The 67,587-nt window shown below is 62.3% G+C and overlaps 3 protein-coding genes across 3 annotated transcripts; 2 read left to right on the plus strand and 1 right to left on the minus strand.

Moving 5' to 3' along the window:
- Nucleotides 1-7,546: 7,546 nt before the first annotated feature.
- HES5 (hes family bHLH transcription factor 5) lies at nt 7,547-8,357 on the plus strand. Its single transcript, XM_055583623.1, has 3 exons — nt 7,547-7,600; nt 7,692-7,857; nt 8,080-8,357. Exons 1-3 carry the CDS (start codon nt 7,547-7,549, stop codon nt 8,355-8,357), a joined length of 498 nt encoding a protein of 165 aa, XP_055439598.1.
- Nucleotides 8,358-10,949: 2,592 nt separating this feature from the next.
- Nucleotides 10,950-26,313, plus strand: PANK4 (pantothenate kinase 4 (inactive)). The gene is made up of 19 exons (XM_055582481.1): nt 10,950-11,107; nt 15,019-15,101; nt 15,309-15,523; nt 15,932-16,115; nt 16,470-16,562; nt 16,903-17,056; nt 17,142-17,323; nt 17,846-17,927; nt 18,582-18,682; nt 20,758-20,913; nt 21,624-21,736; nt 21,972-22,059; nt 22,870-23,021; nt 24,027-24,082; nt 24,209-24,258; nt 24,667-24,771; nt 25,106-25,206; nt 25,317-25,385; nt 25,997-26,313. Exons 1-19 carry the CDS (start codon nt 10,984-10,986, stop codon nt 26,211-26,213), a joined length of 2,325 nt encoding a protein of 774 aa, XP_055438456.1. The 5' UTR covers nt 10,950-10,983; the 3' UTR covers nt 26,214-26,313.
- A 2,918-nt stretch (nt 26,314-29,231) lies between these two features.
- PLCH2 (phospholipase C eta 2) lies at nt 29,232-55,077 on the minus strand. Its single transcript, XM_055583791.1, has 22 exons — nt 54,954-55,077; nt 53,320-53,466; nt 50,714-50,967; nt 50,389-50,517; nt 46,915-47,085; nt 44,905-44,998; nt 44,540-44,743; nt 44,234-44,354; nt 42,404-42,575; nt 41,890-41,997; nt 40,714-40,872; nt 37,986-38,063; nt 37,557-37,639; nt 37,097-37,194; nt 36,565-36,747; nt 36,074-36,181; nt 35,461-35,585; nt 35,298-35,382; nt 34,796-34,942; nt 34,364-34,443; nt 31,999-32,296; nt 29,232-30,517 (listed from the first exon to the last, which is right to left on the minus strand). The coding sequence occupies exons 1-22, from the start codon at nt 55,075-55,077 to the stop codon at nt 29,232-29,234; spliced, it is 4,254 nt and encodes a 1,417-aa protein (XP_055439766.1).
- Nucleotides 55,078-67,587: the final 12,510 nt, after the last annotated feature.

The following is a 67,587-nucleotide window of genomic DNA, read 5'->3' on the forward strand; positions in this document are numbered from 1 at the left end:
GGGGCTCTGCAGCCTTAGGGCACAGGAACAAAACTAGCGGGAGCGAAGGTTGGGTAGAGAGGAGTGCAGAAGACAAAGCCGCCAGCCCCTGCTTCAGCCCCTGGAGCTGCCACCTCCTCTGACCTGCGGGCAGGAGGAGCTGCAGGGCCCCGGCTGTCTGGCTCGATCTGCGGCTTTCGGCCAGGCCCCTCCTCTTTCGAAGCCTCAGTTTCCTCATCTGTGCAATGGACATGATAATAATCATCCTTGGATCCCAGAGTCAGATACCAAGCCTCTCCTCTGGCTCGGCGTGCGGTGGGCGCTCAGGAAATGCCGGCTTTACTTTAGTGCCCTGTGAGCTGGAGTGGCCCAGCCTCCAGGTTGACTGGAGGAGGAGCTGTGGAGAGAGTATGGCAGACCACCCCGCTTCCCGAATCACCCCCTACAGCCTGCTTTCTGTCCTGGAGCAGAAGAGGGTAACCCCTGGAATCCCCACCCAGCAGTACCCAGAATTGGCCAAGAAGCTGTCTGTGGAACCCCAACTGCCCTGGGGAGAGGGCTGGGGACCCCCTTTCTGCAACCTGGCCTCTATTATGGGGGCTGCAGGCTGAGGGACAGGAGGAGGCATCTGTGCGCCCCCTCCACCCCAGGCCTCGGGTTTCCTGCTGTTTGAAAGCATCCCCTCACCCACCATCCCCGGACTTCCGGTCCACCTCCCGGGTCCAACATAACTCAGGAGCGCTGATCCTGAGCTCTGAGTGTCGTGCTTGGGGAGAGGCCCCTCCCCAGACACCCTGAACCCTCAGCCCCTTCTGGGCTCGGGGGGCTGACTGACCCGCCATGTGGCCCGGCACCACGGCCCAGCCCCAGGTAGGGTGGTGGTGGACCATGGCACTCTCAACTCCTCAGTTTCCCCTGTGAGATGGGGATAATCTTTCCTGCCTCTAAATGTTGCCGGGGGCCTGGCTGAGCTGTGGTGCCGCCCTGGGGAGGGCACTGACCCCCAGACAGTGAGGATGGGGGCTGCTAAGAGACAGGGTCTTCCCACACCCACCCAGGGCCCCGAGTTCACCTGCTTCCGGAGGGGGCGCCCAGAGTAGTATCCAGCCCAACTCGGGTCCTCCTCCAGTTGGGGCCCCTAATGCCAGGCCGCAAGAGGGAGGAGAGGACGCCTGAGGTGTGTACACACGCTGACCTACCAAGGGAAGCGAGCCGAGCTGAGGGGCTGGGGGCAGTGCCAGGCCCTTTACCTCCAGAGCCCAGGCATGGGTGCAATCCATGGTGTACATGCCAGGGCACACATGCATGGCACACACATGGGAAAGCCTCCTCCAGCCGGACCTGGAGACTTCCCATCCCTGCCTTGCTCACCCCCAAGTCCGTATCCCCCCAATCTCTTTACCTAGATAGAGCTCAGAATTCCTTACCAGGCACACAGCTAGTCTCCCTTCAAGGACCTCCTTGGGCACCACCTCCTCCAGAAAGCCCTCCCTTGGTATCCCCACCTTTCTCTTCAGCCCTCTAAATCCAGGGCTCTTCTGAAAAATGTCAGTGTCTCAAGCTTTCCCCAAGACTCCCCATGCTCCCTGGGGCCATGAGTGAGCCTGCTGCTGCTGCTGCTAAGTCGCTTCAGTCGTGTCCGACTCTGTGCGACCCCAGAGACGACAGCCCACCAGGCTCCGCCATACCTGGGATTCTCCAGGCAAGAACACTGGAGTGGGTTGCCATTTCCTTCTCCAAAGCATGAAAGTGAAAAGTGAAAGTGAAGTCGCTCAGTCGTGTCCGACTCTGTGCGACCCCATGGACTGCAGCCTACCAGGCTCCTCCGTCCATGGGATTTTCCAGGCAAGAGTACTGGAGTGGAGTGGGGTGCCATTGCCTTCTCCGTGAGTGAGCCTAAATGTGCCCATTTAGAAATTATACAAGCAGCTGATGCTCCTTCCAGAAAATCTGAAAAAAGCAGACAGAAGAAAAACTAAGTTTCTGGCCCCAAACTGTCAGCATTTGAGAAGCTTCCCCCCACCTCTCTGCTAATGTCAGGTAGACATTCTTTCTTCCCTGTAACTCCATGGTAGGCTAACTACTCCCTCAAAGTGACCTCCTACGTGTAAGGTCTCCCAGCCCCAATTTTAGCCCCGCTCCAGCCCCAGGACAGGGGCCAGGCCTCAGTCCCCTCTCAGGCCAGGTGCATCATCCAGGTGTCTCCTCCCAGGGAAGGAGAGGAAAGCATCCACAGTGAGCAGAGGGGAGAAGAGCCCCCTCTTACATCCAGTTCTCTGGTCTGGTTCTGGGGGTGCGGGGAGCTAGAGTGGAGGACAGCAGACAGTGGAGGGCCGAGTGCTCCCGCGCCCCAGAGCACTCCTCCCCCAGAGCGCCTCCACTGCCGTGCGGCCACGCAGCCAGAGGTTCCCACACTCCCGACCCTCCGCCTTCAAGCCACAAAGGCAGCCCGCGTGCCTCACAGCCTGCCTGGGAGCTGCGGCCGCCCTTTGTCCAGAGTCCTGGCCACCCGCCATCTGGAGCGTGGCTCCAGCCAGGGGATCCAGGGAGCGATCAATGTGCCCCTTCGCACACACCCGGGGGTAAGGGAGGGGGAAGTATGTTGCCTCTCCTCAGTCCCATCTCCACAGCAGGCTCCACTCACGTCTGCGCCCCAGGCCCCCAGCCCTGACTCTGCACTCCTTCCCCTCCCCAACCCCATCTCCGCAGGTCCAAGTCCCAGCTCCCACCCTCACCCTCCGTGTGGCCTCAGCAGCCTCTCGATGTGCCTATGGGCTCTCCCCGCCTCGTACCTAGTAATAAATGCTCAAAAACGTGGACTCACCACCGTCACCATCATGTCAGCTGTATCTGAGTTCATGGGACCATGGGCAAGATTTAACCTCTATGACCCCCTGGTTGCTACCTGTCAAACAGGGAAGGGACAGTCCCCTCCCTGGGCAGTCCTAAGAAGCCCTGGGAAGTCCTTGTGTGGTGCTTAGTAGATGCTGAAAAACTGAAATTGTTATCCCCATCAAGCACTGCTTGGATCCCCACAGAGAGACCCCAATGCCCTCCCCAACCCTAGACAGACTCAGCAGCCTGTAGACCCTGGCCATCCAGGGCCCCCAGGGGCCTGCCTGGCTGGGGGTGACTCTGAGTGGCAGCCTTGTCCCTTCACACCTGGGGAGATGAGCCGGGTGCCTCCCTGCTCTCCTGGGTGCTCTCTCAGGGGTCACAGCAGGTGGTCCAGGTGGTGATGGAGGGCTGGCCGGGCACTCGCTGGAAGCCACTAGGCAGTAGGAGGGGGCACAGCACTTGCTGCGTTTGGATGAGCCCAGGGCGAGGGCCATGGCACAGAACAACCCCGGGGGCACCCATCTCTGCCCTGTGCACAGCCTGGGGTCCTTGTGGTGGCCCTGGATGTGGGGGCACCATTATGGATGGTGGAACCCCTGCTTTCCCAGAAGGCCAGCCTTGCCCCTTACCTGCCCCAGCCTGCCCACGCCCCACATGCCAAGGAGGAAACCCTCCTGTACCTGAGACACTGGGGCTTCATACAGCCCTGTGGACGGCACAACCTGTTAGGGAATCTGGCCCCAGGCAGGGTGGAAGGGCAGTCTGGAGCTGGGCAGAGGCCAGTGGGTATGGCAGTGTCCCCTCCAGACCAGTCCTGCCTGCAGGGCACTGGGAGGTCCGGGGCAGAGTCGCCTGGGGCCAAATACAAGGCTGGGCGGGAGTGAATGTGTGGCTCTTCTTCAAGCAGTCCTCCTTGTTTATATATGTTTTTAAACTGTGGTGAAACACACGTAACACTAGAGTACCATCTCAACGATTTTCAAGTGCACAGCTCAGTGGCGTTGAGCACATTCACGTTGTTTATGTCTCCAGAATGGTCTCACCTTCCCAGATCAAAGCTCCATCCTCATCACTCACTCACTCCCCACACCTTCCCCCTCCCCCGACCCCCACGCTCCTGCTTTGGGCCTCTGTGTCTTTGACTCCTCCAGAGACCTCAGAGACGTGGAACAGGTCCTCCTGTGTCTGGTTTATTTCACTCAGCTTCATGTCCTAAGGTCCATCCACGTTGGAACAAGTGTCAGGACCTCCTCCCTGTTTCAGGCTGGACCATATTCTGTCATATAGATGAACCACATTTTGCTTATCCGTTCATCCACTGATGGACACAGGTTGTTTCTGCCTCTTGGCAACTGTGAACATGCTGCTGTGAACACGTTTCAAAGGGCTTCCTTGAGACCCTGCTTTCTATTATTTTGGGTACAGAGCACGAGTGGAATTGCGGGGTCACGTGATGATTCTGTTAAACTTTGGAGGAACAGCCACACTGTTTTCCACACCGCTTGCACGATTTGCCCTCCCAACAAGAAGACCTCCCTGGACACGGGGAGCAGATGCCCCTGGAGCACACACCCCCCCTACCATGGTGCTCTTGGCTTTGCAGTCAGCCTGGGAGGGGTGGACTTGGGGTGTGGGTTACTTAGAAATGGGTTGTGGTCCTAGATTACCAAATTCTAACATAATCACACCCAGCTAGTGTGTTTGGCCTGAGCCCCCATATCCACAGCAAGGTGCCTCAGTGGTTGTTCCCAGACACCCCACCCCAGACTTAGTGAGCTCTCCAGGATGGCGGCAAGACAAGCTCCCCTCTCTTCTCCCCAGCTGCTGGGGGCTGCCGAGGCGAAGGATCTGACCCCCCTCCACACCCTGGGCTGCCTCTGCGCTAAGTCTGCCAGCCAGGAGCAGCCCTGGGTTCTCCCCCTGCCCCCAAACCCTCCCTCCTCAGCAGCCCCCCCAGGCTGCTGGGCCACTCACCTCGGACGTGTGAGCCGGGAGCCCAGCGACTTTCCCACACTTTGGCCCCATTCACAGTGTTAAGCGGTCCACAAAGGCCAGGCGTGTGCCTCGGAGGCTGCGCTGCCATCTGGCCCACACGCGGGGAGGGAGCCAGCGAGCCTTTCATCCGGCCGGGCTGAGATTTAACACCATTCATTTCATATTTCCCACAACTCAAAATTGGATCAAAGCTGCTCCTGTCAGGGGGAGGGGGTGGAGGGAGGGAGGAGGCATCTCCCTCACAGACCACCCGCCACCCTCACCTCCACCCCGGCCCACTGCAGGTGGGCATACAGTTGGGGTGGTGGGGGCCGGACCACTTCTGCTGGCACGTGTCTCCTCTGGGCCAAAAGCTGGCTCAGGGGAGGCAGCCAGGGCAGGGCACACGCCCCCAGACAACTGCCCCTCCGAAGCCAGGGGGCAGGGGACGGGTCCCAGCTTGGGTGCTGCTCTCAGTTCTGGGCAGGACTCTGGGGCGCCACTGCCAGCAGCCGGACAGTCAGGCATATGTGGGCTCAGGTGGGGGCTGCAGCCACGGCCCACCCCTTACTCCTGCGTTCCCTTTTCCTGGCCAAGCTCCTCTTTGGCACCGGGTGCTGGGCTGGCAGGGTGTGGGAATGGGGACACAGGAGACTCAGCCACTCTGCCCTCCACCCACAGCCTGGCCCCCAGGGAGTCCATAAGCAGGCCAGCCACCCAGCACAAGCTCTACTTTGGCTGAGCGTCACCAGGTCCCCCTTGTAGCCTGTGGGAGCTACCAGATGGACTGTGGAGCAAAGTACAGAGCCCGTGTCCTCTGCACACCCACCCTCATTTTGCCCAGGTACTCTCTGCCCTTTGGCATCAACCAGATATGGCCAGATATCTGTGGCAGGGGTTCCCCTGCTCAAAGAGGAGCCCAGGCCCAAGGCAGGAACCTCAGGGTCACCTGCGTCCCACAGCCAACCTGGGCCTGTGTCCCCTTCAGGAGAGGTGCTTCAGGGGAGAAGCAAGTGCCAAAGGGTGAAGGTGGGCTGCCTTCTATCTCGATCTAAAGTCATCTGACATTTCCACCCCCAGAGCCCCTCACCTAATCCATCCCAGGGGTGACCAGGGGCTCTCAGGGCTGTCTTGGGCTTACAAGACAAGGCTGACCATCTTCCTGCTTCCTGGACAGGCCCCTCTCTGGGTCACCAAAGGCTTCCTGTGCTATGGACTTCTTGAGCAGGTCCACCAAGCAGGCCACTCAAAGCTGCGAGTCCCTGCCAAGACCTTTGTTAGGGCCCTGCGATTCCCAGCCGCACTCAGAGGTGGCTGCTGTCCAGGGAACTGTGCTCCTGGATTTGAACTCCAGCTAATGCGCCCTGATGCCAACTGCTGGCTCCCAGGACTGAAGCCCTGCTCCCCCTCAGACCTTCTTGGATCCTGCCCTGCCCCTAGAAGGCAGGCCCAGCCCCACCCCCTCGCTCAGTCCCTACAGAACGGGATTCCTGGCTGCAGAGAATCAGAGGACAGTGACTATTCTGGGTGGAGGGGTGCTCCAAGCAGCCACTCCCCTAGGGACCCAGGGTGGGGCTGGCCCCCAAGTTGTCACTGGCCCTCAGCTGGGCTGACCAGGGACCAGGATCAGCGGTTCCACTAGTGGGTCTGAGCTGGTACAGCATTCGTGTGCGCTCCAGGCAGGGCCCTCATGTCTGCCTCCTGGCACCCCTTCCCCACCACTGGCAAAAAGTGCTTAAGGACAGCAGAACTTATAGGTGCCCCCAGGGCTGAAATAGGACAGCATGTGGCTGAGGCTTTCCCCCCTGTCCCACGGGAGCAGTGACCACACACCTGTAAGGAGCATGCCTGGAGCCACTGTGACGGCCAGCCAGATGGGGGTGGGGTGGGGCCATGCTGGCCACCTGTTGGTTCAGAGCACCCCAGATGCTACAGCCTGATAAGCCTTAGCTCCCCAGAGGAGGGGGCGCAGAAGCTCCTGGAAGGCATCTCAGGGACTCTGGCTCCCTGAAGCTACCCAAAGCCCAGCCTAGGAGGCGCAGCAGCCCATTTTCCAGCTCTTAAGTCACATGTCCCAGGTGACAGCCTGGGGACTTGCCACATCCGCCAGTAGGTCTGATGCTGAGAGCCCCTCTTCCACTTGAGCAGAGGGAGGTGGCTGTATCTGCTTCCTCCGTTCCCCCTCCCCTGAGGGCAGCAGGTCCCTGCTTGTGTGTCCAGCCCTCTGGAAGCTGCCGCACTTGTACATTCTAGAGCTCTCTCCGTATCTGCGCTCCTGTCCTCTGCAAGCCAGCAGCGCGGAGTCGCTGGGGAGGGGGCTGTAGGGAGAGACGGGGGCTGGGGAGGCGAGGGGCGGGGAGGGCGCCGCTCCTTCCTGCCCCCCGCCCTCGTCCCTGCGGCCTGGGAAAAGGCAGCATATTGAGGCGCGGGGCTCCCAGCATCAGGCCCCGGGATGCTAATGAGGGCGAGCGCGTTCCCACAGCCCGGACATTGTGCCGCGCGGCCCACCTGCTCCTCGGGGAGCGCCCATTGTGCCCGCGCCAATTCACAGGCAATTTAGCGTGCGCTAATGGGCCGGCGCCTTTGTGCGGCCCGCGCCGTCATTGGCCGCGGAGTGTGGGAACGGCCGCGGCACCCGGGCCCCAGGCGCCAGCCCGCCGCCCGCGCCTATATAGGGGCCGGGATCCGCGCCAGCCCGGGACGCGCCAGCTCCGCTCCCTGCCGCCTTGCCACCTCGCCTCTCCCCGCGCCAGGCATGGCTCCCAGCACCGTGGCCGTGGAGCTGCTCAGCCCCAAAGAGAAAAACCGAGTAAGTGCGCGGCCGGTCTGGCGCGCGGTCCCCGCGGCCCCTGCGCTGGCGTGGCCCGAGCCCGGCTGACGCCCCCTCCTCCCGCCTGCAGCTGCGGAAACCGGTGGTGGAGAAGATGCGCCGCGACCGCATCAACAGCAGCATCGAGCAGTTGAAGCTGCTGCTGGAGCAGGAGTTCGCGCGCCACCAGCCCAACTCCAAGCTGGAGAAGGCCGACATCCTGGAGATGGCCGTCAGTTACCTGAAACACAGCAAAGGTGAGCCGCCCTGCGTCCAGGAGTCGGGCCGCGCGAACGGCTCACCGCCGCCCCGCGCTCCCTGACCCTGTTCACCGGCGCCCCGCTCACCGCTGCCCGCCTCCCTGCGCCCCGGGCCCCGTTGCCCGCTCCCCGCTCCCCGCGCCCAGGCTCACCGCGGTCCCTGCTCACCGCTGTCCCCGGGCCCCGGCCCCCACTCACCGCGGTCCCCGCTCCCCGCAGCCTTCGCCGCCGCCGCCGCCGGCCCCAAGAGCTTGCACCAGGACTACAGCGAAGGCTACTCGTGGTGCCTGCAGGAGGCCGTGCAGTTCCTGACGCTGCACGCGGCCAGCGACACGCAGATGAAGCTGCTGTACCATTTCCAGCGACCCCCGGCCGCAACCGCTGCGCCCTCCAAGGAGCCCAAGGCGCCCAGCCCGGCGCCTGCGCCTGCCCCGGCCAAGGCCGCCACTGCCGCCGCTGCGCGGCAACCCGCCTGTGGCCTCTGGCGGCCTTGGTGACCAGCGAGACCCGCAGGCGGCCGCCCAGCCCCGAGGACAAGAGGGCCGGGGTGTTCCTCTGGCAGGGGAAGAGCCTTCCCATCGGCTGTACAGCCTCAGGCTTGGATGCACCCCTTCTCCGGAAGGCTCTCTCTCTCCAGGCTGGCCGGCCAGCAGGATAGTCATTCTCAGAGAATGCGTGCAGAGTCCTTGTCATTTAGGACAATCGGGCCCGTCTTCTGCCAAATGTCTGACCCTATGGGGTTGCTCTATGTTTGCATTTCAGCAAGTGACTTCTGGGAAGTCCCCACTGCAGGGGTTCTATGATATTTGTAGATGGCGGGGCTCGGCCAGCAGGTGCCCCGAGCTGTGCGTAGAGGGCTTTCTCAGATCCGGTGCTGCCGGCCGCATTTGCCTTTTGTGAAGGCGGAACTCAAGGTGTATCCTCATAGGAAGGAGAGCGTCAGCCAGGATGGGCGTGGGGCTAGGCAGAGCCAGGCCAAAAGGCCCTACATCTGCTTGGTTGTCTGGTCGGGGCTCACAGTGGGCTGCGTGGGGCGGGTGGGGGTCTCCGCCATGATCCTTAAAGGATTTCTGTGTGGGTGGGTGCACGTGGGCACAACTTTGTACTCAGAATTTGAACTCTTGGTCATGTGGGAACCACAGGACTGTTCTGGAGACTGATAATAAAATCTGACTGTTCAGCCCTCTCGCGATCTGTCTCTGTGCCTCACACATGTCCTTGGCGGCCACCAGGCAGGCGGGTTGGCAGGGATGAAGAGGAGTAGGCACTATTGTGATATATGCAGCCACAGGTGGGCGCTGTCCTTGCTAATGACCCCCTGGACACCCAAAGAAGGGCTGGGCTCCGGCTGAGGAAGGAGGGAGGAGGGGAAGCAGAGGAGAAGCAGGGGTGCTAGGAAGCAGGGTTGACCTGCGGGGAGGGAAGAGAAGCTGGGAATGAGGAGTGAGGGGACAAGGAGGTGGGGCCGGAAGTGACTGAGAGGCAGGGAAGCAAGGGAGAGGCAGGCTGGAGGGAAGAAGGTCTCTGAACACCTTGGGTCCCCTTGTGCGGTAAGGGGGCGTGGGGGGGCGCCTGGGTTCCTGCCTTAGACCTCTCACTAGCTCCCTGCAGGTGGGGGTGCGAGTGGAGGCTAAGAGGGACCCCATAGCCTGAAGCACTCTCGCTGCAGTCAAAGGGGTTTAGTTGTGCCAAACATGAAAGACATTCCCCTCCACGGTCCTCCCCGCACATCTGGAGCCCCTGTGTCCCTGGACCAGCCCCTGGGGCACCTTCCTGGCCAGCCCAGAGGTGGCTGGCCTGCCTCCCTGCAGGTTGACCACTCAACAGGGCTGAGACAGGCAGTGCTGGCAACAGGAGGGCCAGCCCTCGCCTCAGAAAGGGCAGCTGTCTATTTTTAGGCAGGCACAGGGTGTTGGTTGAGTCTGCAGAGACCCAGAAGCACCCAGGCCGGCCGGTCCTCCTTCCTCCTCAGCACCTCTCTTGGCCCGGCCTTCCAACCCTTTCTGTCCACTCTGGAGGGGAGGTCCACAGCACCCCTTCCAGAGGAGCACAGTGCTGCTCTGCCCTCGGGTCCCTGCTGAGCCCTGGGAGCAGCCCCTCCCACACCCACAAGTTTATTCTTTGTGTGCCAGACACGTGGTTGAACCATCCCTGTGGGTGTGCTTCCAGGCCAGCCTGGTGGCCAGGCCAGCCTGCCAGGCTGCCTCCCTCTCCTGAAGCCCTGCCTGAATCACCCTGGAGCTCTGAGCCTGTGCTGCTCACAGGTCTGTGTTCCAATGGGCCTTGCCAGGCAGCCTGTGGTATGCTCAGACAGAGGCTGAGGTCAAAACCCAAAGTAACTGGCCCAGGAGTTTGGCACCTAGGAGGCAGGTGCCAAAGGTACCTGGCACACTGTCTGCTTCCAACACTGGGCTCTTTCACAAAGCTCCCACTGCCTTTACGGGGTACACGTCCCTTAAGAGTCTCCAAGCCTTCCAGGGTTTCCAGAGATGGGCCCTGAAGTCTGTCCCCAACACCATCTGGGAGCTTTCTCAGCTTGTTCCCTGCAAACTCCCACAGACTCCATCATTTCACGAGGAAGATGCTTTCCCCTGCACTCTGAGGATCTCGCCATCAAAACACACTTGCCCAGCTGCAAGAGTATCTCCCACCCCGGTGGGGTGGGGGAGGGGCTCCTAGAGAGCAAGGTACCCAACTCTCCCCGTTTGCATGGGATTTTTGGCAGCGACGGGCCTGTGCTCCTAGGGAACCAGTCTGGTGGGGTCACAAGCGCCTTTGCGTGCAGGAGTTGGTCTCTCTGGTGGTCTGCACGTTCCAGGTGCCCTCTTTGCACTAGCTCATATCACACGAGGTCAGCAGCCGGCTAGCTCAGTGAAAGAACAGAGACGACGACAGCCCAGAGGTTTTGCGTTCAGTTGCCTCGCTGTCTTCGCTCTTAAGACCCGCGCCCGCCGGCCTGCGTCCTCCCTCCAGTCTTCACCGCGGCGGCGGCGGCGGCGGCGGCGGGAGGGGCGGGGCCGGCGCGGACGCTCATTAGCATAATCTATGCGCGGGAGGCGTTTGGCAGTCAAATATATGCGCATATATCTCCATGGCTGATGAGGCTGGCCGGGCACTTTCAAAATGGCGGAGTGTGGAGCGAGCGGCAGCGGGAGCAGCGGGGACAGCCTGGACAAGAGCATCACGCTGCCCCCCGACGAGATCTTCCGCAACCTAGAGAACGCCAAGCGCTTCGCCATAGACATAGGTCGCCGCGGGCTGGCACAGGGAGCAGGGCGGCGTGGGCAGGCGTGGGCGCGGGCGGCAGGGCCGGAGGGCCGGGGTGGCGGCAAGGACGAAGGGCGGGGCGCGGGCCGCTGGTGCCGCACGGCCTGTAGGGCCTTGTGGTCTGCGACGGCCGGCGCGTACAGCCTGTCGGTCCTTGTAGTCTGTGGGCTGCCGGCGCGCTCGCCCTTGCCGCGGCGACCGGACTGCAGCTCCCAGCAGGCGCCGCGTGGCCGGAGCAGGGCATGCCGGGGCTCGCAGTCCTGAGGGAGAAGCAGCTGGATGGCCGCCCTGGCACTCCGCCTCGGAGCGGGGGTGAGGTGGGGTTCGGCCGCCGCGCGGGGCGTCTCCCCGCTGGCGGGAGATCGGGGACCCAGTATCTGGGGCCAGGGTTTTGAGGACCCGCCCCCCACGGGGCCCTCTTCTCTCCCCGACGCGCTGACGCCTGCCGGCGACCGATTTCTCAGATGTGGTCTTTGAGGTGCGGAGACCCGGCTGGTCAGTGGCCAGTCCGGGCTTCAGCCTGAGCGCCCGGGACCCCCACGCGCCTGGCCAGGCATGGCCGCTCAGTAAACGCTGGGACTGACCGATTCTCCCCGGAGGGGTTGGGCCGCCCCGCCCCCCGTCTTTGGGAGTCCCTGGAATAAGGGGCTTGGGTCGGGGGCATCCAGGGAAGTGGGGAGCGCCTTGAGTCCCAACCTTCAAAGCGCGAAGCCTGGCGGAGCCTGGCAGAGGGCGGGCATGGGCAGCTCTGTGAGCGGGAGCTCGTCCTCCTTGGGGGAGACTTGCCAGAACGGTGCCCTGCTGGACGTTGGGCTGGAAGACGGTGAGCGGAGGCCCAGCTTGGGGGCTCGATTGAGCCCTACCGCTGTCCTCTGAGCCCTGCTCACTCCGGAGGTGATCCCAATCCACTGGCCCTGTGCTCTGAGCTTCTAAACTTGGTGCTGCTGCCCTAGCTCTGGGAGTTCTGCTCCAGCCAGTCCGCACCTAACTGGTCTCTGAAGTGCTCCCAAAAAGTTCCTGGCCACAAGTCTTACCTCGATTGTTTGGTGTGGCCCCAGCTTGTCTCTGCAAAGAGAGGAGTGCCTGCCTGTCCTCCCTAATCAAGGTTCCTTGGCAGACCCAAAGAGATGTTTCCAGTGTTTGTATTTATTTCCTCTCTGAAATCCGCCATTCCCACCGCCCTCCACCTCCGGTCTGGGTCCTCTGTCTCTGGTAAGGACATGTTCATTGCTAGTAAGGACTGACTTTTGCTAGTGCAGCTAGCTGGTGAAGGACCATGTGGGGCAGTGGTCCTCAGCCAGGAATCTGCAAAGCCAGAGTGCTTGTCAGTGTTTGGTTTACAAGCAGGCTCCCCCTTTTGTCTCCCCTCCCCAAGCCTCTCCGTCCAGGAGGGCTCAGCTGCAGGGTCCTCAGAGAGCCCCTTCCTCTCTGTGGTGGGGCACCCCTGTCTGCTGGTGGAGTCCCTGCTTCAGAAGCCTCAGGGAGGCTTTGTATCAACACATACTTGAAGCTGATTTGACACCAGGTTTTTGTTTTGTTTTAGTTTTGGCTGCACTCAGTCTGTGTTGCTGCACGGACTTTGTCTAGTTGCAGGCTTCTCACTGTGGTGACTTTCCTTGTTGCAGAGCATGGGCTCTGGGGTGCTCAGGCTTCAGGAGTTAGTTGCAGCTCACTGCAGAGGGCGGGCTCAGTCATGGTGGCTCACGGGCTGAGTTGCTCTTTGGCACATGGGGTCTTCCCAGACCAGGGACCGAAACTGTGTCTCCTAGACATGGATTCTTATCCACTGTGCCACCAGGGAAGCTCTGACTCCAGGTTTCTCCTGGGCCGGGGGAGGGTTCCTTGGGTGAAGCAAAAGGGGCCGCAGGCGGGAATGTGCGCAGCAATGCCCTGCACCTCTGGGTGCCTAGAGAGGAGGGACTGCCGCATGCCAGGCCCCCAGGGATCAGGTTCCTCCCATCAGTCAGAGATGCTTTGGCCCCAAGGTGGGGAGGGTGGGGTGGGCAGGAGGCCTGGAGAGCCCATGGTGTCCACCAGAGAGCACAGTGCTGTGTGGGTGTACCTGGTCACTGCCCTTGCCTGGTGTGGCATGTAGAGCCGGGGGGAGGACAGGTTGACGTGCACTCTAATCCCAGGGGACCTGAGAGCAGCCGGGATCTCCTGGTCCCCGCAGGCTCCTGCATGCTGCCCTGTGAGCACATCTGGGCTCAGACAGAGCAAAGGCTGCGCCCGCACCACTGACCCCTTCAGCTGCTCTCAGCGGGGCTGGGTGACAAATCTGGGCAGGGCCAGGCTTCTCCCACTTGGTGCACATGATGTGCAGTGCACAGAACCCAGCTAACCACACCCCCCAGGGTCCCCCACAAACCATCACAGTCATGGCTGTGATATGTAGCTGACCTGGAGAACACACCATCTGCAGTTGGATTTCTGTGACCAGAGTCTGTTGATAGTAACTTCTGATGAGCTTGTCAGATAGGTCTTCATCCCTTTGTATTTACTGGTGTGTGCATGGTTTTTTTTTGGCCACGCCATGTGGCATGTAGTATCTTAGTTCCCCAATCAGGGATTGACTGTACCAGGAGGGGAGTAGTCTTACCCACTGGACCTCCAGGGAGGTCCTGTATTGCCTCTTTTTAGGAAAGGATTTGTTCATAGAGGTGAATCCGGCAACAGGCATTTCAGTGAAAGGTGCTGCGGGCCAAGCTGGGATTGGGGGCAGGGAGGAGGGATAAGGAGGCTTAAAGCCAAGTTCTGTGTCTTAAGCTCATGGACTCGGGATGGGAGCAAGCCCAGGACAGTGGATTCAGTAACTGGACGTGGGCCCCTCTGTGCCTGATGAGGCTGGCTCACAGGATGTCTCTGGAGGCCCTGTCCGCGCTGCCACGCGGGCGGCTCCAACCAGGACAGCGTGCTTGGTCTCAGAAATGGGGCTTTGATTTTTGTTACCTGGAAGAGTCGTGGCCCTCGGGTACAGGGGTGTTTCCAGATGCGTGTTGTGACTTGAGCGTTTCCTGTATGCTCCCTTGGTGTTGTGTCACAAAACAATGGTTGTTGATTTTAACCTTCCTCTCACGATGAGGGCTTCCTCCTTGTTTTTGTCAGGCCTTCTGAGAAGCACAGTTTGTTCTGAAGTCGCTTTGCAGAGCTGAGCCTTTGACTCTATCTACTCTGTGTGTGGTTGGCTGCTTTCACAGCCCTGCATCACCTGGAGCCTCCCTGATGCCTCCTCTCTGACTCCAGAAAGGACCACTCTGGGCATCTTTTTAACTTGCCCAAAGGCCTCATCTGCTTCTTGATGTTCCATTCTTGGTCACATGCCAGGGGCGTTAACGAGTCCTGCTGCCGATCTCCCTGGCGAGTCCAGGCCTCAGGTGGCTGCTCCTGGGGCCCTTCCTTCCATGTTCCTGGTGAAAACAGTCCCTCCCCCACCTGTCCACTCTGAGAAATGCTCCTTTTAGCGCCTCCTCCACCGCTTCTCCATGGACTGTCAAGGGTGTGCTTTTCAGTGAAAACAGTAGATTCATCAGCTTTTTCCTTTGGTTCATCCTCATGATCAAAGCTTGAAACCGAATTTTCCTAAACCACCAGCAGTCACTGAGGTCACCCAGAAGCAGCCCTGTCTCTTTGCTCTTCTAGGAGAGACAGACAGTTATCACTTCACCTGGGCTCTGAGGAAGAACAGAGCTTTCTTTTCAAGGAAGGCAAAGGGTTGGGGTCTCACAGTTCACTCCCTTCCTCTGTTTGGTGCCCTGCAGGCTTTTCAAGTTCAAGTAGCACCAAACACCTCGTGGGCAGGACCCAGGTCTGGCAGAGGAGGGCCTGTGGAGGGGCAGCCTCAGGTCCCTTCCAGCCGCTCCTGAATCTGCCGCGTCCGTGTCTCCCCCGCAGGCGGGTCACTGACCAAGCTGGCCTACTACTCCACCGTGCAGCACAAAGTCGCCAAGGTGCGGTCCTTCGACTACTCTGGCAAGGTGAGCTTCTGGGAGGGGCCTGGGCAGGCCCTGGCACTGTTGAATGCTCACACCCCTCTGTGCCTCCTAGCTCAGCTCCCCTTCTGCCCCCGCTCATGCCCCTGGCTCCCACATGCGTCAGCACTGCTGTGGGTGCTTGGGGCTGTGTCTCAGCGTTGCCCCTTCCCCAAGGCAGTGCACACACGCCGTCCCCCAACTTCTCCCCAGGACACAGAGCAGGACCACGAGCCACCCTATGAGATCTCTGTCCAAGAGGAGGTAACCGCCAGGCTGCACTTTGTAAAGTTCGAAAACACCTACATAGAAGCCTGCCTGGACTTCATTAAAGACCACCTCGTCAACACCGAGACCAAGGTCATCCAGGCAACTGGGGGTGGGGCATACAAGTTCAAAGACCTCATCGAAGAAAAGCTGCAGTTGAAGTGAGTATGGACCTTGGGATGGGGTGCGGTGAGAGCTCGGAGGCTGGTTGGCCTCGGCTTATGGGTCGGGCTCTGAAGTAATGACCACAGTGGCCCAGCTGCTATTCACCCCCTCCTCCTTGCTCTGGGGATTCCTGAGACCCCACGACCACAGTGAGACTTTGGGGAGCTGCCAGGGGCCGTGGGCCTGAGGTCAGGCTCTGGGCCAGCTGCAGTGGGATTTGGGTGGCCAAACCTCAGGAAGGGAACTGTGCAGGGGAAGGGGGGGGCACGAGGGCTGAAAGAGAGGGGAACCCCGAGACTGAGTCTGCGGGCTCCCGTGGTGACATGAGGCTCCCTGGCCCACTGGATGGAGGCTCTGGGGTCCATGGGCACACCAGCTCCAGTGAGCGGGCCCTTCTCTCTCAGGGTTGACAAGGAGGATGTGATGACCTGCCTGATCAAGGGCTGCAACTTTGTGCTGAAGAACATCCCACACGAAGCCTTCGTGTACCAGAAAGACTCCGACCCTGAGTTCCGGTTTCAGACGAACCACCCCAACATCTTCCCATATCTCCTGGTCAACATCGGCTCAGGGGTCTCTATCGTGAAGGTGTGACCTGGCTTGTGGAAGCGGGCGGGGCTTCCACAGTGGCGCGTCGAGCCCTGGCTATGTGTCAGAGCTCTGCTAGGCATAGGGACACGGGCACACTTGGGCCTGGCTCCGGTGTTCATGGGCCACAGGCAGAGTGCTGGACACCGGCTGGCTGTGGGGAGGTGGCATCTCTACTCCCACCATGAGCACCTGCCAAGCATCCCCAGACTTGGCCTCCAAGAGGGCTGTAACATGGGTAGGGGATACCCTGAGTCTCCACATCTGCTGGCCGCAGGACCTGCTGGCCGCAGGACCTGCTGGCTGGTGGCTGGGGGCCTGCTTGCTGATGCATCTGCCCTTGTTCTGCTCCAGGTGGAGACGGAGGACAGGTTCGAGTGGATTGGCGGCAGCTCCATCGGGGGTGGCACCTTCTGGGGGCTTGGGGCTCTGCTCACCAAGACAAAGGTATTTCGGCTACTGGGGTTGGATGCTTCTGGCTCCAGTTCCCTCCAGAAAGGCAAGGCTGTGGGGTTGGGGCTTGTGCTTGGCGGGGGTTGTGTGCAAGTGGCTCTCCCCTTGGCCTCTTCCTGTTACTTAGTCTCAGGAGGATGGGCATCTGAGTGGCCAGAGCATCACCCGGCTGGGTGCTCCAAAGAGGATGCCCACCTCCCCCTGCCCCGCGCCCCCAGGGCCATGTCTTGCGATGACCCTGGTTGGCAGCTGGCATCCTTCACATGCTGTGGGGCTGGCGGGGGAGCTCCGCCAGCTCGCGGTCCCTGACAGCCCCATCTGCTCTGTCCCCCAGAAGTTTGATGAGCTGCTGCAGCTGGCCTCCAGAGGCCAGCACACGAATGTGGACATGCTGGTTCAGGACATCTATGGAGGGGCCCACGAGACCCTGGGGCTAAGCGGCAACCTCATCGCCAGCAGCTTCGGGAAGTCTGCCACCGCGGACCAAGGTACTGGCCCCGCGCCTGCTCTCGCTCACCGCGGTGCACAGCGCCCGCCCGGCTGCCTGCCCAGCGCACTGCTTCCGTCCCCCAGAGTTCTCCAAGGAGGACATGGCCAAGAGCCTGCTGCACATGATCAGCAATGACATCGGGCAGCTCGCCTGCCTCTACGCCAGGCTCCACTGCCTGGACCGCGTGTACTTCGGCGGCTTTTTCATCCGCGGCCATCCGGTCACCATGCGCACCATCACCTACAGCATCAACTTCTTCTCCAAGGTAACAAGCTCCACTGCCTTCCTGGCCCTGCCCGCCCTCAGCCCAGCCTCCCCTCTACCGTGTCTCTAAAACTAGCAGGCCTGAGGGGAGGGGGCAGCGAGGCAGGACCAGAAACTGAGTGCCCCAAACCCCAGCCCCCAGCCCCTTCCCACCCTCTAGCTTTGGGCGTCCTGTGTTTGGGGCGCCGTGGCCGCCCCTGAGTTTGGCGTGTTGCTAAGGGTGAGGTCCAGGGACTGCCTCTCACTGAGAGCTCTGAGTGAGCTTTGAGGCTGGGGCGCTGCAGGGGCGTGTCGTACCTGGTGGGCACAGGAAACTGGCTGGCTATCTGTTTTTGTGGAAGACGCTCCACACACTCTAGGTGGTAAGCTTTTAAATTCCATGTGTGCGTACAGTCCCGGGGGCCAGTGCACTGTGGGCAGGCTTCACCGTGTTGGGAGGGAGGCCTCCTGCCTCAGGTGGATGTGTGTTCTTGGGCCAAGCGCTGTGTGTGCGAGGCTGGCTTCAGGGCTGTTTCTGTGGCAGGGGGAGGTCCAGGCGCTGTTCCTGAGGCATGAAGGCTACCTGGGCGCCATCGGAGCCTTTCTCAAAGGAGCCGAGCAAGACAGTGAGTGCAGCCCGGCTATGGGTCCTGGCCCGTGTCCAGCAATGCCAGAAGGGGAGGTTTCAGGGAGGCTGTGAGTGGGATGTGGGGGCTTCATGAGCCCCTCCCAGCAGTGGCAGGAACTTTTCCTGTGATCGCTGAGAAGCCAGTGGAAACCAACTCACATGGATGCCATGTAATCAGCCCACAGGGTCCTCGTGCATGGCGGGCTTCATGCAGAGGCTCCACACACGTGACGTTGGCCCTCCTGCACTCTTTGGCCCCTTGCCACCATCTCTCCAGCTGTTGAGATGTGCTTCCGGCCTGTCCTCTTTGAAGGACACGTGAAGGAGTCGCAGGTGTGATTCTGTCCCCAGAAGCGCAAGGCAGGCTTCTTTGGGATCAGCGCCAATCAGAGTGGCATGGGCTGACCCTCACTGTGTCCTTGAGTTCAGTTTCTTACATGAGATGAGATAAACCAGGGAGACCTTTCAGAAGCTTGGAAAGGTCTCAGTGATTATCTTGCCAGGTCTCTGAGCCCATGAGAAATAGCTCAGCAGAACAGCCTGGCACCAGGGAGACCTTCAGTGGCTGGTCCTCCTAGATGTGGCCCAGCCATCCCTGGCTTGTAGCTTGCTGAGCTGCTCGCCCCTTGACGTTGGGTCTCTTGTCCTGCAGACCCAAACCAGTACAGCTGGGGAGAAAACTATGCCGGCAGCTCCGGGCTCATGAGCTCATCGCCCGAGCTCTGCCCCACCCAGCGGGCAAGGAGCGGCACTGTGAGTACGGAGTCAGGGGCCTTGGGTCCCACGTGCGCCACCTCTGTGGACTCTCTGTGGTCCCCCAAGAGAGGCCCTGTGTTGCTGCAGCCAGGCTCAATCCTGCCCCTTCCTGGTGCAGGCCGGTCTCAAACCACATACTCTGGGGGTTGATGTTTGTACCTGCAGCTGACTTTCCTCCTTCCTTCTATAACATCTCAGCTTTTTCAGACATTTAGCTGGAGCCCCAGAGCCATGCAGTCCTTCCCGTGTTTGCAGAGCAAAGATAAAGTTTAGGGAGGCTGGGGATCTCTCTCCAGAACTCTGGCCCGTTTACAGCACAATCACATGAAAACCCAGTGGGACCCCTTCTCTTAGGTCATGTTCTCTGCACGACAGCTCCCCGGCAGTCCCGGGCATGCAGAACTTGCTGTCCTTGGGAAATACTGCCTGTTGCTCAGTCTCCCCTTGGGCTGAGGAGGCCTGTGGAGCTGATGTGGAGTGGGGCTTCGAGGTGGGACTGGGTGGTCCCACATGGCCCACCCTGGCCCAGGGCACTGTTTGAACGCTGTTGCTGGCTTGTTGACAGCACATCCCAGATAGCCCAGGAGCGGTTGTGAGAACCACGTGGGGCAGGAGGACAGGCCAAGCCTGCAGGAGCCGGGTCTGGGCCTGCGGGTTGGGGCGCCTCCTTCAGGACAAGCCTGTGGGCTGTTTGGAGGAAAGACTGCTTTTCAGTTGTGGATGCAGTTTCTAAAAAGTTGGCATAAACATGGTGAGAATGTGCCTCATCCACGTCTGTCTCCTGGGGGAGCCCCCCACATGTGGCAGCCCCGGTTCCCAGGCGAGGCCCATACTCCACGTTGTGTCCTTTATACCCAGCCCAGCCATGCAGGGTAGCTGGGTCCTTTCTGAGTGCAGGTGCCTAGGGCAGGGGTGGTGAGGCCCAGGCCTGGTCAGAGCTGTGACTGATTTTCAGAGGAAGGCCCAACGTCCTCCAGGCCCCATTTCTGATTCTCGGAGGGCGGGCAATGCAGATCCCTGCTCTACAGGTTGCAAAACTAAATGGGCAGGTGGGAAGGCTAGAAACCTTCAGCCAGCCCTGACGTGCGCACAGTCACCCTCCAGGACCTGCGCCCATCTGGTGTGCTGGGCTCCCTGCAGCCTTGTGGGTGGGTGTGGGGATCCCCACTGTGTCCTAGAGCTGCTTCTCTGAGTATCCGTGGCCTAGATGAGGTCCAGCTCAGATCTGAGCTCCCACGCATCAGGGAGGTGGGGGAGCCCTTGCAGGCCGGCCCAGCTGGAGACCGCCACCTTTGACCCCCTTGGGAACACGGCAGCTTTCACTCAGCTGAACACACGTTCAGGGGCATCCTCGAAACCAGTCCTTCCCTCATGGGGTGGATCTTCTCATCCCAACCGTCCTTGGCTCCAAGCACGCCTGCTGCCCCAACCCACTAGTGGGCCCATCAGAAGCACTCCTAGGGGGGCAGCTCCCTGGAGGGTTGCGGGGGCGCCTGGCGGGCGAGCCCGAGCTCGCTCTTGTGGCCTCGGAGTGGCTGCCCGCCCCAGTTCTCATCTGAGGTCAGGGCCGAGTACATGGAACCCTTTATTCCCATGACACTGGCATCAGCCTCGAGTGTCCAGGCCCTCTCAGCATGGTGGAAGCAGTGGCTTGGCACTGGGGCCTCAGGAGGGGCAGTGTGTCCTTGCTGGAGAACTGGCTCTGGGCAGGAGCTGCAGGACAGGCCCCCTGGGCAGGGAGTGAGGATGGTGGCAGTGGCACCCCCAGTAGGAGAGGTGAGGACCAGGCAGGTGGCTGTGTGCACAGGGTCCTGAGCTTAGTGCACAGCACACAGGGTGCAGTAGGAAGACGGAGGGCGTCCAGGAGGTCAGGGCGTCAGGCTCAGGCCCGACAAGTGGAGGGGATGTGAGAGAGGACGTGAGGGGCCCAGAGATGGGGGGAACGGGGCTGTCCACTTACACGGGACAGCTTCCCTTTGTGTAGAGAAGCCGGTTCTTGAACTTGCAGGAGCGGGTTTTGATTTTTCTGAAAAGACATGGCTGACGGACCTACCTGCTTCTCATCCTTCCAGTTCGACTTGCTGGAAATGGACCGGTTGGAGAGGCCACTGGTCAACCTGCCTCTCCTTCTGGACCCATCCTCCTATGTGCCCGACACAGTTGACCTCACGGACGATGCCCTGGCCCGCAAGTACTGGCTCACCTGCTTCGAGGAGGCCCTGGACGGGGTGAGGACCAGAGCCGGTGGGGTGGGGGTGGGGTGAGGGATGGGGACGGAGCTGGACATCCCCCCAGGAGTAAGACACCCAACCGTCAGGAAAGGTGACTGTGGGCCTTTGAACACGGCCATCTCTGAATGCCTCAGGTTCCCAAGGGGTCACGAGAGGCATGGTGAAGGACAGGGACTTTTCCAGGAGCTGTTTATTTGCAGCATTGTTTATAGTTCAGAAATGTGGCTCTGCGTCGTATCTGGTTGAGACACGGTGTCAGCGAAGCTCATCCTCACGGGCTCGCCTGGCAACCCATGTTTCCTGAGAAGGCAGGCGGGTTGCGGAGGCACAGCAGCAGGGGCTGGCCCCGGGACTCAGGCTAGTCACGTCTCAAGGCCACAGAGCCCCCCTAGGAGCACCTCTTTCTCCATGGAGCCCCTGAGAGAGGCCCATGGGATCTGTCCTCAGAGTGAGGGTCCCACCCTGCCTACACGGACTCTGAGGATGGTCTAGAATTGCCTGTCCCCTTGGCCAGATGGGAGCTGGTGGCCGGTGGGCCCCGGGGATCATATCGGAGGACATGAACATGAGCTTTGGGTCAGGGCAGTGGCAACCCCGTTTCCAAATGGCAGGGGAAGCCCCCAGTGGCTGCCATGGCAGGCGGGTGAGCCTGCCATCCATGGGCTTGGGGCTGCCCTAAGCACCGCTGGCCACCCTGTCCTTGATAGGTCGTAAAACGTGCTGTGGCAAGCCAACCGGGCTCTGTGGACGCAGCCGAGAGGGCCGAGAAGTTCCGGCAGAAGTACTGGAACAAGCTGCAGACACTGCGGCACCAGCCCTTGTGAGTGGCCCCTGCACCCACCCAGGCCAGGTTCCGGAAGCTGGGTGCCCTTCCCCCACGCTTGGGGGCCCTAAGCACAGCCCGGTGCCTACTCAGCCTCACCACCCACTGGCTTCCTGGGCTTCTCCTATTGGCATCTGACACCTTGAGGACGTCTCTGGAGGTGGAGGGCGCAATGGGCAGGTACTTGGCTGTCCAGCCCACTCAGCCACTTTCCACCTGGCTCTGTCCCCAGCGCTTATGGGACCCTGACTGTGCGCAGCCTCCTGGACACGAGAGAGCACTGTCTGAACGAGTTTAACTTCCCAGACCCCTATTCCAAGGTAAGCACTGCCTTCTCGTGGGTGAGCGGGTGCATGCTTATGGGGAGGTGCAGGGTTCTGGCAACAGGCTGCACCCTAGAGTCGCCCTGGTAAGGCCTCATCCCCTAGAAGCCCTGGGCGGCCTCTCAGCAGCATCAGCTGTGGATCGATCGCAGGCAGCATGGTGACTACCTCAGCAAAGCAGAGTCGTGGGTCTGACAAGCAGCTGGTATGGCTGTGGGTGATGGCGCCTCCTGAGGTCGGCCCGGACGCTCAGAATTGGTGCCTGAGGATGTCTGTCCTGCTGACAGGCCTTCCAGGGCCTGGCGGGCGGCCTGGAGGCACCTCCTTGGGCTCTTTGACCAGGAGGCCACATGCCCAGGAGCAGTGGGCGGCCCCAGAGCAGTGGGAGGGGTCAAGGGCCAGCATGACACACTGGCTTCTGCCCACCACCCCTCCCCAGCACACAGGGGTCTGGGTGCTGAGGGTTTCATGGTCAGATCAGCAGTGCCCATGAGGATCTGGGCCCCCGCCCTGGCTCTTCTCTGCTCTGCCCTGCCCTTGGCCATGGCACAGTCACCCCTGGGCCCCAGCCCTCAGGGTGCAGTTGAAACCTGCACCGACACCAGCGCCCCTGGCTCTCTCACCCCAGTGCTGTGCGTCAGTGCCATTTTTAAACTGACATGGCCTGGGTTTGTTTGGTCTCCTGTGATGACGGCACTTGGGGTCTCCTGTCCCTAGGGAGCAGGCCCACGGTTGGTGGTATTCCTGCAGGTCCCAGCTGGGGGCTGGGGGAGGCTGGCCCATGTCTTCACACGTGTCTCCCTGCAGGTGAAGCAGAAGGACAATGGTGTGGCGCTGAAGTGTTTCCAGAGGGTGGTCAGTGCCCTGGACGCACTGGACTGGGAGGAGAGGCAGCTGGCCTTGGTGAAGGGGCTGCTGGCTGGCAACGTCTTTGACTGGGGTGCAAAAGCCGTCTCTGAGTAGGTACCTCCCCGCCCCTAGCCTGTCCCGCCCCTCTTTCCAGCTCAGGCTCAGAGCCGCAGCCCCTCGGCCACATGTGGCTCTGGGCGGCCCCAACCCCTGCCTCAGCTTGGCCCACCAGCAGTGGGTCTCAGCAGATGGGGTACAGCTCAGGCCCTGCTGGACACCTGTGGCCTCGGGAGTGGACGGGACAGGCACGGGGGTCAGCCTTCCCATCCATAGGAGAGCAGGCATGTGGGTTTTTTCAGTGGGAAACTCCACGTTTACCGTGGCCATGTAGAGTAGGTGGAGGTGGTACAGGGTGTGTGGAGGAAGCACGTCCCTCACCAAGTTCAGCAGCCCTGGGTCACAGGGTGCACCTCCCAGGACCCCCATTCCCCGTTCAGTGCCTTCCCTGGGCTCACCTCCGTCTCCACAGAAGCAGCACTGCCATGCAGGGGCCTCACCCAGTCCAACCCTGGGTGCCGCTGGACCCGGGCTCCTCGGAGAGCCGCCACCTCCCTTCCTGCCCTCATACCTGCCACCCCTTGGGCAAGGCTGGTGGCCGGTACTGCCCAGGGCCTGGCCTGCGGCCGCAGCATGGAAGCTCCTGTACCCCCTCCCCCTCCCCGGTGGACGCGGCAGCAGTGATGGTGACCGTGCGCTCGTCCCGCTCGGGGCCTCAGGCGGCCAGGGCTGAGGCCAGGGCTCAGGGCTGAGGCCAGGGCTGGGGCCAGGGCTGAGGCCAGGGCTCAGGGCTGAGGCCAGGGCTGGGGCCAGGGCTGAGGCCAGGGAAGCTGAGGCCAGGGCTGAGGCCAGGGAAGCTGAGGCCAGGGCTGAGGCCAGGGTCTAAGATCAGGAAGCTGAGGTCTGTGGCCTAAGGTCAGGGAGCTGAGGTCGGGGCTAAGATCAGGGAGTGGAGCTGAGGTCAGAGGCTACGGTCAGGGAGCTGAGATTGGGGGCTGAGGTCAGGGCTAAGTTAAGGTCTGGACTTTGGGTGACTGTGTGTCTTCCTCCCCGTGCAGTGTCCTTGAGTCTGACCCGCAGTTTGGGTTCGAGGAGGCAAAAAAGAAGCTGCAAGGTAGGGGCACCCAGGGCTTGCCTCTGGTCTGGAGACTCGGGGGAGAGTAGCGGGGGCCACACATCCCAACCAAGCCGGGGGCAGGTGAGAAACGGGCAGTGGGTGACCTCGTCCCTGTTCCCACAGAGCGGCCCTGGCTCGTGGACTCCTACAGCAAATGGCTGCAGAGACTGAAGGTACACGGAGCCGCCACACCTCTGTCCTGTGCCCTCGGGGCCTGGGGGCAGGGGGCTGAGCAGGGTTCACAGGACGGGAGGCAGTGCAGGGGATGGACATACAGCTGCCCAGGGTGGGGACCTGGGGTAAGCCAAGGGCTCACTAGAGTCTCCCCCCCACCCCCAAGCTGGGAGTACAAGGTGACTTCCCTGCTCCGAGCCTGACTCCCACAGGACAGACATCAGGCCGCTGGCCTCAGCTCAGAGGTCCTTCAGGCCAGCTGTTCTGGAAGAGGCCGGGGCTGCCCCATGCCCCCGGCACTGGCAAACCTGGCAGCCCTTGCCCGACCGTGGGGAGTGGACTGTGGAGGTGTCTGGAACGCTTGGACGCGCCTGTTCCCAACTGAACGTCCTGGTTTTGTCTTACAGGGGCCCCCTCACAAATGTGCCTTAATTTTCGCAGATAACAGTGGAGTAGACGTCATTTTGGGAGTCTTCCCCTTTGTCAGGGAGCTTCTCTCTAGAGGGACGGAGGTGAGTGTAGGGGCCACACGGCAGGACCCTTGCCCCGCGCGCCTGCGCCCGGTGGGGTTGGCGTTGCCCTGGGCTCCTCCGTGCGCAGGTAGGTGCCAGGGAGGCCGCGGCAGGGCGGGAGGAGAGGAAGAGACCCCACATGTCGGGTTCCAGGGCTTATGTCAGCCTGACCTTGGTCAGCCTGACCTGAGAGCTGTCCAGGCTGTGAGAGGTCGCCAGAAGCCATGCTCTTGGCCAGCAGCGCCCCCGGGGTGGAAGGGTGTGGGGCGGGCAGGTAAGCCCAGGCTGGCCCGGCACCATCATGGTTGCTAAAGAGCTGGGCGTCCTGCCACAGGTCATCCTGGCGTGCAACTCAGGACCCGCCTTGAACGACGTGACCTACAGTGAGTCCCTCATTGTGGCCGAGCGCATTGCAGCCATGGACCCCGTCATCCAGTAAGCTGTGTGAGAGGCTAGGCCCGGCACCCTGACGGGGCAGGGGCAGGGACGTGGTGGGGCAGCTTCCTGGGGTGTCACCTCACAGTGCCGACCCCTATGCTCGGCAGCTCGGCGCTCAGAGAAGAGAGGCTCCTGCTGGTGCAGACAGGCTCCAGCTCCCCATGCCTGGACCTCAGGTAGGTAGCCCTCCACTCCCAGGCCTCCTGGGCCCCCTGGGCGCGGCAGAAGTCAGCAGGGCCGGCCGCAGCCCTGTGGCAGGGCACCTGCGAGGGTGGGTGGAGGGAGCAGGGGCCCTTTGTCCCCCTGTAAGTGGCAGGGCCATCTCCCCACTGGGGGTAGTTGCTCTCAGATAATCAGTTCATAGCTATAGAGCTCTCCCTCCAGGGCTCCTAGAAGGTGGCGCCACCCATGTAAAGGCAACATGTCTGGACTCTGGGTGTCAGCCTCTCCGTCTCTTCTTGTGACACCTTTCTGGTGTCGACTTCATCCCTCCCTGGGTGGGGGGGACAGTAAAACCCTATGCAAATAGAAAAGCATCAGGAAGGCCCAGTTTTCAGGACAAGCCGCCTTGTAGAAATGAGCGCAGCTGCCGCGGGTCCCCGAGGCCTTGATCCCCAGGTCTCAGGAGGGCAGCTGCCTGGCTGGTTGTCTGGGGAGCAGGCTGGACTCAGGCCCACAAAGTTGGTGGGCTCAGGGTCACGGCCTTTGCCAGGAGGCGGGGTGTGACTCAGTGCAGGACTTGAGGCCCCTGCCTGCACCTCCCTCACTGCTTCCTTCCTCCCCAAAGCCGCCTGGACAAGGGGCTGGCCGTGCTGGTGCGGGAGCGTGGTGCCGACCTGGTGGTCATCGAGGGCATGGGCCGTGCCGTCCACACCAACTACCATGCGGCGCTGTGCTGCGAGAGCCTCAAGCTGGCTGTCATCAAGAACTCCTGGCTGGCTGAGCGGCTGGGCGGCCAGCTCTTCAGTGTCATCTTTAAGTATGAGGTCCCAGCCTCTGAGTGAGGCACGGCCCCCGGACTGCTCTGCTGGTCACGCGTCAGGAATGTATTTCGACTGCAACAGGGAACCGTGTTCAAATCAAAATATTTATATTGTGCTTCAGTGACTCGGAGCCGGGTGCGCCGGGGTGGGCCCAGTGCTCATGGCCTTGGGCTCAGTGTTCCTTTAATGCTGCCGTGTTCGTGGTGGGAGACACAACTTTTGTCCCATGAGACATTCGTATTGGAATCTATTTAACTGTGAAATAATCTTTTATATATATATACATATATATATATAAATATATATACATATCCGCCTCTGACAGGATGCCGAGGTCGGAGCGCAGCAAATAGAGTTTCCAGAGTGAGAATGGAGCGCCTCTGCCTTTGCTGTTTCCTGTGACGGGGGCCCGTCTACCCTCCTGGGAAGCCCGGCAGTGGGGTCTCTCCCTAGGTGGCCTCCAGAGTGTCTAGAGAAGACCTCCCCCCACGCCTGCCCTCCATGGCCCCAGGGACAGACTGGGCTCTGAGCAGCTCTCCTGACTCAAGAGCCTGTTGAGAGGACGCCCTGGCTTCGAGGACCCTCGAGGGCCCTTGGGCTTAGTGATGGGTCCGTTCTCCTGCTCAGACCTCTGACCACGTGGGCATCCAGGCTCAGAGCCCTGCCCGGCTCTGGAGGTTACTCCTCTCCCTCCGGACCCGTCCCTCAGGCTGCACTGGACATGAGCTACAGATGTTGGGTCACTGCAGAAGTGGATGTGCAGGAGCTGTGAGGCTGCCTGCGTGTGCCAGGGTCTCGGGAGTAAGGAGTTACGTGAGGCCCTGCCACCACGGCTCCAGCCTCAGAACAGCCCTCTGCACTGGGAAGGACCAACGACCCAGCACCCGGGGCTGCTGGAGAACCCAGCAACATGAGGACAGGCCGGCTGAGGAAGGCCAGCGAGGCTGTCCCTGCAGGGACCAGGGCCCGATCCTCTTTCCCCAAGACCCCCTCACACCTGTGCTGCTGGGCCTGGGGATCCGGAGCCCTGTACCCCATTCCAGGAGCCTCAGCTCGGTGGTCTGGGACCTACACCGAACCCCAAGGTGTACGACTTGTCTTGCACCTCAGCAGCCACCCCGGGTGACCTGAGTACTGGCCCTGCTCCTTGGTGGATCTCAGAGCTCTTACTGGGCCAGCAGAGAAGGGCCAGCTTTCCTGTGAGTGGCCGCCAGGGGGAGCAGAGGGCCCAGCCAGGCCTGCTCACTGTGTGGTCCCTGACTGAGAGGCCCTTTCCTCCAGGGCTCCCCTACCTCCACCAACACTGCCCCCAACCCCTGGCATGGCTCAGCTTCTTGTGGCTACCTTTGTGAGGTCTGCCCAGGCCGCCCCTTGTCTTCCCCTTCTCCCTGGTGGGAAGGCAGCACTGTCCTGGCTGGTCTGGGGCTCCCTGTGCAGAGGGTGCCCGGCCCAGACACCCAGCAGGGTTCCAGGGGTCTGATCAGAGCCCTACTTGCCCTGGGTCATGACCCTCACAGGTCTTCCCACCTGTCCAGCTGGGCCCCTGAGCATCACTGGACAGGCCGGGGCAGCCTGAGGGGCTGCACAGTGAGAGGGCTTCAGGGCTCTGAGCACCTGCCCCGCCCATTGCTCCTCTTGCCACCTCCATTCCCTTTCTCAGCTGGAGCAGAAGGGCCTTGGGCCTCCAGGAGCCGAGGGCAGCCTCTGAAAGTTAACTGGCCACAGAGGCAGCACCCACCTGGGGCTGAACAAGCCTTGTAGATCGCCCAGGCTGTGTCCTTCATGTCCACACCCCCACTGTTCCAGAGACCCTGAGAGCCCAGATGCCCTGCCTCCCGAGGCTGGGCTCCAGCTCCACAGGCTGAGCCTCTCTGACTGACCAGAGGATGGAGGCAGCCCTGCCAGTTCCCGGGGGCCTGGGGGGAGGAAAGTGGAGCCAGTACAGCTGCCCACCCCCAGGCCTTTGCTGAATGTGGGCAAGTGACCAGCACAGGTCCCTGGGGCCTACAAGGGACATGGCAAGAGAATGCCCACCTCAGGTCATCCACACCCACCAGCCTCCAGCCTTTCAGACACTGTTCCTGGCACTCATGGCCTCCAGGGCCTCAGCGCAGATCACAGAGCTGGTCCTGGTGTGGGCCCGTGGCCTCCCCAAGCTGAGCCTGGGCAGGGAGTACCCCAGGAGCACTGTCCCTTGCAGAGGGGCTTGGAGTGGCCCCTGACACCTCAGCTGGCTCCTGTGCCAGCCAGATTCTCAGCAGGAAGAGTGAACAGATCTCCTTAGGACCCCGCCAGCTCCCCAGCTTCTCCAGGGATGGGTAGTCCTGAAAGTGTGTGCACAGAACTTCTCTGGGGGCCTCAGTCTGGGGTCCCAGGCAGGGCCAACGTCCGCCCCCGACAAGACAAGCAGGGCTTGGTGGGGTGGGCAGGCTACAGGATAGTTGAGGTTGTGGCCCTGGCCCCAGGCAAAGTCCAGCCAAACCATCCATGGACAGAGGTAAGGGAGCAGGAACACTGTGTACGTGGCCAGAGAGGGAGTGAGCCAGGAGCCCACGTGGGCAAGCACGGATGTGTTTATTGGAGTTGTGTTCAGGAGTTTACAAGCGTATACAACGTCCCGTACAGAGCAGGGTTTGTGCAGAGCCAGCCAGCAGTCCATGGGGATGGCCATGCTCTGGTCACCCTGGGCGCCTGACAAGCACACCAGGCCTGGCACAGCAGGACCGGGCAGATGCGCGCCCGCACACGCCACATGGCTGAGACTGGGAACAGTGGGAAGGGACACGGCACCATTTTCATATTGTAGAAGCTTTTGTCTCTAAAAAATTTAAATATCCCTCAATGTGTACGTAAATCTTAAAAGGTCATGGAAGCTTTACCCGATCCTGGGACAGGGGTCGCTTCCTCCCCGGGAGGAGGGGCGGGGGCTAAAGGGTACAGCCACACCAGGGACAGGCAGGCAGCCTCCCATCCTGAGCAAACACTGGCCTGCCAAGGCCCGGACTGCAGTGAGGGCGGGGCGGTGGGCACCCAGGCTGGTCAGAATCGAAGCAGAAGGCCGGTGGCGGCAGCACCTAAGGGCTGGTGGGTGGTGCCCTTGGAGGGGGCCAGCACATCCCCACAACCCTCTTGGCCCACGGAGCAGGCACCCTCAGGGGTGCCCCGCTCCTCCTCCGGGGGTCCCCGTGGACCCCTCAGCCGCTGCTGCCGCTCCTGAGCCTGGCGGGCCCGGCTGGCGATGGCACGCACACGGCTCTGGCTGCGGGAGGAGGAGCGCCGCAGGAAGCCCGGGGCACCCGCCACCCCCTCCCCGGCGGGGCCCAGGCTGGTAGGCGAAGTGATGTCCCCAGCCTGCTGGAACCCCGTGAGCCAGCGCAACTGCTCTGTCAGGGCATCTGGCCGCACCCTCCGCCCAGCCGGCCTCTCTCCGGCCAGGCCCAGGCCACGGCCCAGGCTTTCCACGCGGGGAGCAAAGTCGTCCGCAGTCAGGTCCCCGAGGCTCTTAGACTTGGCAGCCACAGTGCAGTCCGGGAGGCCTGCCAGGGGGAGGCGGCGCCAGGGTGGCCCCGGGGCCAGGGGCAGGGGCTGCAGCCTGTCCGGCCCCACAGGCAGCTGGCCAGCAGCCCGCAGGTTGGGGTTGGATTTGCTCTTGGTCACTGCGGGTGGATCCAGGCGGGCGACTGGGGCCGAGCAGGGCCGCAGGGGCAGACGTCCTGCCAGGGTCCCTGGGAGGCTGTCGCAGCCTAGGCCCAGGCCCAGGCCCGGCAGGGCAAGCTCGATGACCGTGTCACTGGACGACAGGCTGGAGGACGAGGACACGCTGCCGCGGTGGCTGCCTGGCTCCAGCCGCTGCCATAGCCGGTCCCCGCCAGTGGCGTCCAACGACACGGTGGGGCAGGGCCCAGCCAGGGGCCACCGTCCACCCAGAGACTCCGAGGGCACCTGCCCCTCGCTCTTGGCCCTTCTGGGCACGTGGCCCAGAGCCCGGGGGTGGCCCTTGCCTTCTATATGGCCGCTGGGGGCCCCCTTGCAGGCCCCAGCAGGGCCCCCAGTGCTGCATTCCCACTGCCTGCTTCCCAGGGCTGGCTCAGCGCTCGCTTGGCTCCCTGTCCGGAGCTGGAGGGGCCTGGGAGCTTCCAGAGCCGCCCTTGAGGGGCTCGCCGAGTGGGTGCTGAGCCCTGTAAAGCACTGGGGCCCTCCAGGGGCATGGCTGGGGGGGGTTGCCCCTGGCAGTAGGGGGCCGGGACTCAGGGCTGGCTCCTCGGCAATGGTTTCCAGGCTGCACAGCGAGGAGACCGACCTCTGCATGGAGAAGGGGCGGGGCTCTGTGGAGGAGAGGGAGAGGCCTGTGTCAGGGGTGGCCCGGGGCTTCATGCCCACAGGATGCCCGCACTCAGGCCCCTCCATGTGCATACAGCTGCCCCCACACCCCACTCCCTCCAGCCCACCCTCTGGTTCTACTGCTGCTGGGGAAGGAACTGGCTTCTATGCCCACAGGCAGGGGGCCTCCCAAGGCTAGGGCAGGGCACACGGGGGCCGGGCCCCGTTACCTGGCACTCGGCTGCTCTCAGTTCCTAACTAGGGAGGCAGCGTGGGGACAGAAAGGAGAACAGGGCGGTCAGCAGGTGTGGGGCTGGCCATGGACACAGGAGGGGAGGCTGGGCACGTGCAAGAGGGAGGCTCAGCTTCAAGCACACCCTCCCCAGGTTGGGTCCGCTCCCTGTGACCAGGGTCCACTCCCTGTGAGCAGGGGCCACAAACAGGTCTGTCATGACCACCCCTGAGGGCAGAGGCAAGGGGAGGGTCCAAAGCAGAGCTGCTCACACGTGTGTCCCTGTCCCTGGGACTGAGGGTCACCTGCAATCTGCTCCCCTCATACTTTGCAAGCTGAAGCCCTGGTGTCAAGGCTCTGAGCCCCTTCCAGGAGCCCAGGCCAGTCTTCCCAGAGGACTGCAGTGCAGGCCAGGGCTGGGGAGAGGCGGGAGGAAGGCCTGGAAACTGCCCCCAGGTCCTGGCAGTCAGGCCAAGGAGGGAGGCTGGCCCTGGCACTGGAGCTAGTCTCCAGAGGCCACTCTTGGGTCTTGACAAGCAGGGCACAGCTCAGACGCCCCAGTCCCCACCCTGGGGTCCCTTCCCAGCCTCAGAGGTGTCAGGCCCACGGGGCACGTCGTGGGCACACAGGGAGCTGGGGGCAGCGGGACCTGCAGGACCAGCTGATGGAGCACAGAGAGCACACGAAGGCCACAGTTCTGGACACGAAAGCGCAGCGGGACGCCGGCCAGGCCATGCGGGATGGGGCGGGACCAGCACGGGGACACTGCCGAGGAGCGTCTGGTCTTACCGGTGGAGAACACGGGGGATTTACTTCTAATCTCCTCCAGCTTTTGAATGAACAGGGCGTTCATCTCCCTCTGCAGGGCCCCTGCCTGCCTGTGGGTACCCTCGGGCCAGCGGGTGGCCCCCTCGGGGCTGCCCGGGCTGCTGGAGTCCGAGGACACGGAGCCGCTGCCGCCCGGCCCGGGATGCCGGGCCCTGGAGCCCTTGGGGGCCCCTCTGCTTCTCCCAGGGGCAGCGTGGGGGGCCCCCAACGAGTCCTCCCAGGCACAGGGCTGCTGGCTGATGGCCGAGTGCTCACCCTCAGGCCCCGGGCTGGGCAGCCGCCCCCTGTGCAGGCCCTCAGCATCCTCGCCGGCACAGGAGCCCACCACACACTTCATGCAGGTGGCAGCCATCCCAGCAGGCCCGGGGCCCACAGGCGCCCGCGGGGGCTGCTCCTGCTCTGGACTCCTCTCCACTGGCGCCTTACCTCGGGGGCTGCGGCTGCCTGGCTCCTCCCGGGTTGGGGCCTCCGGGGTGGGGCCAGGGCTGGAGGGTGCTGCATCGCCAGCCTCCCCCTCGGAGCCCGTGTCCTGCAGGCCCAGGACCAGCTCTGGGAAGGCCTTGCGGCCTGGCTTCTGACTCTTGGTCGGGGCGCTGGCCGTGCGCCGCAGGAGCCGCTGGCTAACGGAGGGCCGGGGCAGGGGCCGCCCAGCAGCATGACTGTCCAGGGAGCCGGGTTTTGGGCCTCGGAGGAACAGGCCTTTTAGGCCCAGAGCCTGCTTGACCTGCAAGAGAAGGAGACACATAGGGGACAGCCGGACACCGGGGGCTGGAGACCGCCCAGCCCCATCCAGCTGAGCTCCACAGGGTGCAGCCCAAGGGACCAGCTCGTTTTGGGGCACCACTTGGGGCAGAGCCTAAGGAGGAGGGTCTCCAGGGCGTCTCTACCAGGGTCAGCGGCAGCTGCATCTGCGGCCTCAACCCAGCCTGCATCGGGTGGAGTGAGTGGGCGCTGGCGGAGGGGCTGCAGGTCTCAGGGCAAGTGTCCCAGGAAGGGCTGGAGGGTCTCCTAAGCAGAGACCTGGGCTCCAGCCCTGTGCCCACTGCACACTCCACCCCTCCAGCCCTTGGCCCCCAGCTCTGAGGGCAGGCTGGCACAGGGCTGCTGCAGAGAACGCAGCGGGGTGAGAACCCAATGGAGCAGCCCCGGTCCCGTTCACCCACCCCAGGCACTGTGGCCGAGGCAGCAAGCACAGCCAGGTGCAGCCCCGTGCTCTCGCCCAGGCCCCTGCCCGGCCCACTGCCTGGAGGTGCTGTCTCTTCCAGGAGGCCTTTCCGGGATCCTGCCAGGCCATGCTTCCAGCCTTGCCCTGCTCTCTGGTCATGGGGCCTCAGAAGCAGGGCCCACGCTCGCTTGGTGCCCCCTGAACCAATGCTGGCCCAGGGCCTTCCCGGGCAGCTGGGCCCAGGAAGTCCCTGCAAGGCCTCTCCCCGTAGCCTCCCTACCCGGGGAGGGCAGCCAGGGTCCCCAGGACCAGCTGGCAAGTGTCTCAGTCAACACCAGACAGGCCTACTGGGTCCTCGCATGCAGAGACCCTGCAAACAGTCACGGTGCCCATGACACGGGGCCTTCAGGGTGGAGGTGTTAGTGGCCAGCACTTGAATCAGCTGCCTGATTCAAGATCCCAAATCCAGAGCAATTTGGTCAGAGTCAGCGAGAAAGTCATTTAGAGGAAGGTCCAGAATTCAAGCTCAGAGCTCCTGGTCCCTGGGGCCTCTCCCTTCCTCCCCGCCCCCAGCACGGGGCATCGAGGCACAGAGAGATTAGAGGGGCACGCAGGCATTCGGGGGGCGGTGCACACAGAAGGAGGGGGAGGGAAGAGCACAGGCGCCAGGAGGGCCGGCAGCTAGAGGACCTAGGGAGGGGCAGGAAGAGACGGGCCGGACCCCGGGGCAGACACAAGGGAGGCCTGGCTGAAGTCCTGGACCTGCCTCGTAAATGCTGCTCTGTGCCTGAGGATGGCCCAGGGGACCCGGAACCACATCCCGACCCACATCACATGAGCTGACAGTCTGCAAAATGCTACCAGGAATCACAGATGCTAATGGGGTGGCCTGAGCATGCAGGTGGGGGCGGGCAGGCCACGCCGCCCCCACGCTGGGGTACCTTCGAGCTCCTAACAGAGCTGTGCTTCTAAAAGTAGACTTTGGACACACAGAAGCCCACTGCAAGACCAAAGAGACAGAGTGAGGCCGTGAGACACCGACAGCAGGCGTGCAGCGAGGAGACGGAGACACAGGACAGACAGGGTGACCACGGACGCACGATGGAGCTGGGAGGCCAGTGGGGGCCCCCGCCGGCAGCACCCGGGGCCAAGGAGCGAGGCAGGAGAGAGACGGTTAGTGCCGGGAGATGCGCGGACCCCCGTGTGTGCCTGACAGACCACCTCCTACAGCCCCGCTGGGCCCCGGACACAGAACCGGGGACCCCTGGGCTCTGCACACTGGGGAAGTGGGAGCAGACCCTCTCCTGGGGTAAATGTGCTGGGGTGAGAGGGAGACGGGGGCAAAGCCAGGCAGACGCCTTCAAGGATGGACAGAGAACCGGGGACCCCAAGCAGTAGGGGGTGCTCAGGGGAGACGGGAGGGACCAGGGGTGCCTGGGAAGGACCATGGCTCCCACATCCTGGCAGACACGGAGGCAGGGCTGGCAGAGGGGCATTGGGAGCCCCGCCAACCCCTTCCTGGATGGAGACACAGGCCCATCAAGATATCCACCAGGGACAGGGATGGGGGGGTGGGGTGGGGCTGGTATGCCCCTTACAACAAGTGATCTTGTAGGTGGCACTCACCTTACCACTGATGTCACTGACGGCCACATGGACAAAGATAGAGGCTTCTTCCATCCCCTCCAGGTACACGTGCCGATAGCCTGAAACAGCAGAGGGTAGGCTCACCCCAGCCCCACACTCTACTTAAAGGTCCCGAGGCCCTGATTACAACCCACGAGCTGGGTCCTGAGGACTCTGCTGCCTTCAGGAAGCCTCCCAGGACTGCCTCAGCTGCAAGGATCTTTTCCTCCTCTGGGAGCTGAGGTTAGAGCTCCCCTCCCCCATCCAACCACACAGTGCTGTGGCCTTGAACCCTCCTCCTCAGCGCTCTTGGTGTCCCCAGGCCCAGGCGAGGCAGGAGCCAACTCGCCCCCTCCTGGCCTTCAGGGAATGCACAGTAAGGGCACTGGCCCCAGGCTCTGCCCTCCCCCACTCTCACTGGACCCTGCGCACCTGGCATCATGCTGCTGAAGGCCAGCGTCCTTTGGCCGATGAAGTCACGCCCAATGGGGTCGTGGTCCCAGACGAGGAAGCGTACTAGCGCTATCTCAGGCATGTGTACCGTGAACACCAGGGTCTCCTCCCACATGGGGTTGAATCCTGGAGGCCGCCAGGAGGAGGTGTCTGTCACCTCTGTCCCATCCCCACCTCTCAGGCCATCCCCATCACAGCTCCAACCCGGAGGCCACCTGGGCCCACACCCTCCCCCAGCAGCTTCTCCTGGGCTGGCCGTTGGCACAGAGAAGCAACGCTGGAAGGTCAGGTGGCTGTCACTGGGCTCCCCACCCAGGGGGCAGCCTGGGCAGTTATGTGAGTTACAGGCTGCAGCCCTTGCCCTTCCCTACCTGGTCAGACCAGCATCACCAGCACAGGAGCTGTGATGGGGCCTGGGGGCACAGGCTGGCCTCTGGGTGCCCACACCCCTCCTGCACCCCCACCCTACCCACATGCTCACCATTGTCGTCCACCACCCGGGTCTGCTCCTTGTTGCAGTCCACCGGGAGCCCGATGACCTCCACCTCCACGAAGGGGTCGATGATCTGGTACACAGGGCAGAGTAGCACCGCAGGCCAGGCTGACAGCCAGGCCCTCCCGCCTGCCCAGGCCCTCCCACCTACCTCCCCTCGGTCCCCCAGCATCGAGTCCCGCGGCTTGGGCAGCTGCTGACCACTGATGATCCGCAGCACCAGCTGCTTCTTGAGCTGCCCGGGCAGGGGGTCCTCAGAGTTAGGGTTGAAGATGCCTGTGTGGGGCCGGGGCAAGAGATGAGCAGGCAGGGTGAGCCCCCCACCGGCTCACTGGGGCAGCCCCAAGGCACCCACTCCCACCTCTCCCCCATTGACTGGACGGGAGTCCCAGGTGCAGAAGGGGGACGGGAGGCAGCACTCCAGTGCAGGGGTGCCGAGGGGCCGGTCACCTCTGTGACCACCCCATGATGTGCACCCAGCTCGTTTCCTCATGGGTGAACCACAGGGGCTCAGTGTGGGTGCGAGGCCACACTGCCTCTGGATGGGTGACTGGGTGCCCGGTGATAGGGTCCAGGGTGACAGCAGGAAAAGATCCACAGGTTGCTTTCAGCACACACGGGAGAAGCTGAGGGTCTGAGAAGGAGCAGCAAGTGCCCAGCCAACCTCGCTCAAGGGCGCCTCACCCGGGGACCCTCGTGTAGGGGCGGGCTGGGGAGGGGCTCCCGATCCCGGCAGGGTCGGGGTTCCGGGGCCGCGTCCTCACCCTGGCACATGCACTGAGGCTTGAGCACGTAGCCACAGCTGCCGTTGGCGCTGAACTTGGCCCGGTTCAGCTGCAGCATCCGCCCCTCCGACTGGTAGTTCAGGGCGACTGCCAGGAAGGACGCGGGGTGGCCAGGTCAGCACGGGGTGCAGGCATCCCACCTCTGCACTGCCGGTGAGCCCAAGTCTGCTAGGGTCACACTAGGCACAACCAGGGCCCTGCGACCCGGCAGGACTTTCCTAGAGTCTGCACAGCGGCCCCTGCACAGGGGCAGAGCTTGGCCAGACTGGGTCTTTCACCACCTTACCCTGGGGTCCTAAGGCCCCCACCCCCGCGGCCCCTACCAGTGCCATCCTGGTGAGGGTGACTGGATACCTCCGAGATTCTCCCGAGTCAGGGGCGAGAGAGCTAAGCGGAGCGACTGCGGAGTACCCGGCCACATCTCCCTTGCCGCCCAGCCGCCTCTGCTGCCCCAGGGCCCAGGAACCCACCCATCTGGCAGCCGGCGTTCCAGAAGGGCTGCGGGTTGTAGTTGCTGGAGTCCACGCGGTAGGAGGAGGGGTAGATGCGCGAGAGCTGGTGCTGGTTGAAGCGTAAGTACTGCGCCGGCTTCTGCTGCAAGATCTGCTGAGCCTTGGTCTCGCTGAAGGAGGACACCTGCCAGCTGGACGCCACTGAGGGCCGAACGGGTCTCGTCAGGGCACTGGGTCTGGGAGCACCCCCACTAGACTCCGTCCCAATGCCCCTGCCCCTCACTGGGCCCTGCCCCCAATGCCCCTGCCCCTCACTGGGCCCTGCCCCCAATGACCCTGCCCCTCCGTGGCACCGCCCACCTCCAAGGCCCCGCCCCTCCCCAGGCCCTGCCTTCAATGACCCTGTCCCTCAGTGACCCCACCCCCTCCACGGCCCCGCCCCATTGGCCCAGTTCCCTCCCTGAGGGCCCCCAGGGCCTTGCCCTGCCCCGATGCCCCCATCCCAATGGCCCCCGCCCCTCCCAGAGCCCCACTTGTAGCGACCCCTCACCCTCCGTCTCCACGTCGTGGGTGCCCACAGACTTGGTGTACTTGACCAGGTCTGAGAGGGCCCGAGACAGCTTCATAGTCTTCTTCTGCCTAGCGGCCCTGCAGGAGGGGGTTGTTGGGGTCAGGACCTGGGTCTCACTCCTCCCCTTGAAGCTCTGGGGAGCGTCCATCAGGCGCCAACTGTGCCCGTGTATTCCAGGGCTCGGGTCACACATGGATGCACTGAGAGGTAACGCTGAGGGTGGGGGCAGGTGCTGAACCCAGGGAAGAGCACCGACCCTGACCAATCCTAAGGAAAGGAGCACAGGGAGCTGCCAGCCCTGCACCCTGGGGTCGCTGCCTCGAGCCTCCATGCCCCCTCTGAGCCTGCACATCTGACGCCTGCTGTTGCCAAAACAACGGCCTCAGCACTTTCCATGCAGCCATCTCTTCAAGGACCGAGGATGGAGGTGGGCACTGACCCCCTGCTCTGGCTGCCTTGGGAGTCCAGGTCCTCGTCCCCCTCCTCCACACTGGCTGCCTTCTTCAGCTTGCTGCTCTTTTTCTGTGAAGAAGGAGGGCAGAGTCAAGATGGGTGGAGTCTCAGACTTGGGGAAGGAAGGATCTGCTGACCTGGGGTCCTGGCGCCCATGCTTCAGCTGGGCCTGCCCCTCCTCTGCAGTGCCCTGCTCAACCTGGGCCCTGGAGGACCTGAGCTCTGGGCATTGGCCACTGTCGACCAAGGGAGAGCCATCGAGACACCTGCTCCATCCAGCCCTGACCAAGGCTCCACACCTGTAGCCTGAGAAGGCAGCCAGGAATCCCAGGGACTCTCAGGGCTGGAGAAGCCCCCGCCCCACCTCTGGCTGGGGGACATAGGGGCAGGCTCCCTGCCTGGGAGCCGGGCAGACCTTGCGCTTGGAGAAGCTGCCCACGAGGAGCCGGCTATTCCGACGGCTGGTTCCGGCCTCCTCCCCGATCTCCACGTCCTCCTCGAACTGGAAGCAGAGACAGACAGGGGGCTGAGTGAGCCCAGCCTCAGACCAGGCCAAGGGGCATGGGCAGGAAGCTCCGCCCAGTGCCTCCTTCCTGGAACGGGGGAGCTGAGAGGGACCTGGACGAATGGGGTAGCTGGGCCTTGGGCTGGCCGCTGCCCCAGGCCCTCGGGAGGCACAGTCCCCACCCACATGGGGTACACAGAGGCGGTTGCCAGGAGCAGGGGCCTGGCCGAATCAGCTTCCCACAATGTCCCACTCCAGACTCACTAAGTGCCCAGTTCTGATTCTTCCCCATGGATGGTGATTGCATAATGAATACCGTCAGTGTGTCTGGAATATTCCGTGGAGTGCCTGCTTATGTAATCCTCGTTCGAGGATCCCAAGCTCAGGAGCCCTGACCTGCTTCTCACAGCTGCGGAGGTGTTACCTCTTTAGACAGTCCCCAGGGCTGTGGCTGTCCACTGCTTGCACCTGGGGCTGCAGCGAGTCTCCTGAAGCCACAGGACCGAGCCTCCTCAGCACCATCTACAGAACACGTATGGGCAGCTCCCCTCCCGGCCCCTGCCCCCTTCACCAGGAGGGGGCCCGGTCCTGGCAACACTGTGGCCTGTCCACCTCTGTCATCTGTCACTGAAGCCCAAAGCTGTCATCCATAAAAGTGAAAGTCACTCTGTCGTGTCTGACTCTTTGCAACAATATGGACTATACAGCCCATGGAATTCTCCAGGCCAGAATACCGGAGTGGGTAGCCATTCCCTTCTCCAGGGGATCAGACCCAGGTCTCCTGCATTGCAGGTGGATTCTTTACCTCCTGAGACATCTAGGGAAGCCCATGCTGAAGCTCAGTTATACTCCTGGAGTGGCTAGAAGCTTGTGCCTGTGTCCCTGAGGCCACTCGCTGCAGCCACCGCCAGCTGCCCCCCCCAGCCCCTTCCACAGATGCCCCCACAACCCTCCCAGCTTTGTTCAGGCTGTGCCTACCACACCATGGCAGGAGCTGGTTTTGCAGCCGACATTCCCTGTCGGGGAGGGGTTTCAGCAAGACGTACACACCCTGTGTGTGAGCTTGTACACACATCGCTGGGGGCGCCCCTGCACATGCTCCTCCCTCAGTCCCCTAGCTTCACCCAGCAGATGAGTGGAACCCTTCAGGTCTGGATTCTGGTCACCAGGCAGGGAGCCTGGAGCTGGAGCGAGGGACAGGAGGCCCTCAGGCCCAGCAAAGAGGGGCAGGGACAGCCACAGGCCCATCCCCCCGGATGCCTTCTCTGCTCACATGCTAGAGAGGGGGCACCTGGCTGGAGACACGGTCTGCAGTGTCAGGAAGCTCCCGGGAGTCACCCCCCAACCAACTCCGCTGCTCTCCTGACCCCAGTCCCCTTCTCCACCCTCCGGGGAGTCCTGTCTCCCACTGGTTGGCAGGCTACATGGAGGGGTGCTGGTGCAAAGCCCAAGCCACAGACCCTGGCTAACGGAGGCTCTCAGGAAACCCATGAGCTGGCAGAGGCATGGGAATCTATGTTCACGGTGTTTGCAGCCAGCAAGGCTGACACACCTCTTGGCTTGTTAACCCTCGCCTGGAACCCCATGGTCACCCAGCACAACAGTCCTCCTTAATCTAGGTACAGAGCAGAGAGGTACGTGCTGGCCCAGCATCCTGAAGAAGTGCTGCGGCCAGGGCCAGAATCCGCTGTCACCCACCCCCTCCCCTGGCACCCCAGCTTGGCTGGGAGACAGCACCCCTCTCCATCCTCGGCAGCGAGGGGTGTGGGCAGCAGGGCCACGTCAGCCCCTCCCACCAGCACACAGAGCCGGATGTGTCTTGTCTCACAAAATGGGCTCTGCAGGACCAACTGGCACCCTCCTAGCCCTAAGGCCAGCCACCCTGCCCGTCACAGCCCCCACGGGGTTCCCCCCAGGCCACGCTGCTGATGTGACCCTCCTCCAGTGTTGGCCAGTCCCTCCAGATGGCACCACAGCCGCTGGTCCTGGCCAGCCCAGCCTGGCCCCCAGGCTTTACGTCTGCCCTGACAGCCCCCACACTGTTCTCCCTGTGAAGGTACTTCCCAGAGCTCAGCCGCGCTTCCCTGTGAGGCTGGGGGCCTCCAGGCAGGGGGCAGCTGGACAGCTGCCAGTACTTCCCGGGCTTTGAACCCCTCCCAGTCCCCACCAGACCCCCGAGGCCACACCCAAGTCCTCTTCTAGGAGGAGCTGGAGGTCCCTAGGGGGCTGCCATCCGCTCCTGCCCACAGGTGGGGAGGGTGGGGGCTAGAGGAGTTGCCCACAGACCTCTGGGGACAAACTGTCGCCATACCAATGGCGCGGCCCCGCCGTGGCCATCTGCCTTGTGACACTGACAGCTGCTGGTCTCTCAAGATGAGACTCGGAAGAGCCAGGTGTCAGCTCCTGGAGGCCCCAGGGTGGGTATATGCACCAGGGGCAGTGTGTGTGTGCAGATGTAGGTGTGTGTGTGTGCAGGTATGAGTGTGCAGATGTATGTGTGCAGGTGTGTGTGCAGGTGAGTGTGCAGGTGTATGTGTGCAGGTGTGTGCGCAGGTGTGTATGTGGGTATGCAGAGACCTCACATGCCAGCCCCTCTCCCAGCTGCAGGCAACCCCCTTCATGGCCTCAGGGCTCTCACCTTTTTGGCCTCTGCCTTGGGCCCAAGTTTGCCAGGTGGGGGCAGCGTGGACACGGTGAAGTCGCTGGGGTCCTCACAGTCCCGAATCTTGGACTCTTTCATTAGGGAATCCAGTTTCCTCTTGGCAATGTTTTCCACACGTTTCCGGTTGGTGGAGGCCTGTGAGAGGCAGCCAGTCATTGGCCTCCGTCCCCCGCCTCAGGCAGCAGTGTGGACTGCATCCGGGGTCTCAGCAGGGCCAGCGCCACCCCCCCTCCTCTCACACTTGGCACTGACCACAGGCTCACTCCTGCATCACCGTGCTGGTCCTCACCTCCCCCCTGCTCCCCCCGGAGTGCACAGTAGGTGTGCCGTTTGTCCTGGGCCCCAGACAGGCCCAGGCCCATCTGATTCCAACGCCCGCCTCCTTCAGCTGCACCACACTGCCCTGGGACCCGCAGATGAGTCACGGGTGCCCAGCTGCCACTATGCGCTCAGGGCGGCTCAAGATCGGGAACCGACCACCATCCACCTTGTGTCTGGAGGAGATGAATGGGGGTGGGGGGCAGCCCCAGTGCGGCAGGGTATCTGGGCACCCCCACACCCAGGGTACAGTGGGTGCAAGGGGGCCAGTGCAGATGTAGGGTTTACCATTGCCTCGGGCCAGGCAGGGAAATGCACAGGCCCACCCAGTGCGCGAAGAATCCACTGCCTCGGGGCTTTCTAAAACAATTAGCCAGCAGGGCCAAGAACTCTACACAATTGCTTTCTCATCCGATGGCCCCTCAGGGAGAAATAATACCTCAGCAGCGCCCAGAAAAGGGAGGATGCTAATTAGAGGCCCCCCCCCCCCCACCTCCCCATGGCCACCTCCCCATGGCCCACTCCTCTGCTGCTCAAGGCTGGTGCTGACTCCTCAGCCTCTCAGCACTGCCCCAGCCTCACGAGCTGGGAGAAGAGGTGACAGTCGCTCCCTGGGAACTCGGGGTTTGTATCCTGTGCGGGGGTGGCTGGGCAGGGGGGCCCCTGTGGCCCAGGCCGACTGCATGCCCAGCAGCCTGGCAGCTGTGCAACTTACCCTCAAGCTGCCCCATGCCCCTCTGTCCCTGCTGCCTCCATCCCCCAACCAGGCCATGAGCTGGCCCTTCAGGGCTGTGGCTCCCCCATCTGGGAAGAAGGTCCCCCCTCCTCACTCACATCCCCGTTGAGGAGCTTGCAGTCTTCATCGATCTCGTCTGCACTGTCCTCATCAGACACCTCGCCCTCCTCAGCATCCTCACTGATGTTGGCTGGGAGCTTCTTGCCCTGGGGGAGCAGGTGGGCCATGAGAGGGGCCCTGCGGGAAGTGCTAGGAGGCCAGTACCCACAGGAGCAGCAGGTAAGGGTGGGCACCTTTCCCAAGCTTGCTCGTGGCTCTAGGGCCAGGGGCAGGGCCAGGGGAGGGCCAGGGGCAGGAGCAGCCCTGCAGCAGCAGCACGGGAGGGACATGCCCTGGTGTGCATGCCAAGGGCCCTAAGTTGATGGACCTCCCTGGGGAGATGGAGGCCAGGGCAAGGGCAGGTCTTGTCCTGACCCCTCACATCTATCACAGATGGTGTGGAACCCCAGCTGGTCTGGAGCAGGGCCCTGCCCTGCCCTGACCCTAAGTCAGAGGTCGGAGGTCAGAGGCTCAGCAGGATGCTGGTGCCAGGAAGGGCAGGCAGGGTCTCACCTTCACCAGGATCTTGCCCTTGAGCACCTGGGGAGAGGGCAGCGTGGTGGCATCCTCGCTGCTCACTGATGACAGGTCCAGCTTGTCCCCAAGAATGTCGATCAGATACTGGGCCATCTTCTTCTGCTGGATGACGCTGCAGTGGTTCTCGATGGACAGGATCACTGGGTACCTGTGGCCCCAAGATGGAAGGAGCAGGATGAGGCTGGGGGAAGGCCAGGTCCCACCATGTAGGACCGCAGGTCACCTGCAGCACTGCATGAGGAGGGGGGTCTTCACAGGAGCCCAGGAGAGATGTGGCTGCCAGCCACTCTGGGAGGGTGAGGACTTTTCCTGGTGGCCCAGCGGTTAAAAATCCACCTGCCAATGCAGAGGATATGGGTTCAATCTCTGGTCTGGGAAGATTCTACATGCCTTAGGGCAACTAAGCCCACAAGCCACAACTACTGAAGCCTGAGTGCCCTGGAGCCTCTGCATTGCAATAAGAGAATCCACCCAGTCCAACCAAAAATAAATAAATAAAATTTTTTAAAAAAAGCAACCGAGTGTGAAGGATAGGAACCAGAAGACCTTGAGGGTGGGTAAAGAAGGCATGTACTTCTTCTCCTCATAAGAAAAAAAATCAAAGGCAATTAGAAACTCCAGGAAAAATAAAAGGAAACGTTCAAGCAAGTCATAAAATGGGGTCAAAAAATGACGTGGACTGAACTGAGGTGCAATGTGGAGCAATGGACAGACTGTGAGAAAGATTCCCAACCACCGAGATCCTGGGGACACTGTCTGGTGTGTGGTCCTGGGGCCCAGTGTTGGCCCAATAGGAGGGAGATACAGCCTGGCACAGCTATGACCTGCGTGGTGCAGGTAAGGAGAGCAGTGTGGGCATTTTTGTAATAGGCTCTTCAGTTGTTTGATTTATTCTTTTCAGTCACGTGCACGGTTACTTGGATTTTTGTCAAAAGGCAACATAATCCTTTTAGAAAATGTAAGTAACCCCAGCCTAGAAGTTACAAACTGGACCAAGAGATGGCTGAATCCTGTGATGCAGGGAGGCAGGGCCTGGGCAAAGGTGCTTCTCGCCTCAGTCCTCAGGCGAGAACCAAGTGCCTGTAAATATGATGCAGGCATGGGAGGTGTGAGCCCCATCCCGAGACCCCAGCAGGCCCCTGGCTCTTTGGCAGATTCAGGAGACCTGTGTGTCCCAGCCCCACTGCCCAGGATGCCCCCGCACCTGCAGTTCCAGAGGCCAGGCTGTCCTGCAGAGGGCCCCCATGCCCACCCCCTTCCCAGACAGAGCCTGGGCCAGGTCTTCCCAGAGGAACCCCTCTGTTTCTAGTTCTTAAGTCAGTCTCCTTCTCGTCTTCATTCAATTAGCTCTTCCCTCGCCTGCAAGCCTCGCTGATTTGGGGTAACAAACAGTGTGGGGAGGCGGTCTTCTATTTTCAGAAACTAAACTGGATTTTGTTCAATAGTGTCTATAGCCACAGCTGAGTGACAGCAAAGTGAGTCTGGACGCAGAGTGGCTTCTTAAGGACAGTCAGCGCCAGCGGCACTGTTGGAGGCGTCTGACACCTGGCGTTGCTACCGAGTGTGTGGGGGTGGGGTTGCTGCCACACACGCCCCTTCCAGCCCGTGCTGCTATCGCACCCACCGCCTCTCCCCTCCTCCACCCCTTCCCTGCCCCTCATCCTCAACAAGAAAGCCCGAAACCAGCACCTCGGCCACTACAACCACTGCTCCTCAGAAAGGATGTGGGGGAGAGGCAGGAAGAACCCCTTGATTCCTTCCCCCACCTACCCCCCCAGGGCCAGCCCCCGAGTCCCAGTCACTCACTCATTCTTGATGAAGGCGTACTTGTTGATGGTTTCAATGACGTCTTTGAAGAGGATCTTGGAGGTCAGCGTGTAGCCGTGGTGCACGATGGGCTCCCCATCAGGCCCGTCCCAGCAGTCCACTGCAGGCAGGCAGACCTCAGTGGGTTCCAGGGACCCACAGCCCATGGGCTCTAACTGGAGGCAGTCTTCCTGCTCCACAGTTAACACCAAGAGAGACCTATGCCAGCCCCTGCCAGACACAGGGCTCCTCGGGGAGGCCCCCGGGGCCGAGCGGGGGTGCAGGGCCCTGGAGCCCAGCGCTCACCCTCCACACAGCGGCAGCCAGCCTGCAGGACCCGGGCGTACATGTCTGCCCTCGACTGGGACGTAAGCTGGTCGCCTGCGAGGTAGGTGTTGTGAGACGAGGTGATGAAATAGTGGCTCAGTGGCTGCGTCATATCCTGGTGCACGAGGCGGTGCTCTGGGTTGAAGATGTCGCCGGCGGGGCTCCGCGTGTAGTTGGTGAAGCCTGTGGGGAGCAGCGTGGGTGGAGGGGCAGCGAGGGGTTCAGCCCCCATGTGCCAGTCCCGCGCTGGGCTCAGCTCAAGACCACCCACCCTCATGGCATGTGGCCCCCTTGGCACCCCACTGGCCTGGCAGCACTGCTGGGCCAGGGTGGCACCCACTCACCGTCAATGCCCATTGCCCCTTTACTCTTGTTCTCTGGGCAGGGTTCAAACTGCTCAATGATGTCACGACAGCTCTCAAGGGTCACGCCCGTCACCTAGGCCAGAGCAGGGGGCTTGAGACCAAGCTGGCTTCAGGCAGCCCCTCGTCCTCCTCCACCACGGCCAACCCTCCCACCCCACCTCTGGCCACTGCATCGCCCAGGGGCCAACATGGCGGGGCTGAGACTCTGGTCCTTGTAGTGTGCTCCCCCCACTGGGGGGCTCACTGGCCACCCCTAGTGTCACAAGACTTGGGACTCGATGGCCAGCAGAAGATAGAGGGTCCCCTGGCTTTGGAAGAGCTGGCGCTGGCTAAGGATCCCTGCCAGGGGGAGGGTCTTTGGCCTCATCAGCTGGGCCATCCCCCACTGACGCCGTGCTGGGGGTCTCAGGCTAGCAGGAGTGAGGCCTGGTATGAGAAAGTGCAGGAGGGCCAGGACTGTGTCCCATCTTGGAGGAGCGGAGGGGTCTCACCCGGCCCCTCCTGCCATCTGCCCAAGTCCCTCTCAAGAAAGTTGCACACAACAGCCAAGCCCAGGTGGCCCCATGTCAGAGGCTGAGCGATTCTTAGAGCCCCACAGTGCAGCCCCCAGGAACCCCCAGCTCTTGGAGATAGGCCCACCAGCAGGGCTTCCTGGATGCCCCCAGGAATCTGGGGCAGGTATAGATAGTGGAGTGGACAGATGGGGTCAGAGTTTGGAGCAGCTGCAGACCCAGGAGGCCAAACCACCCAGCTGATTTGGGCCCCAGACTATAGGGAGAGTTGTGGAAAGCTTAGGGCAAAGGTCAGGGAGCAAGGGGTCAGTGCTGCCCTTCCCACACTGGGACCCATTCCCTCCCTCCACCCCCAAGTATGCCAGCTGTTGGGACAGTTGCCCCTCAGCCTTGTGCCAACACTGCCCACAGCCAGCCTGGTACCCACCTCTCCTGCCTGGGCGAACCCCAGTGTCCCCATCAGCAAGGCAGGAGGGAGGCCCCAGCAAACCGTGTGATGGCAGTTGGGGGGAGGGGACCCAGGAGCACAATGCGGGGGCAGCTCCCCGGGTCAGGACACTGGCAAGAGGTCCAAGGTGACCACCACCCAGACCCAGGATGAGTCCACGGCCACTCCTGGTTCCCAATACCCAGCCCCCAGCCCTTCCCAGTGGTGGTCACCCCCAGCCCATCACCATGAGCTGACACTGTACGTGAGGCAGGTGGGATGAGGGCCCTGAGAAGTCCTGGGGCCAGGGAGTCTGACCCCAGAAGGGCAAGGCAGCTGGGGCCTGAAGGTTACCCCAAAAGTGGCTCTGCAAGAGTCCCGGGAAGTTACAGGCCTGGACCCTGATCCCCATGGCCTTCTCCCACAGCCTGAGGGGCAGTGCCTATGCAGTCTGTGTCTGACACCCCTATTCCCCACCCCCTTGGTGAGTGCTGTCTCCTCAGAGGATGCTGACCTTCCCCTCCTCTTCCACGGACTTCCAGCCTCTGTCCACCAAAGCTGGCAGCACCTGGCCTCCACGCAGACCCCTGAGTTTCTGGACCCTGAGCTTTAGTTAGGCAATGCCTCTTGGAGAGATGGAGCTGCCTGGGGTCTAGGACAGTGGGCAGGCATACTTGGCTGGCCCCCACAGGCACCCACACATCTGCTGGACAAATGTTTGAGTGAGTGGGCAATGGGCGCAGAACCCTGGGGGTGTGAGCCCAGGTGGAAAGGCTGGGCCATGGAACCTAGGCCAGGAGATGCTCGACACTAAAGTCGGGGCTGTGGTCAAGCTCTGGGCAGGGGCACGGTCAGAGCTGAGCTGCCCTCCTCCCCCACCTGCTTGGCGGCAGGGTGGCTGATGACAGCCTGGGCTGGTCCAGTATATGGGCCTCAAATGCCAGGCTGGTGCCCACTCTTCTCCCACACTGTGGACAGACTCAAATGCCTAGGGAGGCTGAGGGGAGGCCACCTTGACCAGGAGCCTGGCTCCTGCCAGGGGGCCCTCACCTTCTGCTCCACCTCCAGGAAGCGCAGCAGGTCAGTGGCGTCCAGGTGGTCCTTGTGGTTGCTGTAGGTGAGCATGAGCAGGTAGAGGTCCCGGCGTGTGGACATCATCTTGTAGAAGGCACAGAACTCCTCAAAGCCTAGTGTCCCCTGGTGGTCATCCGTGTCCGCCTCCTGTAAAGCAATGTCTCTGCATCCCCTCATGTCCCATCCTGGACCTCGACTGAGAGGGGGCCTTCAAGCCCCTCACCCCTCAGGCAACCCTGAGTCAAGAATCACCTTTCCCCCTCTCAAGGTCACTGCCTGTATCAAAGGCTCGTGGAGGGGCTCATCGTGCTCCCTAAGTCCTACAGCAGCAGCCTCACTCTGCCTCTCCCACCAAGAAGCCACCACGTGATCCATTAATACAGATCTCACCCTACTTGCCCCTTTCCTAGCCTTCCAAAGTCAACCAGCACCTGAACCCGGCAATGTCCCCCCACCTTCAGCCAACAACATCCACCCAGTGCCCATACTGGGCTGTGATCTGTAATCACAGTTGGCCGTCCATCGATTAGAAAAGCACAGGGCCGCCAGGCATGCAGAAATCCCCAACTTCAGCCTCTATCAGCATCTCTTCAGCAGAGATGACAGGTCCCTGATCTCAGCCACTGTCCTCACTTTTCTCAGTGAACAGCTCACACAATACCCACAGGAACCCCCGCCCCAGGCAAGCCCACTGGGCTGCTGATGAGACCACAGGCTCCTTCATGAATCCACTAGCTCAGGAAGGATGCACTGTGATGTCAGACTCGGGACACCAAGAGTCAAGGCCACAGGCAGACTCAGAGGACAAGGGCACTCAGTAACAAAGTCTAGGCTGCCCAGAAGATGCCAGAGGTGCTACAGAGCAGTCAGGCCCTGAGTGCTAGGTCAGGTCCTTGGCTGGCGGCTGGGGTGGGGGTGGGGATGAGGTGGGGGAGGTGACTGCCTGGCAAAAACAGACACCAGGTTCAGCACCATGGACAGCAGTGCTCACCAGCCCTGAGCCCAGTCTACATGTCTTTCCTCCTATGGCCACACCATCTGGGATGGCTGCAAAGAGGCCCCTCTGAATCAGGAAAATCACCCACGAGCCAGGGGGCCACAGCCACCCCCAAGTCCCCGAGCCCAGAGAGAGTGGGGCTCTCGGGAAGTCTATCCCTGCCTTTCCTGACCCTGTGGCCTGACACCAAGGTGGGCACCCAGCAAGCCTGTGTCCATCCAGAACCAGTCACCCAGGTGGGGTGCCCATGCCTTGGCTGGAACAGGACCCAGCCCAGAGTCATCTGTGCTGAGGCCAGCAGATGCCAGTGAGGACCCTGTGTCTGCCCAGTTTGAGGGCGGCCCTGCATCTCAGAGCTGGCAGGACACGCCCTGCAGGTCAAAGGGCCTCTTGGGGACAAAGCCAGGCTGGGAGCCCTTCCTGGGGCTGAGACTGAAGCTGGGAGAGATGCCCATATGCTGAGCATCCACCCATAGGGTCATCTGGCCTCCCTGAGGGCTCTGAGCTGGGCAGCACACCCAAGGCACGACTGAAAACCCTTTGGGATGATGAGGCCCTCTGGACCCAAAGGGATGGCCCCAACCCCTGGGCCCGAGGAATTCCTTCCGACGTGGTTCCGTGGCTGCTCTCCTCTCCACAAAAGGAAACTGCCGTGGCTGAAGGCACACACTGGCCGGAGCCACACTGCTGGGCCAGGCCTGGAGCCACCCAGGGTGCTCATCATGCAGGAGGCCCAGGGGCCACACCAGCCTCGCCCACATTCCACTGTTATTTTAGACTTAATGAAATTATGCTCAAGCCTCTCTTTACCCACCACACAGATCTATCCTTTGATTAGGGCAGTTCCAGGCAGTAGAAACAATATTGAGATTTCTCGACAATAAAATTGATGTTAATTATCAGAGTGGCTCTGCCTGGCTGGATGTCAGCCCTCTTTCCCTGGGCCCCCAAGTGCCCACGTAGGGCCCCATGCAGATGGGCCAGGAGGCCCAGGTGCTCAGGGGACACCAGGGACAACAGCCACTATGGGCAGAGCTGCCCAGGGTCTGAGGTCAGCATTCCTGGTGACAGCCCCCACTGGACTCTCTCCAGATCCTCGCCAGTCCTTCTCTCTTGCCAGTCCACCTCTCCAGTCCTTCTCAAAGTGGTCTAGACAGTGCCCAGATACCAACTGGCCTGGGGCTGCTCAGGGTGCTCTGCATGGGCCCCTCTTGCTCCCAGAGGGGCTGGGGATGTGGGCTCTCTGGAGCTCCCAGTGGGGGCGTTTTCAAGCCAGGACTTGACCTTAAGGTGCCAGAAGCCTGTGCCCACTCCATGAGGTGCACTCATCTTTTGTCCTGTCTCCAAGGCCAATGTGAGCCCTGTTGCCTGGCCCCTGGCACAGCCTCAGGTTCGGGCAGGGACTGCTGACCCCCGAGCTGCTCCCAGAGGCAGAGCAGGCAGAGAATGGGGTGGGGGTATGGCTCTGCAAGCCTGAGCCACCTGCCAGTTCCTCACTGCCCAGGCAGGCTGTGTCCCCGCTGGGCCTTCAGGATGGGCCATGTGAGACCCCCCAGTCCTCAACCAGAATCTGAGATCATCCAGTTCACCATGCCCCCCTCCCACCCCTGCTATTTACACAGACCCACACACTCTGAGCTGGCCAGCTCCCCTTGCTCCAGCCAAGCATGACTTCCTGTCCATCACAGGAGCCCAGGAGGGAGCCGCCAGGGCTTGCGCCTGGAGGGGCAGCTGGCTGTGTGTGTGCATGTGTGTTTGCGTGTGCACATGTGTGTGCATGTGTGCATGCATGTGTACGCATGTGTGCACGTGTGTCTCTGTGTGTTTGTCTGTGTGTGTGTGTGTGTGTGCATGTGTGTTGGGGCATGGCACCTCATTCAACCTCACAGAACCCTTTCCCCAGCAGCAGTGAGACAGCGAGTCCTGAGTGAGGGCAGGCTTTGCTGGCCCAGCCCCACCCAGAACCAGGACCCACTGACACCACCTGCCTTCCTCCCCTATCCCAGCAGGGGTTCCGGAAAGAGAGAAACTCATTACAGACAATAAAGGCAGCCGCTCAGCTGAGGATGCATTTTCATAACTGCTAACAGCAGTGGCAGCAGACCGCAGGGGAGGCGTTGGGTGACCAGCACTGCTGCCCGCAAGGCAGGGCTTCTGCCCCCCATCGGGGCTGGGGAGTCATGGGGTGGGGTGGGATGAGGGTACAGGCCCTGTGAGTGGTTTCCTTTGCTGGCCAGGCACCTGTCACGTGCCCAGTCCATCGGCCAGGGGAGGCCCCGGGAGCTGCTGCAGGGAACGAGCACAGCCAGAGGCAGCAACTTGGGGTATCTGACTGATCGCCCCTCAAAGGTCCAGACCAGCTGCTGCCTCGCTATTTGATGGCACAGCCCAGGACCCTCTGCAGCTCGGACAGGGTGGGGCTGCTCCCGACACACACCTGGGTCTGGGCTTACCTTGAACATCTGCTTCACCCTCTGCCGGGGCAGGTTCACGTTCAGCTTGTGAAGCAGCTGCAGAACCTCGCCAATGCTCAGGCTGCCATCCCCATTCTTGTCGGCCTCGTCAAATGTCTGCTTCAGCCACTTTGGGGCCAAGTTAGGGACCAACGTGGGTCCAGCAGGGCCAGCCATACCTCCCCTCCCCTCCCATTCCCGGGCAGGAAGGCGTGAAGGACCCCATCCCAGTGCCGCTTTCCCCAAACACATGAGCCAGCTGGGGCAGGGAGCCCACCTAGGTGGACAGCGAGGGTGCGTCCTGGGGCCCGCCCGCCCGCCGCACGCGAGGATATTGGTCCCGGGTGCGCTGGCGGCGGGCCAGGCTGTCCTCGTCGCTGATGCCGGCCATGAGGTAGCGCAGGCCGGTGACCCAGGTGCGCGCCTCGTCGCCGCTGGGTGAGACCAGGTCCAGCGACTCCCGGTGGCTGCCATGGTAGATGCTGAAGCAGCAGTTGGGGTCGAAGCTGCCGTCAGGGTAGCGCTGGAAGATCTCCGACTGCCGCCCCTCGCTTACCTCCTGGATGGAGTCGATGGAGACTGCAGAGGTAGGGGGGTGCAGCACGGTCACGGCCCTCCCCAGGGTTTCCCTCCTGTCTGAGGCTAGGGGAGGGGGCATTTCAAGGGGCCCTTGGGGTGTTGCTGTTCTGTCGCTTGGTCGTGTCTGATTCTTTGCAACCCCATGGACTGCAGCTTCCTTGTCCTTCACTATCTCCTGGAGTTTGCTCTAACTCATGTCCACTGAGTCAGTGATATCATCCAACCATCTCATCCTCTGCTGCCCGCTTCTCCTCCTGCCCTCAATCTTTCCCAGCATCAGGGAAATCTTTCCCACCCTTGAGGAGAAGGAAAAATCACAGATATGCTGGGGCTGGTGAGCTCGCCTCTTCCCATTCCGCTCTGACCCTGAGGTCTGCCCATCTTCCCTCTGGCCATTAAAGAGGTCCATCCTCCCCAAGAGAAGGGCTGCCTTCCTCCAGTCAGCCACCCTGGGTCTGTCCTCTGCGTCTGGAGTGAGGAGAACCAGACAAGCCAATTCCATCTGTCAAGCTCCGGCCAGTTGCCTCTCATCCTGGGAAGGCAATTGCTGGCCAGCACGGCCGAGAGCCTGTGGCGATCTCTGTGATAAACTCTGGTGCCAGCAGGTGGGAGCCAGGGGTGGTGGGGCCCCGCTTGGCATGTGCCAGATCAGGCTGCAGGAAGAATTTCATTACTGGCCACAGTGTCTGGAGCTCCGTGGAGCCTGTGTTCAGAGACTGAATCCTCAGGAAGAGATGAGCTCAGAGGTCATCCTTAGGGTCTGTTCCTGTGCACTCAGCAGGGTCCTTTCACATTTACCAGGGCACAGGTAGTCAGCAGCCCCTCTGGGAGGAGGTGCCCTGAAGTCAGCACAGCCAGGGACCCCTAGCATCACACGCTCCGCCTGGCTCCTGCTGCCTCTACCCCCAGCGCCCGGTGCCTGCTCCCGGAGGTGGGATTGGCACCCCTCTGGGCATGACCGTGTCTGGTGCAGTAATGGTGGGTCTCCCCGACTTACACTGTGAAGGGTAGCCTCACTCCTCTGTCCTCTGCCCCCACTGCCCCCTCCCTGGGGGCTCCTGCTTCCCCTGCACCCCCTGCCTGGAGGGGGCCTGTCCTGCCTGCTTCTCCATCCAGCTCCCTGTAGCTCACATGTCCTTGGCGAGGAGGCAGGGGTTTGGGGCCCCCAGATTAGGGGATGCTGACAGTCAGGAAATAGCTGCCTCTCACCCCATTCCTCTCTCCCAGGGACCCCTCCAAGGCCAGAGTCAGCTGGTCTCTCCCATCCTAAGCCTGCTGGCCTCAACCTACCACCGCCTCCCCAGAGGGGCCACCATGACCCTGTCCACCGCTCCCCTCTAACTGCCATCCGGTGTCCTTCTCGTCACTCAGCATGACGTGAAGTTATCCTACCATCAGGTGGTGTCACGACCTCACACCCAAAGACCAGAGTCACGTGGGTTAAATTCCCACAGCAAGCCCAGCACCGAAACAGTGCCTCCCGATGGAGCATAGGGGCTCCTGCCTGCACGGCTCACAGTGACTCCACCTCCACGGGGCCCACAGAGCAGTCCCAGCCCCTTCCTCCAAGACACCCTCCCAGGGGGCTCCACAGTGTGTCTCTCCTGGGCCCCGTGGTGGTGGCAGCTCCCATAGCAACCACTGGGCTCAGGCCCTGCCCTGGCACATCTGCGTCTCTCCAGCTGCCAGAGCCAGAGGAGGGGCGGCAAAGTCCCCTCTGTTACCTGCAAGGGCTCACGTGTCCCTCCCTGACTCCCAGGACCCCCAGCAAGGTCCCTGTGCAAATCCTCACAGCTCATTACCCTCCTGACCCATCCAGACAGCCCTGCAGCCTCCATGCCCCTGCCGGCTGCTCACGCCCCAGGCTGCCTGGGCCAGCACTGGGCACCAAGTCCTGTCCTCAGAGTGCCCAGGGGGCCAGACCAAAGGTCCTTTTGCCTCTTAGCCCCTCCCAGCACCTGGCACAGGGCTGGGCATGGGTGCCACCCAGTCTCCACGGAGTCCCAGAGGATCTGCTGGGTGGACAGCAAGGCCGGGGCCCTCCCTCCCCGAGTGCATCCAGAGGCCACCACGGCTCTCCAAGGCCAGCTGAGCCCGTGTTCCAGGCCTGGGGACTTTCAGGTCTCAGGGTCTTGCTGCCCTTCCCACTGCCCGGAGGCTGCTCTGGGAGGGTCTCCTGTCCCAGGACTGCCCCACTCATTCTTGGCCTTCTCATTCTTGCATGAGGAGGGTCTCCTGCCCACCCCTCAACCCCCAGACAACTCCATCACTCTTGGCCTTCTCATTCTTGCATGAGAAGGGTCTCCTGCCACCACCACCCCCACCCCCAGCCACCGGGGCCAACCCACTCACTCTTGGCCTTCTCATTCTTGCGTGAGGGCCGCCAGCGGATGCAGGAGCGATGCTCATCCAGGAAGTAGAAGCGGACGAGGCCCTTGGAGCTGCCCCGGAGCTTCACCATCTGCGTCCCCGCCTGCATGGCACTCATACATCGCTCCACTGGAGGCCCACCGAGCCGCCACACAGACAGACCGACACAGACAGACAAATGGAGCACTGGTGAGTGCTGCGGCAGCCCCCTGCTCACCACAGCCTCAGGTGTACCCCCAAGTGCTCACGGGGTGCAGAGAATACCCCCCACCCATCAGGGCACCAAACTCAGACCCTCCAGGGCTGCCTGTGACCCCAGGTGCTGGCCCAGGTCACAGATCCAATCTGGGACCCTGCTCAGTAGCCAGAGTCCACACAGAGTTCAGACCAGCTCTGCCCAGCCAGGTCCATGAGGCTGAGGGTGCACCCAAGGGCACAAGTCCCAGAAGGTGCCGAGCCCTCACCTTCCTCACAGGGCCTAACTGCCTCCCCCCGACCCCTCCCTCCTCCATCCATTCAGCCTCCGTCTGCAGCCTGCACATCTCCCATGTCCCAGGGGAGGGGATACTGGCCAGGACAGTGGCCCCCAGGGCTGGAGAGGTAGCAGGCTCCTGAAGTCCCAGGGACAGGACCATCCCGGCCCCCCTTGGGCCTTTACAGCTTCTTACGGAAGGCCCAGAACCAGGAGGTGCCCTCTGGGGAAGCACCAAGTCATTAACCCACGGGGTCCCCTGATGAGGGACCCTCAGGTGGTGTGGAGGCCTGTGGCAGTGCCAGCCCCAAGGGACCAAGCAGTGGGAACTTCTCAGAGGAAGCCAACCTCTGTTCTTGAGCTGCAGGCATGGTGGGCTGCGGGGGGGCGGGGGCACCCAGTAGGGACAGGTGCACAGGGTGGTGGGCTCCACTGAGACACCAGGAGGTGAGGGGATGGTGTGGCCGCGGGGACATAGTAGCAGGTGAAGAGAGGAGGCTGGGGGTGAGGACAGGGATGGTCCAGGGGCCTAGAACAACTGGGCCAAGCCCCACTCCCCCAGGTGGACAGAGACCCAGTGGAACGGACCAACCTGAATGGGGCCCTCCACAGGCCAGCCCCACTGGGACAGACTCTACTGTCCCATCCCCCCCAGAGTCTCACCGCAGTCAAGAGCACCCACTCTGTCGGCCTCTTAGGGCCGACATGTCTGACCCCAGCATGCTGGCCTCTCCCCACCGGGGCTGAAGGTGCTACTGACCCCAAAGTACCAGGGATCCCCTCAGAGAGTGTCCAGCCAGCACATCCACCAGGACCATGCCCTCGGCCCCTCCTTGCTCCTGACTCCCCCACCCCTTCCTTCCCCACTGCTCGCCTGGGGTTCAGCCTCCAGACCCCAAGTGGGGGGCTCAGAGAGGCAGACCAGGGGATGCTGTCAGAGCCCCAAGACCCTCAGAGGGAAACCGAGGGGTCAGGAGGTTACAGGTTTGCATGGGGGCTGGTGGGAGCTCCCAGGCTTTTCACACTCCGAGGAGCAGCCCCACCCTCCTGATTCCAGTGACCCTGGTGCTGGGCGGGGCTCTGGCAGGGAGGAGCAGACCAGTCCCCGCCCCAGACGACCAACCAGACAGGCCAGCCCCCTTACCTAGTGGGCCAAGCTGCCACTGTGGGGACACAGCCACGCTCCCGCCGACCCAGAGGAGGGCCTCCGCCAGGCAGGCCACGGTTCCCTTGGTCCGGCTTGGGGTAAGTGGCCAGGGGACGGACATGCCCCGATGATGGCTGGGGTGGGTTCACGGAGGCCAGGGAGGGCCGGAGCCCCCCACCCTACCTAGGCAGTGGGTCAGGTGGTGGCGGGCAGCCCCAGAGCTCCACGGGGCCCCCTTCTCTCCTCGGCTCCCTCTTTCCCTCTTCGCTGGCCTCTAGCTCCCCTGCAGGGCTGTTCCCAGGCGCCTCTGGCATTGGCCTGACTGTCACCCGCTGTCTCTGATGGCCCCTGTGCCAGTCTGCCCCCCTTCCAGGGCCACGGAAGGGTCCTGGGAGAAGCTGCAGCCCAGGGTCTGGAGGTGGAAGAGTCACAGCGCCGCTGCCCGCCCTGCCCCACCTCTGCCCAATCCCCTGCGCTAATCCAAGCCTGGATCTGGCCCAGCTGGCCAGAGGATTTAGGCCAAGGGAACTCCCAGCTGGGGACCGGCAGGGACTGGCAGTGTCGTCCGAGGCCCCAAGTCACCAGCCCCTACAACCAGCTGAGTAGGGACAGGCAGGACAGATGGGTGGTCTCCCTGGGGACCTGGAGAACACAGCTGCGAGGCCTGGGGCAATAATCCTCACAGGGACCATCCACTGGAGCACACTCTCAGGCCCCCCAGAGGCGGTGTCCCCCACCCTTCCCGTGCGGGAGACCTTGCCCCGGTGGCTAGGGTGGCCAGGGTCAGCTGCCTGGCTCACGACCGACCTGTCCTGAGGGAGGAGCTGGGCCCAGGAAGGACCAGCCTCTGCCTGCTGACCTGACACAAGGCCTAGTCAAGGCCATGCAGCTCAGGCCCAGACAAGAGCAGCTGGGGGCAATCAAGCCCAGAAGGAGCCGACTGCTCTGTGGGCAGCTCTGGGGCAGCAGGAGGCACACCCTCCTCTCGTGGGCCAGGGACCACTGAGTGTCTGGGACTTCCGGGGCAGGCCATTTTGGCAGACAATGGGGCACAGGCCGGAGGGCAGAACCCCACTGAGTCACTGCAGCTGACCTCACGTTCCTCCTGCCTCTGGCCCATTAGCCCCAGCCACCCTGTGCCCCCACCTAGGCCCGCAGGGACAGCGACAGTGCTGGGCCGGCACCCATGAGTCCTCACTGCCATAAAACCCATGGCTCCTGGGCAGTGCGTCAGCCTTCCCTCCCCAGCACAGACGGTCAGGGCCAGGCCTGGGCCACAGAGACTGGGACAGAGGGCACCAGAAACCAGGCAGCCTGGGACACTTGCTGGGGTCCTCACTGGCTCAATGGGGAGCCTCACTGGCTGCAGTCTGGGGGTGCCCTCCCCTTCCACCCCTTCCAAGGCTCCCCGCTCAGGTCACGCCCTTGGGCTCTCAGCTGATCAAGGCTCTCCTACCACCACCTGGGGGCCTTGGGTCCCCATCTTCGTGGTCAAGGCCCCTGGGAGAGGGCACAACACCCACATCCCAGACTCCCTGCATCTTCATGGCTGCCCCGGGCCGTAATCCTGCACTGACCAGGCAGATGAGGTCAGGCTAATCCAGCCTCACTCTGGGCTCTGCAGCCAGGGCTCCTCTACCGCCCAGGGGACCCACAGCACCCATGATGCTCCATGAGACAGGTGGGCACAGGATTGCAGCCACTGTGCGAAGCCAGGAATGCCCCAGACTGCAGGGCACTGAGGGGAGCCCCCCAGGGGTGCTGCCTCACCCCATGGCGCGCCTGAGCACACCAGGTGCGAAAGCTACGCCCCAGTTCATTGCCAAGCTGGGCTCAAACCCACGACAGGCCCCAAGCCCAAGTGGCTCCGTCCCCCAAACCAGGAGGCCTGGGTCCCCTGCTTCTCACCCCCCACAAGGGCACCAGGCTGGCAACACCATCTGGGACCCATGCCCACACAGTCGCTTGAGCCAGTCCCACCCTTCACTCCCTGAGTCACACTTGGGGCCCAGGACCTGAGAAACCCCCTCCACTGTGTGGAGTCCTCTGTCCTGTGACCCTGGGGACTCTTTCAAGGCTCCTCGTCCACCTCGCAGCTACTGATGGGACTGCGTGTATTCACCTCTGCAATCCCCACCTCCTGAGAGAGGAAGTCCGGGCCTGTCCTGCTCTGCCCCTGCACTGGCTGAGACTTGGCACTCAAGTGTGGGTGGGCACAGGGCCCAGGCCACCAAGCCAGCTCCAGGAGGTGACAAGGAGCCAGCATCTGACCCGGCCGTCCAACCTTCTAAGGCTCAGCCTCCTGAGGCAGCACCAACACCTCCCGCTGCAGCCCTGGGGGACCTTGGCCAGAGGACACAGCAGACAGGGGGCAGGGCACCTCTTGAGGCCAGGAGAGAGCACAGTGCCCTGGATCCTACAACAACCCCTGGAGGAGAGGCCCCGGGGGCCCACCCCACCTCAGCCGCTGCCCCACAGCAGAACTGCTGGCCGGGACACCTGGCCACAGCACCGCCAGGAAGTGGAGGCCTCAGGCACCTCACCTTGTCCCCCACCTCTGTTCCCCCAGCTGTGAGAAGGCAGCCCCAAGCCCTTCACTCCTTCCTTCCCCAAGCCCTGAGGAGGACGGCGGCCACGGGACATGGGCGGCCACTGCGCCAAGGAGGGAGTGCCCTCGCAGTCCGGTCAGAAGCTGCGCGGCTCTGGCTTAATTTTGTTTTTATGGCCAAGATCGATCTTGTCCTAACACAGCAGCCAGCTCCTCCACCTCCCCCTTGGGAAGACTGGAAAATCAATTTAATCTTCCAACAAAACCCACAAATTACACCCACAGTCTTCCTGGCGCGAGCACACACACACACACGCACGCATGCACACGGACCCTTGTGGCACCCAGGCTCTCCATGTGGGGCACCTGCCTTATCCACTCGCCTTGCAGAGGGCAAACCTGTATCTCCCCTCCTGCTTGCCTGCCTCCAGCCCCTCCCTCCTCTAAGGCTTCGGAGCTTTCTTAAAGAACCTTTGAACAGGCCACTCCTTCATCCACTCTGCTCAGAGTGGTCAGCGACAGTGGGACACATGGGCCCAAGGCTGCTCTGGCCCTGCCCCCACTGCAGGCCCCCACTGGGTCCTCAGCCCTCCGCCCTCTCCCCACACTGCATGGCGGGCCCAGCTTAGCATGCAGTGGGTGCTCAGACAGTGCTTGGCTAGAGAAGGGGAAGGCGGACAGGGCCAGTGTGCCGGGCTCCAGCGCCCACGGGGCCTCAGCCCCTGGCCGGCACCTCCAGGAGGGAGGGATGGGCCCACTCACATATGGCGGAGATTATTTAAACGTCTAGAAGCAGCGCGCCCCCCCGCACGTCTGGGAGCCTCCTCCCCAACTATTTTTATTTTACCAGGCAGTGTGAGCTGGAGCCTTCAAGTCCACCCTCCCAGGCGAGAGACCTCGCGGAAGCTGTGCCCAGGGCCTGGGGGCATAGAGCCCAGGCTGGCCTGAGGGGTCCACACCAGGCAGTGGAGTTGAAAGGTCACTTCGCCAGGTCAGCAAGGCCTGGGCCTGGCCCCCGACAGTCCTGGGGTAGGGCTGAGGGCTGGTGGCGGGGGCAGCTGCCGGGGAGGGAGACACTGTCACCAGGCTGTGCCCTTTTCCTCCCGCAGGGCCCCTCCCACAGGCAGGCAGCTCAGTCCTGCAGCGGAAAGAGGAGCCTTTGGTGGGCGGGGGCCTGGCCCTGGTGTCTCACCCAGCTGGGCAGTGAGGAGAGTCACAGGGGCAGGGGGTGAGTGGCCAGGCTCTGCTCTGCCATCTTGGGCTGTTTCTGACTACCCGCCCTCTGCTGGCCTGTGCACTGGATCTCAGGAAGCTGGGGATCGAGAGTGTCCTAGAGGATGGGACAGACTGACGGCCAGTCTTGCTCCATCCAGCAGGCCAGTCGGGCTGAGCTTGTCCCTTCCGCTTGCCCAGAGGCCCTTGGTGCTCCTGCTCTGGGCGGGGACAGCAGCAGCCTCCCCACCACCCTGCTCCCTCTGCAGCTGGTGGCCCAAGTTCCTGCCAGGATCAGTCCCAGGAGGGCCTGTGGGAACCTTCTGTCCACCGACTAATAGAGAGATGTAGCCAAAGCACTCACGGGGGTCGAAGCTGTCCACAGCTGTCCCACAGCCTCCTGTGGCAGTGGACACAGTAGACAGGACACTTGCTGGGGCAGGGGGTGTCCAGTGCCCTGCACCTGCCCCCTGGAGAAGCCCCTTCCCACACAGTGTGCCCCCACATTGTCCCGGAGCCATCTGAGCACCACAGGGGCCGGGGTTTTCCAACACTCAGCCTTCCTCTGCCCATGCAGCAGAGCCGGGGCCACCTCGCACCAGCCAGGGACAGTGGAAGCCCCGGGTCCCCTACCTGGCTGTAGTGGCACTCATCCCAGTCCACAGATTTTGGGAGAAGACTCCGCTAGCAGTGTTCATGACCTCCAGCTCTCAAAGGCACCCCAGTGCCCGTGTTCTGGGTGCTCCCAAGTCCCCTCATGGCATCACTGGGCAAGGCTGGACGCCATGTGGGCCAGCACATGTCAGGATAGGCCCCGGGGAGCCACCGGGAGCAGCTGGAGGGGGAGAGAGCAGCTCACAGCGGCACTGGAAGAGGGGCACTTTCCTGAAAAGTCACCAGATGGAACCTGGTCTGCCTGGGGGGAGGAGAGGAAACTCCTGCCGGGCTGGGCGGGGGGGCAGCTCCAAGGGAGGGGTCCTTGCATACTGATGAGCCAGTCCTGCCCCAACCCCATACCCAGCCAGGCCCCGTGGGGAGGCCGTGCAGCAGCTGGTGGGGCTGGATGGCCACCAGACAGAGTGGGCACAGAGCCACGAAGGAGCAGAGAACAGAGGATGCCCGGGCCCGTCCCCCAGCCCAGCCATGCTTCCCAGCCAGGGCATCGGCCACCTCCAGGCGGCTTCCTCGAGAGCCCTGGGGCCTGGGCACCGAGAAGATGTCCCAGGATCGGGCGGGCCCCCAGAGTCTGACTTTCTGAAGCTGCCCACCCTCCCCACCAGGGGCTGCCCAACAGCCCACTCCGGCCTCCTACCCTGGGGGCCCGGTGGACCCCACACTCATGCCACTCGCTGACCGAGGAGGACACTGAACCTGGCCCACTGGCAGGTCCACCACATGGCTCCGACCTCCAGGAGGAGTTTCTGAAGGAAACAGAGCTTGGCTGAGGCAGGCGAGGCCTGAGCCAGGCTGGGTCCTGTTCAATGTGAAATAGAGACCACCCTGAGTCACCTTGAAGCTGTCTGTGGGTCCCTGGATCTGAGCAGGCTGAGGAAACCCCCCGGGACTTGGTGGGGGGTGACTTCCTCATGGCTTGGAGACTTCCTGGGCCACCACACCTGTGTTCCCTGCCTTTGGGACACAGAGCTAGAGGGGGGTCCAGGGGCCCTGGTGCAATGGGAGCAGGTGGACTCAGAGCAGCTCACCTCTCCCCTTGGCTGACCGGCCGGTGCACAAGGCCCCACCTTGGGCCCCTCCACGCAGGCTGCCCGGCGGGGGTAGAAACCCTGGCCCACTTCCTCTCCCCACACTTCCCAGGAGTGGGGAAGCAGCCTGTCCTGGGGAGGGAGTCGGCTGTCCCACCTGGAGGCCCACGCCCACCGGCCTGCCCCACACAGGAAGGCTGTCCAGCCGGTGGGAGCCCACGTAGCGGAGCAGAAAGTGAAGTCCCGGGTAGAAACAGACGTTTCCGATTACTCATCCCCCTCCTCAACGCCCCTCCCACCACAGCCCTCAGTGTGTGGAGCCGGCCTGGGCTCGGCACAGGAGGGGCCTTGAGTCCCTCAACCACCCGCCCCCACCCCAGGAGAGGAACACTTCCCGGAGGGGGGCCGAGCCACTGACTTTCCAAGAGCCCCAAACCACCGCCATCCGCTCATTAGCTGTGCAGATGGAAGCTGGACCCAAGACTCCAGCCATCTGCTCCATCCTCGGCTGCACGTTTGAGGCTGTTCTCTCCCTGGGAGGGAGAGAAGGGCAGAGAAGGGCCATGCTGCATGCCCCCACTTGAGCTGGCCGAGCCCTCTGCCCAGAGGATGGGGCATGGAGGGTGGGCGGCTCTCAGTGGGTCCCGCTGCTGACAGCCCACACCCCTCCAAGGACCAGGCTCTTCCCTCGCTGGTGGCATACCCTGGCCATGTCGGGGCTCCCTCAACCTTGAGACCTCGGGGCCATGTGGCAGCAGCCATGTCCATACAGGTGGGCATCCTGCACCCAGAGGCTCTGATGGAGGCTGGGCCAGACCAGAGGTCCCCGCAGGGCAGACTGGCAGGAACATGCTGGGTCAGGACCTCTGCAGGGACCACCCACCCATGGGAGCCCTGCTGTGCACTGGGCGCTGCAGTCAGGGAGTGGGTGCTCCCAGAGTGGCATGAGCATGCAGCCAGGCCGGGAACTATATCACCATTCCATCTGTACCACCAGTCACACTGTCCTCCATTCATAAAAGGTAACTCAGCTGGGTGGGGGGGAGGGGCAGGAGAGGGGACAGGCAATCCTGGAGTAGCCACACAGGCCAGGCACACTCTTCTCAAGGCCACCTTATGAGGGCAATCCTATGCTGTCCTTCTCTTCCACAAGAGGCTCAGAGAGGGCCAGTGCCTTGCTTGAGGTCACACAGCTCATCAGAGGCACCACCAGGGACCCATGCTCAGTCTGCTGGCAATAAAGCCCCTGCCTTCTACACAGGCTCTCCAAGGCTCCCCGCCACCCCCCAGCCCTCCATCATGCCCATACCAATCAGAGGGCAGAACAAACTGGGTCTAGAACAACCGGATCCAGAAAGTCACCAGAAGGCTGCTCCTGCTGTCCTTGGAATCCCTTAACTTAGAATCCCAGTTCTTGTGTTGTCTGGCCAGAGACACTCCTGCTGCAGCCGTGGGGCTGGCCCCCTTCCCTCCCTGCCTCTCCCACCCCTGGTCCAGACCAAGTGCTGCACTGGGGATACACAGAGACCCTCTTTGGAGAAGTTCTTTCCATCCCATCCCTGCAGGATAGACCACGACACCCAGCACTTGGCCCTTCTACACTCAAGCTCCTTGTGCCAGGCAGCTCCGGGCAGCCCCAGAGGACTCCTGCCACCCCTGCTGACCTGTGCAGTCTGCCCAGGGCAGTGCCCAGGCCCCCAGGTCAACACAGCTTGACAGATTTGAGCAGGAAATCGCTCACATAGGTGCCAGAGTTCAGCAACCATGGGCAGGTCCCTCAGGCAGAGGCTACCGTTGCCCTGTCCATGGTGCTGACAGAGGCGTGTGGCTGCCCCCACCACCCTGGATGGGGGCAGGGTTAAACAGGCTCAGCCCCAGGGTCCTTCAGGTCAGGACACCCCAGATTTGCGCCCCCACCAAGGCTTCTGCCCACTGGGGGCAGGCTGGCGGCCGAGGAGTGTGTTGGCTCTGCCGGGGACCTCTTCCCACTGCCCATGGGAGTGGGATGCCAGCACAAGTAGGGACAACGTGGGTCAAGGGGCAAGCAGAGGGAGGGATGTGTGGGTGTTGATGTGAATAGGGTCACCCCAGAGATCTTCGTTCGGAGTGGGGGGTGGGTGGGAGTCAAACATTGCCCACGTGGGGTCAGAGGGTCACCAATGGGCATCTCAGCACCTGGTCCTAGGCTCCCCAAGGAGCTGACCGTAGCCTTCCTCCAGCCCCTCCTGACCCCTTACCTTGGTCCAGGCTGAGCCCGCCGGGGTCCCCAGGTGCTTCCATGGCCCGCAGGCGCCACCCCCACCGCTACCAGAACAGCTTGAGGGGTCCCCAGGCAGCGTGCTGGCCCCGTGAGTCCGTCAGAACCGAGCGCCCCTCGCGCGCCCATGCCCGATCAACGATCAACAAGCTGAGTGCTGAGTGCTGCCAGAGCTGCCGCTGCTGCCGGGACCGCCCCTCCCGCGGGAGCCCCGCCCGCCTTAACCCTTCACTGCCACTGCCTCTGCCAGGCTGGGAACCACAGAGGGTGGGACAGAGCACCCCAGGCAGGGGTTGGAGTGGGGGTTGGCATGAGGGAGGCACTTCTCCAGCAGAGGCTCGGGGCACCACCCCTGGCTGTCCCTGACCTCACTCCCATCCTCCGGGCCAGGCCTCCTACCAGAAGGGACAGCTGCACGCAACTGCCCCAGGAGCCAAGTGTGGTCCCAGCTGGCATCCCCCACATCACTGAACAGCCCCCTCCCAGGCAGGTGGGCCGGATCCAGGACAAGTCACCCCACTCCACAAGGGGCCCCCATGAAGGTTCAGCACTTCAGGGGTGACATTTCACTGGTTGTCCTGGTGGGGGTTGTGCAGAATGACAACAGTGGGGGTCCAGGAGCCCCTGGTGACAGCCCAGCCTCTTAGCATCCAAATCCCTCCTGTCCCCGCCCCTGCCTACCAAAAGTCTGTGGGCTCTGAGAGGTGGTGGGGCTGTGGGGTACCAGAGAATAGTCTCCTAGCATGCTGCCTGGGGCAGGCCCTACCAGGAGCCAAGCAGGGGCACAGTCTCAGGAGGACAAGTGTGGAGCAGCGCCCCCACCTCAGCCCCGACCCCCAGCAAAGCCTGCCTCTCTGGCAGCGCTCCAGTTTGACCTGCTGTAGTGCCATCGCAGGGAAACAACACTTCCCAGATCAACACAAGGGGTTTCTCTCCCTCGGGTGCTGCTTTGAAAGCTGCTGCTTCTGCCCGAAGCCCCGTCTGGCAGGGCTGACCCCGTCTGCCTAGGGGCATCCTGGGGAGGTTTACAGGGATGAGGGAGCCTGGCCTGGGGCCAGGCAGGCAAAGGGCCTGAGGAGGAGGACTGGGGGCTCCTCGGGGCTCTCTGAGCCACTGCCTCCCCAGGGGCTGATGGCTTCCTGCCAGGCAAGGCCCCCAAGTACAGATGGGGAATGGAGCCACGTGGGCTATCACCACCACCACCTGGACCCTACCCAGGGAGGGCCCAGGGTCACCCGCCCAGCCCCATGAGAAGGCAGGGAGCAAAGCGAGGAGGGACAGTCCAGCAGCCACACCTGGGCTTGGTAAGTCCAGTCCCCACTGGGAATGGGCCAGCAGCCCCAAACTCTCAGAAGGGGAGAAACCGGGGCAGGAAGGGGGGAACAAGGGAGAGGAGATGACAGGCTAAACCAAAGGCAGACCTGAGATGGAGAACGTGCCGGGGGGGGGGACAGGGTGGGGGCAGGGGTGTCGGGGAACCACAGGGCCCTGGGGGAGGGGCTCTGGAAAGCTCAGCACGTCTCCCTGGAGTGGACCAAAGGCCCCTTAGCCCTCCCCTGTGGAGCAGCCGGATGAAACTCAAGTTCAGGTTCTAATGAATAATCCATCGGTGTCGCCAGCCCCGCCCACTGAGCTCAGCCCAGCGAGATGATTTCCGTTACTGGGGCCTGCGATTAAAGGCGGTGATTAAAAGCTGCCTGCTGCACATGTTAATTTGCTTAAGATTCTGATCTCCTAAATCTCCTTTCTGGGCATTTAAGCAAAATTCTGCCTTTGGGAGCATGTGATGTGGCCTGGCTAGTGTGGGTGGGGCTGCACGTGGAGGAAGGGCCACCAGCCCCCAGTTCAGGAGTTTGATTTCCTTCTTGTTTGAAGAAGCAAACAGGACAGTCAGGTGATGGGGAGTGGGCACAGGGCCACTGTCTGAGCCCCATCTCTGGGGCGGGTGCCTTGTGCCCTTGAGCCTCAATTCTGTCCTCCAGGCTGGGCACACTGCCCTCTCTCCTGCCCCACTCCAACGTGTGACACTCCTGCTTTGGGATCAGGCTCGGCTGCCTCAACCTGTTTTGGGTTGACTGGGGGACCAAGGGCCTTGCTCAGGCCTGGGGTTACAAGGAAGAAGGGGCTTCCCAAGCCCTGGGGACGGAGCCCAGACCTGGACACCCAGAGCTGGGTGGTGCATTTGGCCCCACAGGTCAGAACAGTTAAGGAGGACCAAGCCCAGCACTGTGACCTCTCTACCCCACTCTTGGGCAGGGCCACTTCCCAGCTCTAAAATGCTGTGTCCAGCAGGGGCCAGTCTGAGGCTGGATCTGGCCATGAGCTCCAGCTGGGTCCAAACTTCGGTTCCCAAGCACTGCCGGGAGGAGCCAGGAGACTGTGCCCTAAGACATGGGCGCCAGCCTGCACCTTGGACCCAGAGCCCTTGGTTTCCAGGCAGGCCTGCAAGGTGGGCTGACCTCACGGTGTCACCTTGGTTTCCCTACCCGAACTGGAAACACTGCACATGTGCCCCTAGGACCAGGCTCTGGAAGGGGGCAGCCACTCACTACCAGCTCCTGATAGCCAGGGCCACCTCAGGACCCTGCTGAGCCCATCCTCCCCTCCTAAGGCTCCCTGACCAGACCTGAGCTGGCCCTGATCCCCCCACGACACGCACCAGGGGTCGCCTCCTGCTAACGCCATGCTCGGTGTCATGTGTGTATACTGCCATCACCCCTGGTCCTACAGTGTCTCCACCTAGCTCTGTCTCTGCTGGGGGTGGGGGGCTCTAAAGACTGGACAGAGACTCAGAGAGGGGCGGGGCCGCCCAGGGTCTCAGAGGGCAGAACCTGGTCCCCAGCTCCCACGGCCTACCAGAGCCCTTCCACAGCCTGAAACCCAACTCCCACTTAAGAGTTTCATGGTTTACTTAAAGGGAATGGCACAGCTCCTATCCTGTGGTCCTGCCAGAAGAGGTCCTACAACTCTGATCCCCAAAAATGCATCAGGCAGCCCTGTCCCTGAGCTAGGTTGGAGACCTGGGCCATGACCAGGACAAGGTCTCTTCAGGCTCAGGGGACCCCCAAGGGCCTATGTGAATGCATGTGTGTGTGCCCTGAGGATGGTGGGCACTCCCGTGCACAGCCTGTGGCAGCCTGTACCTGACCCTCTGGCCTCAGCTTCCCCATCTGTAACTGAGGAAGTTCCAGTAGTTCTGAGGGAGTGGCCAGCCTGGAGCCCCAGCTGAGGCCACGGATGGTCTGGAGGGCAGGGAGGAGCAGTGGGCACCAGGCAGGGTCGCAGCTGCAACCAGGCCATCTTGTGCCACAGGTCCAAGTGCAACACCCCTCGTGGGGGCCGCTGTGAGAAGAGCCCAGCCCTGAGCCAGGGGCCGCCGTGGGGCGAGCCCAGCCCTGAGCAGTGCCTGGGCTGCAGGACAGCTGGACAGCCTGGGCCGCAGCAGCCACGGAGCTGGACGGCCCTCAGGAGCAGACAGCCTTGAGGAATCGCCTTGCCACTGGTGGAGTAAGAAACCCTCAGAAACCTTCACGGGGCACCTCAAGGTTCCGGATTCTGACTCCTACATGAACCTCCAGGGAGATGTGCCCCAGGACCCTCTGCAGGACACCAGCGTGTGGCCACAGCCTGGTTGCCTGTGAGGCTCTGCCGAGGCCCCATGGGCACCAGGGACCCGGCGCGCAGCAGAGAGGTCCTGGTTGGGTCCCTGATTCTGCTTCTCCAAGGCTGCTTCGGAGTGTCCCAGTTAGCAGGGCCCTCAAGGCACCAGGTCCAACCTCTCTTCTTTTTCATAAGGAAAACCAAGCAGAGGGGTCTCGCCCAGGGATCACGGCCAGGCAGAGTCAGAGCAGAGACCAGGACCCAGGCCCTGACCTCAGGCAGCACCCGTTCCAGAAAGGTCACCCCAACAGCCACACTGGTCCCTGCTGCCGCCTCCAGTGTGGGCCCCGTGGCCCAGCGCGCACACGCATGTCTTAATCACCTCTGCAAGGAGTCGAGCGCTTGTTTAAAGATGGAAAGGCGGCCCCTTGGGCAACAAGGCGGTACTGACAGCCCCACCGCTGGGAGTAACACAGCCCAGTGGCACCGAGGAAGTTTTATTAATTATTCAACAATGAAGCCAATTTAGCATCACTTTCTTGGTTGGTTTGAGAGTTCTGTAAACGTTACGGCTTCTGTTAAAGGGACTGAGAAGCCCGGGAGGCCTTCATGGGTGACCTGATGCACCCCATCATCTTAGATACGCACTCAACACACCAGTAAGGGCTGAGCAACATCCTGCCTTGGGAAGTAGCTGGGGAGGCAGAGGCAAGTGGCACACGGAGGCCAGGCAGGGGTCAGCCCCTCTGTCTGGGCCCCAAGATGTCCTCCTATGAAGATTTCCTGCTCCTCAGGCCCTGATCCCCTCATGGGATCACCCCTGTGATGAGCTGAGCCCAGGGCTTGGGCCTGAGGTTGCGGTCACAGAGGAGCACTTGGCCTGGCTGGAGAGGACTGACTAAGGGCAACCAGCCTGACCAAGCTGCCTGGAGTGACCACAGCTGCCCAGAGTGACCACAGGCCATGGGAGGAGATGGGGGCAGGGTGTGAGGTGGCAGTGAGGTGTGCGGCCAGCTCAGGCCAAGCTCCAGAGAGCATCTGGGAAGATGACTGAGAAAATGGGACCCAAGGAACCAATAACTGGACAGAATCATGGGGTACAGGGTGAACAGCCCAGGAGACCCCGACGCAGACGTCCTGGGTGGGAAGGGTGCTGCTCTGGGCCTGGCATCCCCACCACCCCCCACACCCCCATGCCAGCCCCCTACAAGGGCATGAACCTGTCTTTTGGGGCCCCAAGCCTGGCAGAGCCCGGTGACCCTTTGAAAGAAACATCGTCGCTCAATCCCCAGGCAGGAGAGGGACAGAGTC

The sequence above is a fragment of the Bubalus kerabau genome, chromosome 5 (genome assembly GCF_029407905.1).
Source record: "Bubalus kerabau isolate K-KA32 ecotype Philippines breed swamp buffalo chromosome 5, PCC_UOA_SB_1v2, whole genome shotgun sequence".
NCBI classification, from domain to species: Eukaryota; Metazoa; Chordata; class Mammalia; order Artiodactyla; family Bovidae; genus Bubalus; species Bubalus kerabau.

Bases quoted from the DNA above. Each gene is read 5' to 3' on its own strand.
- HES5 (XM_055583623.1), top strand. From the start codon at position 7,547: ATGGCTCCCAGCACCGTGGCCGTGGAGCTGCTCAGCCCCAAAGAGAAA. The intron at 7,601-7,691 runs GTAAGTGCGCGG...TCCCGCCTGCAG, and splicing joins GCCCCAAAGAGAAAAACCGA to CTGCGGAAACCGGTGGTGGA. The intron at 7,858-8,079 runs GTGAGCCGCCCT...CGCTCCCCGCAG, and splicing joins TTACCTGAAACACAGCAAAG to CCTTCGCCGCCGCCGCCGCC.
- PANK4 (XM_055582481.1), top strand. From the start codon at position 10,984: ATGGCGGAGTGTGGAGCGAGCGGCAGCGGGAGCAGCGGGGACAGCCTG. The intron at 18,683-20,757 runs GTGAGTACGGAG...TCATCCTTCCAG, and splicing joins AGCGGGCAAGGAGCGGCACT to TTCGACTTGCTGGAAATGGA. The intron at 23,022-24,026 runs GTAGGTACCTCC...CTCCCCGTGCAG, and splicing joins GGTGCAAAAGCCGTCTCTGA to TGTCCTTGAGTCTGACCCGC.
- PLCH2 (XM_055583791.1), bottom strand. From the start codon at position 55,077: ATGTCCGTCCCCTGGCCACTTACCCCAAGCCGGACCAAGGGAACCGTG. The intron at 42,576-44,233 runs GTGAGTGACTGG...TTGGGGCCACAG, and splicing joins TACGCCTTCATCAAGAATGA to GTACCCAGTGATCCTGTCCA. The intron at 40,873-41,889 runs GTGAGTGAGGAG...TGCCTCTCACAG, and splicing joins GCAAGCTCCTCAACGGGGAT to GCCTCCACCAACCGGAAACG.